This window comes from Aythya marila (genome assembly GCF_965140915.1).
Source record: "Aythya marila genome assembly, contig: HAP1_HAP1_SCAFFOLD_169, whole genome shotgun sequence".
Lineage (NCBI taxonomy): Eukaryota > Metazoa > Chordata > Aves > Anseriformes > Anatidae > Aythya > Aythya marila.
The window spans coordinates 12,958-85,046 of record NW_028137768.1 but is presented as its reverse complement, the minus strand read 5'-3'; the positions used below and the strand labels follow the sequence as shown (position 1 = coordinate 85,046).

Below are 72,089 nucleotides of genomic sequence, written 5' to 3'. Positions count from 1 at the left end.
GATCTCCCCAGCCAACGCCCAGCAGGCTGGGCTTTGCTGCTCCATTTGGTGCTTTTCCTCTTTCAGCCAGAAACGGCACAATCCTGGCCTCTCTGCCCTCGACCACTCATCTGGGAGGAAGAGCTGCCAATGCTCCCTAGGACAGGTAAGATCGCCCCAACCCACATCCACCAGCCTCTAACAGCAAGCAGGAAGGTGACACACTCGGGCCAGGAGGGCAGTGACTGCTCCATGATGACGATGGGACAGGGACGGCCTCAGTGAGTTGCTGGAGACCCTTGGGCACAGAGGCAGGGGCTGCCCGTCTTAACAAAGGGATGCTGCTCCGTTTGGTGCTTCTTCTCTTTCAGATAGAATCACATGGTGATTGGACCAGACCACGGCACAATCCTGGCTGCTCTACCCTTGAGATGTCAGCTGTAAAGAAGTGCTGCCAACACTCTCCAGGACAGGTAAGATTTCCCCAACCCACACCCACCAGGTTCTAACAGCAAGGAGGATGGTGACATGATCGGGCCAGTAGGGCAGTGACTGCTCCATGTGGATGATGGGACAGGGACGGCTTTGGTGAGTCACTGGAGACGCTCAGGTAGAGAGGCAAGGTATGCCCATGTTCACAGAGGGATGCTGCTCTGTCTCGTATTGCTTCTCTTTCAGCCAGACACACACAGCGATGGAACCGGACCAAGGCACAATCCTGGCCGCTCTCCCCTTGAGAAGTCAGCTGGGAGGAAGAGCTGCCAATGCTCTCTAGGACAGGTAAGATTGCCCCAACCCACACCCACCATGTTCTAACAGCAAGGAGGATGGTGACATGATCGCGGTAGGACGGGAGTGGCCGTTGTATCAGGATGACAGAACAATGACACCCTCGGTGACTTGCTGGAGACACTCAGGCAGAGAGGCAGGGGCTGCCCATGTTCACAGAGGAATGCTGCTCTGTTTGATGCTTCTTCTCTTTCAGCCAAAATCACACGGAGTGTGGACCAGACCACTGCACAATCCTGGCTGCTCTTCCCTTGAGATGTCAGTTGTAAGGAAGAGCTGCCAACACTTTTCAGGACAGGCAAGATTGCCCGAAACCACACCCACCAGGCTCTAACTGCAAGCAGGACAGTGACACGCTTGGGCCAGGACGGGAGTGACCGCTCCATCAGGATGACGGGAGACGGATTGACGTGGTGAGACACTCGAGTCCATCGGGCACAGAGGCAGGGTCAGCCCCTGGTCACACGGGGATGCTGCTGCGTTTGTTCTTTCTCTTATTAAAGCCAGACACACACAGCGATGGGAAGCAGACGACGGCACAATTGTGGCGACTCTCCCTTTGAGAAGACATCTGGAAGGAACTTCCAGCACTCTCCAGGACAAGTAACATTGCCCCAACCCATATCCACCATTGTCCACAGAAAGCAGGAAGGTGAAACGATCTGGCTAGGACAGCAGTGACCACTCAATGGAGACGACGAAATACGGAAAGCCTCGGTGAGTCATTGGAGACCCTTGGGCACAGAGGCAGGGGCTGCCCGTGGTCACATAGGAATGCTGCTCTGTCTCATGGTGCTTCTCTTTCAGCCATAAACGCACAGCAATATAACCAGACCACAGCACAAACTTGCCGCTCTCCCCTTGAGAAGTCAGCTGGAAGGAAGAGCTGCCAATGCTCTCCAGGACAGTTAAGATCTCCCCAACCCACACCTAACAGGTTCTAACAGCAAGGAGGACGGTGATATGATTGGGGTAGGATGGGAGTGGCTGCTGTACCAGGATGATGGAACAATGACAGCCTCGGTGAGTCGCTGGAGACCCTCGGGCACAGAAGTAGGGGCAGCCTGTGGTCTCAGGAGTATGCTGCTCTGTCTCGTGGTGCTTCTCTTTCAGCCAGAAACGCACAACGATGGAACCAGACCACGGCACAACCTTGCTGCTCTCCCCTTGAGAAGACAGCTGGGAGGAAGATCTGCCAACGCTCTCCAGGACAGGTAAGATTGCCCCAACCCACACCCAGCAGGTTCTATTTGCAAGCAGGATGGTGAAACGATCTGGTTAGGACGGGAGTGACTGCTCCATCAGGTTGACGGGACACCGACAGCCTCGGTGACTCACTGGAGACCCTCGGGCACAGAGGCAGGGGCTTCCCGTGCTTAGAGAGGGATGCTGCTCTGTTTGGTGCTTCTTCTCTTTCAGCCAGAATCACACAGCGATGGCACAAAACCACAGCACACTCCTGGCCACTCTCCCCTTGAGAAATCAGCTGGAATAAGAGCTGCCAACCCTCTGCAGAACAGGTAGTATCCCCCCAACCCACACCCACCAGGTTCTAACAGCAAGGAGGACGGTGACATGATCGGGGAAGGACGGGAGTGGCTGCTGTATGAGGACACTGGTATAATGACAGCCTTGGTGAGTCTCTGGAGACCCTCGGGCACTGAAGTAGGGGCAGCCTTTGCTCTCAGGGGGATGCTGCTCCGTTTCGTGCTTCTCCTTTTGTAGCCAGCTTCACACCGCGATGGGACCAAAACACAGCAGACGCCTGGCCACTCTCCCCTTGAGAAGTCAGCTGGAAGGAAGAGCTCTCAACACTCTACCTGACAGGTAAGATTGCCCCAAGCTACACCCCCGATGGTCCACAGCAAGCAGGAAGCTGTCAGAATGGGGGCAGGACAGGAGTGATCGCTGCATGAGGATGATGGGACACAGACAGCATCGGTGAGTCGGTAGATACTCTTGAGCAGAGAGGCAGGGGCTGCCCATGGTCACAGGGAGGTGCTGCTTTGTTTTGTGCTTCTTCTCTTTTAGCCAGACACACACAGCGATGAGACCAGACCAAGGCACAATCCTGGCCTCTCTGCCCTTCAGAAGTCAGCTGGAAGGAACTTCCAGCGCTCTCTATGACAGTTAAGATCTCCCCAGCCAACGCCCAGCAGGCTGGGCTTTGCTGCTCCATTTGGTGCTTTTCCTCTTTCAGCCAGAAACGGCACAATCCTGGCCTCTCTGCCCTCGACCACTCATCTGGGAGGAAGAGCTGCCAATGCTCCCTAGGACAGGTAAGATCGCCCCAACCCACATCCACCAGCCTCTAACAGCAAGCAGGAAGGTGACACACTCGGGCCAGGAGGGCAGTGACTGCTCCATGATGACGATGGGACAGGGACGGCCTCAGTGAGTTGCTGGAGACCCTTGGGCACAGAGGCAGGGGCTGCCCGTCTTAACAAAGGGATGCTGCTCCGTTTGGTGCTTCTTCTCTTTCAGATAGAATCACATGGTTATTGGATCAGACCACGGCACAATCCTGGCTGCTCTACCCTTGAGATGTCAGCTGTAAAGAAGTGCTGCCAACACTCTCCAGGACAGGTAAGATTTCCCCAACCCACACCCACCAGGTTCTAACAGCAAGGAGGATGGTGACATGATCGGGCCAGTAGGGCAGTGACTGCTCCATGTGGATGATGGGACAGGGACGGCTTTGGTGAGTCACTGGAGACGCTCAGGTAGAGAGGCAGGGTATGCCCATGTTCACAGAGGGATGCTGCTCTGTCTCGTATTGCTTCTCTTTCAGCCAGACACACACAGCGATGGAACCGGACCAAGGCACAATCCTGGCCGCTCTCCCCTTGAGAAGTCAGCTGGGAGGAAGAGCTGCCAATGCTCTCTAGGACAGGTAAGATTGCCCCAACCCACACCCACCATGTTCTAACAGCAAGGAGGATGGTGACATGATCGCGGTAGGACGGGAGTGGCCGTTGTATCAGGATGACAGAACAATGACACCCTCGGTGACTTGCTGGAGACACTCAGGCAGAGAGGCAGGGGCTGCCCATGTTCACAGAGGAATGCTGCTCTGTTTGATGCTTCTTCTCTTTCAGCCAAAATCACACGGAGTGTGGACCAGACCACTGCACAATCCTGGCTGCTCTTCCCTTGAGATGTCAGTTGTAAGGAAGAGCTGCCAACACTTTTCAGGACAGGCAAGATTGCCCGAAACCACACCCACCAGGCTCTAACTGCAAGCAGGACAGTGACACGCTTGGGCCAGGACGGGAGTGACCGCTCCATCAGGATGACGGCAGACGGATTGACGTGGTGAGACACTCGAGTCCGTCGGGCACAGAGGCAGGGTCAGCCCCTGGTCACACGGGGATGCTGCTGCGTTTGTTCTTTCTCTTATTAAAGCCAGACACACACAGCGATGGGAAGCAGACGACGGCACAATTGTGGCGACTCTCCCTTTGAGAAGACATCTGGAAGGAACTTCCAGCACTCTCCAGGACAAGTAACATTGCCCCAACCCATATCCACCATTGTCCACAGAAAGCAGGAAGGTGAAACGATCTGGCTAGGACAGCAGTGACCACTCAATGGAGACGACGAAATACGGAAAGCCTCGGTGAGTCATTGGAGACCCTTGGGCACAGAGGCAGGGGCTGCCCGTGGTCACATAGGAATGCTGCTCTGTCTCATGGTGCTTCTCTTTCAGCCATAAACGCACAGCAATATAACCAGACCACAGCACAAACTTGCCGCTCTCCCCTTGAGAAGTCAGCTGGAAGGAAGAGCTGCCAATGCTCTCCAGGACAGTTAAGATCTCCCCAACCCACACCTAACAGGTTCTAACAGCAAGGAGGACGGTGATATGATTGGGGTAGGATGGGAGTGGCTGCTGTACCAGGATGATGGAACAATGACAGCCTCGGTGAGTCGCTGGAGACCCTGGGGCACAGAAGTAGGGGCAGCCTGTGGTCTCAGGAGTATGCTGCTCTGTCTCGTGGTGCTTCTCTTTCAGCCAGAAACGCACAACGATGGAACCAGACCACGGCACAACCTTGCTGCTCTCCCCTTGAGAAGACAGCTGGGAGGAAGATCTGCCAACGCTCTCCAGGACAGGTAAGATTGCCCCAACCCACACCCAGCAGGTTCTATTTGCAAGCAGGATGGTGAAACGATCTGGTTAGGACGGGAGTGACTGCTCCATCAGGTTGACGGGACACCGACAGCCTCGGTGACTCACTGGAGACCCTCGGGCACAGAGGCAGGGGCTTCCCGTGCTTAGAGAGGGATGCTGCTCTGTTTGGTGCTTCTTCTCTTTCAGCCAGAATCACACAGCGATGGCACAAAACCACAGCACACTCCTGGCCACTCTCCCCTTGAGAAATCAGCTGGAATAAGAGCTGCCAACCCTCTGCAGAACAGGTAGTATCCCCCCAACCCACACCCACCAGGTTCTAACAGCAAGGAGGACGGTGACATGATCGGGGAAGGACGGGAGTGGCTGCTGTATGAGGACACTGGTATAATGACAGCCTTGGTGAGTCTCTGGAGACCCTCGGGCACTGAAGTAGGGGCAGCCTTTGCTCTCAGGGGGATGCTGCTCCGTTTCGTGCTTCTCCTTTTGTAGCCAGCTTCACACCGCGATGGGACCAAAACACAGCAGACGCCTGGCCACTCTCCCCTTGAGAAGTCAGCTGGAAGGAAGAGCTCTCAACACTCTACCTGACAGGTAAGATTGCCCCAAGCTACACCCCCGATGGTCCACAGCAAGCAGGAAGCTGTCAGAATGGGGGCAGGACAGGAGTGATCGCTGCATGAGGATGATGGGACACAGACAGCATCGGTGAGTCGGTAGATACTCTTGAGCAGAGAGGCAGGGGCTGCCCATGGTCACAGGGAGGTGCTGCTTTGTTTTGTGCTTCTTCTCTTTTAGCCAGACACACACAGCGATGAGACCAGACCAAGGCACAATCCTGGCCTCTCTGCCCTTCAGAAGTCAGCTGGAAGGAACTTCCAGCGCTCTCTATGACAGTTAAGATCTCCCCAGCCAACGCCCAGCAGGCTGGGCTTTGCTGCTCCATTTGGTGCTTTTCCTCTTTCAGCCAGAAACGGCACAATCCTGGCCTCTCTGCCCTCGACCACTCATCTGGGAGGAAGAGCTGCCAATGCTCCCTAGGACAGGTAAGATCGCCCCAACCCACATCCACCAGCCTCTAACAGCAAGCAGGAAGGTGACACACTCGGGCCAGGAGGGCAGTGACTGCTCCATGATGACGATGGGACAGGGACGGCCTCAGCGAGTTGCTGGAGACCCTTGGGCACAGAGGCAGGGGCTGCCCGTCTTAACAAAGGGATGCTGCTCCGTTTGGTGCTTCTTCTCTTTCAGATAGAATCACATGGTGATTGGACCAGACCACGGCACAATCCTGGCTGCTCTACCCTTGAGATGTCAGCTGTAAAGAAGTGCTGCCAACACTCTCCAGGACAGGTAAGATTTCCCCAACCCACACCCACCAGGTTCTAACAGCAAGGAGGATGGTGACATGATCGGGCCAGTAGGGCAGTGACTGCTCCATGTGGATGATGGGACAGGGACGGCTTTGGTGAGTCACTGGAGACGCTCAGGTAGAGAGGCAAGGTATGCCCATGTTCACAGAGGGATGCTGCTCTGTCTCGTATTGCTTCTCTTTCAGCCAGACACACACAGCGATGGAACCGGACCAAGGCACAATCCTGGCCGCTCTCCCCTTGAGAAGTCAGCTGGGAGGAAGAGCTGCCAATGCTCTCTAGGACAGGTAAGATTGCCCCAACCCACACCCACCATGTTCTAACAGCAAGGAGGATGGTGACATGATCGCGGTAGGACGGGAGTGGCCGTTGTATCAGGATGACAGAACAATGACACCCTCGGTGACTTGCTGGAGACACTCAGGCAGAGAGGCAGGGGCTGCCCATGTTCACAGAGGAATGCTGCTCTGTTTGATGCTTCTTCTCTTTCAGCCAAAATCACACGGAGTGTGGACCAGACCACTGCACAATCCTGGCTGCTCTTCCCTTGAGATGTCAGTTGTAAGGAAGAGCTGCCAACACTTTTCAGGACAGGCAAGATTGCCCGAAACCACACCCACCAGGCTCTAACTGCAAGCAGGACAGTGACACGCTTGGGCCAGGATGGGAGTGACCGCTCCATCAGGATGACGGGAGACGGATTGACGTGGTGAGACACTCGAGTCCGTCGGGCACAGAGGCAGGGTCAGCCCCTGGTCACACGGGGATGCTGCTGCGTTTGTTCTTTCTCTTATTAAAGCCAGACACACACAGCGATGGGAAGCAGACGACGGCACAATTGTGGCGACTCTCCCTTTGAGAAGACATCTGGAAGGAACTTCCAGCACTCTCCAGGACAAGTAACATTGCCCCAACCCATATCCACCATTGTCCACAGAAAGCAGGAAGGTGAAACGATCTGGCTAGGACAGCAGTGACCACTCAATGGAGACGACGAAATACGGAAAGCCTCGGTGAGTCATTGGAGACCCTTGGGCACAGAGGCAGGGGCTGCCCGTGGTCACATAGGAATGCTGCTCTGTCTCATGGTGCTTCTCTTTCAGCCATAAACGCACAGCAATATAACCAGACCACAGCACAAACTTGCCGCTCTCCCCTTGAGAAGTCAGCTGGAAGGAAGAGCTGCCAATGCTCTCCAGGACAGTTAAGATCTCCCCAACCCACACCTAACAGGTTCTAACAGCAAGGAGGACGGTGATATGATTGGGGTAGGATGGGAGTGGCTGCTGTACCAGGATGATGGAACAATGACAGCCTCGGTGAGTCGCTGGAGACCCTCGGGCACAGAAGTAGGGGCAGCCTGTGGTCTCAGGAGTATGCTGCTCTGTCTCGTGGTGCTTCTCTTTCAGCCAGAAACGCACAACGATGGAACCAGACCACGGCACAACCTTGCTGCTCTCCCCTTGAGAAGACAGCTGGGAGGAAGATCTGCCAACGCTCTCCAGGACAGGTAAGATTGCCCCAACCCACACCCAGCAGGTTCTATTTGCAAGCAGGATGGTGAAACGATCTGGTTAGGACGGGAGTGACTGCTCCATCAGGTTGACGGGACACCGACAGCCTCGGTGACTCACTGGAGACCCTCGGGCACAGAGGCAGGGGCTTCCCGTGCTTAGAGAGGGATGCTGCTCTGTTTGGTGCTTCTTCTCTTTCAGCCAGAATCACACAGCGATGGCACAAAACCACAGCACACTCCTGGCCACTCTCCCCTTGAGAAATCAGCTGGAATAAGAGCTGCCAACCCTCTGCAGAACAGGTAGTATCCCCCCAACCCACACCCACCAGGTTCTAACAGCAAGGAGGACGGTGACATGATCGGGGAAGGACGGGAGTGGCTGCTGTATGAGGACACTGGTATAATGACAGCCTTGGTGAGTCTCTGGAGACCCTCGGGCACTGAAGTAGGGGCAGCCTTTGCTCTCAGGGGGATGCTGCTCCGTTTCGTGCTTCTCCTTTTGTAGCCAGATTCACACCGCGATGGGACCAAAACACAGCAGACGCCTGGCCACTCTCCCCTTGAGAAGTCAGCTGGAAGGAAGAGCTCTCAACACTCTACCTGACAGGTAAGATTGCCCCAAGCTACACCCCCGATGGTCCACAGCAAGCAGGAAGCTGTCAGAATGGGGGCAGGACAGGAGTGATCGCTGCATGAGGATGATGGGACACAGACAGCATCGGTGAGTCGGTAGATACTCTTGAGCAGAGAGGCAGGGGCTGCCCATGGTCACAGGGAGGTGCTGCTTTGTTTTGTGCTTCTTCTCTTTTAGCCAGACACACACAGCGATGAGACCAGACCAAGGCACAATCCTGGCCTCTCTGCCCTTCAGAAGTCAGCTGGAAGGAACTTCCAGCGCTCTCTATGACAGTTAAGATCTCCCCAGCCAACGCCCAGCAGGCTGGGCTTTGCTGCTCCATTTGGTGCTTTTCCTCTTTCAGCCAGAAACGGCACAATCCTGGCCTCTCTGCCCTCGACCACTCATCTGGGAGGAAGAGCTGCCAATGCTCCCTAGGACAGGTAAGATCGCCCCAACCCACATCCACCAGCCTCTAACAGCAAGCAGGAAGGTGACACACTCGGGCCAGGAGGGCAGTGACTGCTCCATGATGACGATGGGACAGGGACGGCCTCAGCGAGTTGCTGGAGACCCTTGGGCACAGAGGCAGGGGCTGCCCGTCTTAACAAAGGGATGCTGCTCCGTTTGGTGCTTCTTCTCTTTCAGATAGAATCACATGGTGATTGGACCAGACCACGGCACAATCCTGGCTGCTCTACCCTTGAGATGTCAGCTGTAAAGAAGTGCTGCCAACACTCTCCAGGACAGGTAAGATTTCCCCAACCCACACCCACCAGGTTCTAACAGCAAGGAGGATGGTGACATGATCGGGCCAGTAGGGCAGTGACTGCTCCATGTGGATGATGGGACAGGGACGGCTTTGGTGAGTCACTGGAGACGCTCAGGTAGAGAGGCAAGGTATGCCCATGTTCACAGAGGGATGCTGCTCTGTCTCGTATTGCTTCTCTTTCAGCCAGACACACACAGCGATGGAACCGGACCAAGGCACAATCCTGGCCGCTCTCCCCTTGAGAAGTCAGCTGGGAGGAAGAGCTGCCAATGCTCTCTAGGACAGGTAAGATTGCCCCAACCCACACCCACCATGTTCTAACAGCAAGGAGGATGGTGACATGATCGCGGTAGGACGGGAGTGGCCGTTGTATCAGGATGACAGAACAATGACACCCTCGGTGACTTGCTGGAGACACTCAGGCAGAGAGGCAGGGGCTGCCCATGTTCACAGAGGAATGCTGCTCTGTTTGATGCTTCTTCTCTTTCAGCCAAAATCACACGGAGTGTGGACCAGACCACTGCACAATCCTGGCTGCTCTTCCCTTGAGATGTCAGTTGTAAGGAAGAGCTGCCAACACTTTTCAGGACAGGCAAGATTGCCCGAAACCACACCCACCAGGCTCTAACTGCAAGCAGGACAGTGACACGCTTGGGCCAGGATGGGAGTGACCGCTCCATCAGGATGACGGGAGACGGATTGACGTGGTGAGACACTCGAGTCCGTCGGGCACAGAGGCAGGGTCAGCCCCTGGTCACACGGGGATGCTGCTGCGTTTGTTCTTTCTCTTATTAAAGCCAGACACACACAGCGATGGGAAGCAGACGACGGCACAATTGTGGCGACTCTCCCTTTGAGAAGACATCTGGAAGGAACTTCCAGCACTCTCCAGGACAAGTAACATTGCCCCAACCCATATCCACCATTGTCCACAGAAAGCAGGAAGGTGAAACGATCTGGCTAGGACAGCAGTGACCACTCAATGGAGACGACGAAATACGGAAAGCCTCGGTGAGTCATTGGAGACCCTTGGGCACAGAGGCAGGGGCTGCCCGTGGTCACATAGGAATGCTGCTCTGTCTCATGGTGCTTCTCTTTCAGCCATAAACGCACAGCAATATAACCAGACCACAGCACAAACTTGCCGCTCTCCCCTTGAGAAGTCAGCTGGAAGGAAGAGCTGCCAATGCTCTCCAGGACAGTTAAGATCTCCCCAACCCACACCTAACAGGTTCTAACAGCAAGGAGGACGGTGATATGATTGGGGTAGGATGGGAGTGGCTGCTGTACCAGGATGATGGAACAATGACAGCCTCGGTGAGTCGCTGGAGACCCTCGGGCACAGAAGTAGGGGCAGCCTGTGGTCTCAGGAGTATGCTGCTCTGTCTCGTGGTGCTTCTCTTTCAGCCAGAAACGCACAACGATGGAACCAGACCACGGCACAACCTTGCTGCTCTCCCCTTGAGAAGACAGCTGGGAGGAAGATCTGCCAACGCTCTCCAGGACAGGTAAGATTGCCCCAACCCACACCCAGCAGGTTCTATTTGCAAGCAGGATGGTGAAACGATCTGGTTAGGACGGGAGTGACTGCTCCATCAGGTTGACGGGACACCGACAGCCTCAGTGACTCACTGGAGACCCTCGGGCACAGAGGCAGGGGCTTCCCGTGCTTAGAGAGGGATGCTGCTCTGTTTGGTGCTTCTTCTCTTTCAGCCAGAATCACACAGCGATGGCACAAAACCACAGCACACTCCTGGCCACTCTCCCCTTGAGAAATCAGCTGGAATAAGAGCTGCCAACCCTCTGCAGAACAGGTAGTATCCCCCCAACCCACACCCACCAGGTTCTAACAGCAAGGAGGACGGTGACATGATCGGGGAAGGACGGGAGTGGCTGCTGTATGAGGACACTGGTATAATGACAGCCTTGGTGAGTCTCTGGAGACCCTCGGGCACTGAAGTAGGGGCAGCCTTTGCTCTCAGGGGGATGCTGCTCCGTTTCGTGCTTCTCCTTTTGTAGCCAGATTCACACCGCGATGGGACCAAAACACAGCAGACGCCTGGCCACTCTCCCCTTGAGAAGTCAGCTGGAAGGAAGAGCTCTCAACACTCTACCTGACAGGTAAGATTGCCCCAAGCTACACCCCCGATGGTCCACAGCAAGCAGGAAGCTGTCAGAATGGGGGCAGGACAGGAGTGATCGCTGCATGAGGATGATGGGACACAGACAGCATCGGTGAGTCGGTAGATACTCTTGAGCAGAGAGGCAGGGGCTGCCCATGGTCACAGGGAGGTGCTGCTTTGTTTTGTGCTTCTTCTCTTTTAGCCAGACACACACAGCGATGAGACCAGACCAAGGCACAATCCTGGCCTCTCTGCCCTTCAGAAGTCAGCTGGAAGGAACTTCCAGCGCTCTCTATGACAGTTAAGATCTCCCCAGCCAACGCCCAGCAGGCTGGGCTTTGCTGCTCCATTTGGTGCTTTTCCTCTTTCAGCCAGAAACGGCACAATCCTGGCCTCTCTGCCCTCGACCACTCATCTGGGAGGAAGAGCTGCCAATGCTCCCTAGGACAGGTAAGATCGCCCCAACCCACATCCACCAGCCTCTAACAGCAAGCAGGAAGGTGACACACTCGGGCCAGGAGGGCAGTGACTGCTCCATGATGACGATGGGACAGGGACGGCCTCAGCGAGTTGCTGGAGACCCTTGGGCACAGAGGCAGGGGCTGCCCGTCTTAACAAAGGGATGCTGCTCCGTTTGGTGCTTCTTCTCTTTCAGATAGAATCACATGGTGATTGGACCAGACCACGGCACAATCCTGGCTGCTCTACCCTTGAGATGTCAGCTGTAAAGAAGTGCTGCCAACACTCTCCAGGACAGGTAAGATTTCCCCAACCCACACCCACCAGGTTCTAACAGCAAGGAGGATGGTGACATGATCGGGCCAGTAGGGCAGTGACTGCTCCATGTGGATGATGGGACAGGGACGGCTTTGGTGAGTCACTGGAGACGCTCAGGTAGAGAGGCAGGGTATGCCCATGTTCACAGAGGGATGCTGCTCTGTCTCGTATTGCTTCTCTTTCAGCCAGACACACACAGCGATGGAACCGGACCAAGGCACAATCCTGGCCGCTCTCCCCTTGAGAAGTCAGCTGGGAGGAAGAGCTGCCAATGCTCTCTAGGACAGGTAAGATTGCCCCAACCCACACCCACCATGTTCTAACAGCAAGGAGGATGGTGACATGATCGCGGTAGGACGGGAGTGGCCGTTGTATCAGGATGACAGAACAATGACACCCTCGGTGACTTGCTGGAGACACTCAGGCAGAGAGGCAGGGGCTGCCCATGTTCACAGAGGAATGCTGCTCTGTTTGATGCTTCTTCTCTTTCAGCCAAAATCACACGGAGTGTGGACCAGACCACTGCACAATCCTGGCTGCTCTTCCCTTGAGATGTCAGTTGTAAGGAAGAGCTGCCAACACTTTTCAGGACAGGCAAGATTGCCCGAAACCACACCCACCAGGCTCTAACTGCAAGCAGGACAGTGACACGCTTGGGCCAGGACGGGAGTGACCGCTCCATCAGGATGACGGCAGACGGATTGACGTGGTGAGACACTCGAGTCCATCGGGCACAGAGGCAGGGTCAGCCCCTGGTCACACGGGGATGCTGCTGCGTTTGTTCTTTCTCTTATTAAAGCCAGACACACACAGCGATGGGAAGCAGACGACGGCACAATTGTGGCGACTCTCCCTTTGAGAAGACATCTGGAAGGAACTTCCAGCACTCTCCAGGACAAGTAACATTGCCCCAACCCATATCCACCATTGTCCACAGAAAGCAGGAAGGTGAAACGATCTGGCTAGGACAGCAGTGACCACTCAATGGAGACGACGAAATACGGAAAGCCTCGGTGAGTCATTGGAGACCCTTGGGCACAGAGGCAGGGGCTGCCCGTGGTCACATAGGAATGCTGCTCTGTCTCATGGTGCTTCTCTTTCAGCCATAAACGCACAGCAATATAACCAGACCACAGCACAAACTTGCCGCTCTCCCCTTGAGAAGTCAGCTGGAAGGAAGAGCTGCCAATGCTCTCCAGGACAGTTAAGATCTCCCCAACCCACACCTAACAGGTTCTAACAGCAAGGAGGACGGTGATATGATTGGGGTAGGATGGGAGTGGCTGCTGTACCAGGATGATGGAACAATGACAGCCTCGGTGAGTCGCTGGAGACCCTCGGGCACAGAAGTAGGGGCAGCCTGTGGTCTCAGGAGTATGCTGCTCTGTCTCGTGGTGCTTCTCTTTCAGCCAGAAACGCACAACGATGGAACCAGACCACGGCACAACCTTGCTGCTCTCCCCTTGAGAAGACAGCTGGGAGGAAGATCTGCCAACGCTCTCCAGGACAGGTAAGATTGCCCCAACCCACACCCAGCAGGTTCTATTTGCAAGCAGGATGGTGAAACGATCTGGTTAGGACGGGAGTGACTGCTCCATCAGGTTGACGGGACACCGACAGCCTCGGTGACTCACTGGAGACCCTCGGGCACAGAGGCAGGGGCTTCCCGTGCTTAGAGAGGGATGCTGCTCTGTTTGGTGCTTCTTCTCTTTCAGCCAGAATCACACAGCGATGGCACAAAACCACAGCACACTCCTGGCCACTCTCCCCTTGAGAAATCAGCTGGAATAAGAGCTGCCAACCCTCTGCAGAACAGGTAGTATCCCCCCAACCCACACCCACCAGGTTCTAACAGCAAGGAGGACGGTGACATGATCGGGGAAGGACGGGAGTGGCTGCTGTATGAGGACACTGGTATAATGACAGCCTTGGTGAGTTTCTGGAGACCCTCGGGCACTGAAGTAGGGGCAGCCTTTGCTCTCAGGGGGATGCTGCTCCGTTTCGTGCTTCTCCTTTTGTAGCCAGATTCACACCGCGATGGGACCAAAACACAGCAGACGCCTGGCCACTCTCCCCTTGAGAAGTCAGCTGGAAGGAAGAGCTCTCAACACTCTACCTGACAGGTAAGATTGCCCCAAGCTACACCCCCGATGGTCCACAGCAAGCAGGAAGCTGTCAGAATGGGGGCAGGACAGGAGTGATCGCTGCATGAGGATGATGGGACACAGACAGCATCGGTGAGTCGGTAGATACTCTTGAGCAGAGAGGCAGGGGCTGCCCATGGTCACAGGGAGGTGCTGCTTTGTTTTGTGCTTCTTCTCTTTTAGCCAGACACACACAGCGATGAGACCAGACCAAGGCACAATCCTGGCCTCTCTGCCCTTCAGAAGTCAGCTGGAAGGAACTTCCAGCGCTCTCTATGACAGTTAAGATCTCCCCAGCCAACGCCCAGCAGGCTGGGCTTTGCTGCTCCATTTGGTGCTTTTCCTCTTTCAGCCAGAAACGGCACAATCCTGGCCTCTCTGCCCTCGACCACTCATCTGGGAGGAAGAGCTGCCAATGCTCCCTAGGACAGGTAAGATCGCCCCAACCCACATCCACCAGCCTCTAACAGCAAGCAGGAAGGTGACACACTCGGGCCAGGAGGGCAGTGACTGCTCCATGATGACGATGGGACAGGGACGGCCTCAGTGAGTTGCTGGAGACCCTTGGGCACAGAGGCAGGGGCTGCCCGTCTTAACAAAGGGATGCTGCTCCGTTTGGTGCTTCTTCTCTTTCAGATAGAATCACATGGTGATTGGACCAGACCACGGCACAATCCTGGCTGCTCTACCCTTGAGATGTCAGCTGTAAAGAAGTGCTGCCAACACTCTCCAGGACAGGTAAGATTTCCCCAACCCACACCCACCAGGTTCTAACAGCAAGGAGGATGGTGACATGATCGGGCCAGTAGGGCAGTGACTGCTCCATGTGGATGATGGGACAGGGACGGCTTTGGTGAGTCACTGGAGACGCTCAGGTAGAGAGGCAGGGTATGCCCATGTTCACAGAGGGATGCTGCTCTGTCTCGTATTGCTTCTCTTTCAGCCAGACACACACAGCGATGGAACCGGACCAAGGCACAATCCTGGCCGCTCTCCCCTTGAGAAGTCAGCTGGGAGGAAGAGCTGCCAATGCTCTCTAGGACAGGTAAGATTGCCCCAACCCACACCCACCATGTTCTAACAGCAAGGAGGATGGTGACATGATCGCGGTAGGACGGGAGTGGCCGTTGTATCAGGATGACAGAACAATGACACCCTCGGTGACTTGCTGGAGACACTCAGGCAGAGAGGCAGGGGCTGCCCATGTTCACAGAGGAATGCTGCTCTGTTTGATGCTTCTTCTCTTTCAGCCAAAATCACACGGAGTGTGGACCAGACCACTGCACAATCCTGGCTGCTCTTCCCTTGAGATGTCAGTTGTAAGGAAGAGCTGCCAACACTTTTCAGGACAGGCAAGATTGCCCGAAACCACACCCACCAGGCTCTAACTGCAAGCAGGACAGTGACACGCTTGGGCCAGGACGGGAGTGACCGCTCCATCAGGATGACGGGAGACGGATTGACGTGGTGAGACACTCGAGTCCATCGGGCACAGAGGCAGGGTCAGCCCCTGGTCACACGGGGATGCTGCTGCGTTTGTTCTTTCTCTTATTAAAGCCAGACACACACAGCGATGGGAAGCAGACGACGGCACAATTGTGGCGACTCTCCCTTTGAGAAGACATCTGGAAGGAACTTCCAGCACTCTCCAGGACAAGTAACATTGCCCCAACCCATATCCACCATTGTCCACAGAAAGCAGGAAGGTGAAACGATCTGGCTAGGACAGCAGTGACCACTCAATGGAGACGACGAAATACGGAAAGCCTCGGTGAGTCATTGGAGACCCTTGGGCACAGAGGCAGGGGCTGCCCGTGGTCACATAGGAATGCTGCTCTGTCTCATGGTGCTTCTCTTTCAGCCATAAACGCACAGCAATATAACCAGACCACAGCACAAACTTGCCGCTCTCCCCTTGAGAAGTCAGCTGGAAGGAAGAGCTGCCAATGCTCTCCAGGACAGTTAAGATCTCCCCAACCCACACCTAACAGGTTCTAACAGCAAGGAGGACGGTGATATGATTGGGGTAGGATGGGAGTGGCTGCTGTACCAGGATGATGGAACAATGACAGCCTCGGTGAGTCGCTGGAGACCCTCGGGCACAGAAGTAGGGGCAGCCTGTGGTCTCAGGAGTATGCTGCTCTGTCTCGTGGTGCTTCTCTTTCAGCCAGAAACGCACAACGATGGAACCAGACCACGGCACAACCTTGCTGCTCTCCCCTTGAGAAGACAGCTGGGAGGAAGATCTGCCAACGCTCTCCAGGACAGGTAAGATTGCCCCAACCCACACCCAGCAGGTTCTATTTGCAAGCAGGATGGTGAAACGATCTGGTTAGGACGGGAGTGACTGCTCCATCAGGTTGACGGGACACCGACAGCCTCGGTGACTCACTGGAGACCCTCGGGCACAGAGGCAGGGGCTTCCCGTGCTTAGAGAGGGATGCTGCTCTGTTTGGTGCTTCTTCTCTTTCAGCCAGAATCACACAGCGATGGCACAAAACCACAGCACACTCCTGGCCACTCTCCCCTTGAGAAATCAGCTGGAATAAGAGCTGCCAACCCTCTGCAGAACAGGTAGTATCCCCCCAACCCACACCCACCAGGTTCTAACAGCAAGGAGGACGGTGACATGATCGGGGAAGGACGGGAGTGGCTGCTGTATGAGGACACTGGTATAATGACAGCCTTGGTGAGTCTCTGGAGACCCTCGGGCACTGAAGTAGGGGCAGCCTTTGCTCTCAGGGGGATGCTGCTCCGTTTCGTGCTTCTCCTTTTGTAGCCAGATTCACACCGCGATGGGACCAAAACACAGCAGACGCCTGGCCACTCTCCCCTTGAGAAGTCAGCTGGAAGGAAGAGCTCTCAACACTCTACCTGACAGGTAAGATTGCCCCAAGCTACACCCCCGATGGTCCACAGCAAGCAGGAAGCTGTCAGAATGGGGGCAGGACAGGAGTGATCGCTGCATGAGGATGATGGGACACAGACAGCATCGGTGAGTCGGTAGATACTCTTGAGCAGAGAGGCAGGGGCTGCCCATGGTCACAGGGAGGTGCTGCTTTGTTTTGTGCTTCTTCTCTTTTAGCCAGACACACACAGCGATGAGACCAGACCAAGGCACAATCCTGGCCTCTCTGCCCTTCAGAAGTCAGCTGGAAGGAACTTCCAGCGCTCTCTATGACAGTTAAGATCTCCCCAGCCAACGCCCAGCAGGCTGGGCTTTGCTGCTCCATTTGGTGCTTTTCCTCTTTCAGCCAGAAACGGCACAATCCTGGCCTCTCTGCCCTCGACCACTCATCTGGGAGGAAGAGCTGCCAATGCTCCCTAGGACAGGTAAGATCGCCCCAACCCACATCCACCAGCCTCTAACAGCAAGCAGGAAGGTGACACACTCGGGCCAGGAGGGCAGTGACTGCTCCATGATGACGATGGGACAGGGACGGCCTCAGTGAGTTGCTGGAGACCCTTGGGCACAGAGGCAGGGGCTGCCCGTCTTAACAAAGGGATGCTGCTCCGTTTGGTGCTTCTTCTCTTTCAGATAGAATCACATGGTGATTGGACCAGACCACGGCACAATCCTGGCTGCTCTACCCTTGAGATGTCAGCTGTAAAGAAGTGCTGCCAACACTCTCCAGGACAGGTAAGATTTCCCCAACCCACACCCACCAGGTTCTAACAGCAAGGAGGATGGTGACATGATCGGGCCAGTAGGGCAGTGACTGCTCCATGTGGATGATGGGACAGGGACGGCTTTGGTGAGTCACTGGAGACGCTCAGGTAGAGAGGCAGGGTATGCCCATGTTCACAGAGGGATGCTGCTCTGTCTCGTATTGCTTCTCTTTCAGCCAGACACACACAGCGATGGAACCGGACCAAGGCACAATCCTGGCCGCTCTCCCCTTGAGAAGTCAGCTGGGAGGAAGAGCTGCCAATGCTCTCTAGGACAGGTAAGATTGCCCCAACCCACACCCACCATGTTCTAACAGCAAGGAGGATGGTGACATGATCGCGGTAGGACGGGAGTGGCCGTTGTATCAGGATGACAGAACAATGACACCCTCGGTGACTTGCTGGAGACACTCAGGCAGAGAGGCAGGGGCTGCCCATGTTCACAGAGGAATGCTGCTCTGTTTGATGCTTCTTCTCTTTCAGCCAAAATCACACGGAGTGTGGACCAGACCACTGCACAATCCTGGCTGCTCTTCCCTTGAGATGTCAGTTGTAAGGAAGAGCTGCCAACACTTTTCAGGACAGGCAAGATTGCCCGAAACCACACCCACCAGGCTCTAACTGCAAGCAGGACAGTGACACGCTTGGGCCAGGACGGGAGTGACCGCTCCATCAGGATGACGGGAGACGGATTGACGTGGTGAGACACTCGAGTCCATCGGGCACAGAGGCAGGGTCAGCCCCTGGTCACACGGGGATGCTGCTGCGTTTGTTCTTTCTCTTATTAAAGCCAGACACACACAGCGATGGGAAGCAGACGACGGCACAATTGTGGCGACTCTCCCTTTGAGAAGACATCTGGAAGGAACTTCCAGCACTCTCCAGGACAAGTAACATTGCCCCAACCCATATCCACCATTGTCCACAGAAAGCAGGAAGGTGAAACGATCTGGCTAGGACAGCAGTGACCACTCAATGGAGACGACGAAATACGGAAAGCCTCGGTGAGTCATTGGAGACCCTTGGGCACAGAGGCAGGGGCTGCCCGTGGTCACATAGGAATGCTGCTCTGTCTCATGGTGCTTCTCTTTCAGCCATAAACGCACAGCAATATAACCAGACCACAGCACAAACTTGCCGCTCTCCCCTTGAGAAGTCAGCTGGAAGGAAGAGCTGCCAATGCTCTCCAGGACAGTTAAGATCTCCCCAACCCACACCTAACAGGTTCTAACAGCAAGGAGGACGGTGATATGATTGGGGTAGGATGGGAGTGGCTGCTGTACCAGGATGATGGAACAATGACAGCCTCGGTGAGTCGCTGGAGACCCTCGGGCACAGAAGTAGGGGCAGCCTGTGGTCTCAGGAGTATGCTGCTCTGTCTCGTGGTGCTTCTCTTTCAGCCAGAAACGCACAACGATGGAACCAGACCACGGCACAACCTTGCTGCTCTCCCCTTGAGAAGACAGCTGGGAGGAAGATCTGCCAACGCTCTCCAGGACAGGTAAGATTGCCCCAACCCACACCCAGCAGGTTCTATTTGCAAGCAGGATGGTGAAACGATCTGGTTAGGACGGGAGTGACTGCTCCATCAGGTTGACGGGACACCGACAGCCTCGGTGACTCACTGGAGACCCTCGGGCACAGAGGCAGGGGCTTCCCGTGCTTAGAGAGGGATGCTGCTCTGTTTGGTGCTTCTTCTCTTTCAGCCAGAATCACACAGCGATGGCACAAAACCACAGCACACTCCTGGCCACTCTCCCCTTGAGAAATCAGCTGGAATAAGAGCTGCCAACCCTCTGCAGAACAGGTAGTATCCCCCCAACCCACACCCACCAGGTTCTAACAGCAAGGAGGACGGTGACATGATCGGGGAAGGACGGGAGTGGCTGCTGTATGAGGACACTGGTATAATGACAGCCTTGGTGAGTCTCTGGAGACCCTCGGGCACTGAAGTAGGGGCAGCCTTTGCTCTCAGGGGGATGCTGCTCCGTTTCGTGCTTCTCCTTTTGTAGCCAGCTTCACACCGCGATGGGACCAAAACACAGCAGACGCCTGGCCACTCTCCCCTTGAGAAGTCAGCTGGAAGGAAGAGCTCTCAACACTCTACCTGACAGGTAAGATTGCCCCAAGCTACACCCCCGATGGTCCACAGCAAGCAGGAAGCTGTCAGAATGGGGGCAGGACAGGAGTGATTGCTGCATGAGGATGATGGGACACAGACAGCATCGGTGAGTCGGTAGATACTCTTGAGCAGAGAGGCAGGGGCTGCCCATGGTCACAGGGAGGTGCTGCTTTGTTTTGTGCTTCTTCTCTTTTAGCCAGACACACACAGCGATGAGACCAGACCAAGGCACAATCCTGGCCTCTCTGCCCTTCAGAAGTCAGCTGGAAGGAACTTCCAGCGCTCTCTATGACAGTTAAGATCTCCCCAGCCAACGCCCAGCAGGCTGGGCTTTGCTGCTCCATTTGGTGCTTTTCCTCTTTCAGCCAGAAACGGCACAATCCTGGCCTCTCTGCCCTCGACCACTCATCTGGGAGGAAGAGCTGCCAATGCTCCCTAGGACAGGTAAGATCGCCCCAACCCACATCCACCAGCCTCTAACAGCAAGCAGGAAGGTGACACACTCGGGCCAGGAGGGCAGTGACTGCTCCATGATGACGATGGGACAGGGACGGCCTCAGTGAGTTGCTGGAGACCCTTGGGCACAGAGGCAGGGGCTGCCCGTCTTAACAAAGGGATGCTGCTCCGTTTGGTGCTTCTTCTCTTTCAGATAGAATCACATGGTGATTGGACCAGACCACGGCACAATCCTGGCTGCTCTACCCTTGAGATGTCAGCTGTAAAGAAGTGCTGCCAACACTCTCCAGGACAGGTAAGATTTCCCCAACCCACACCCACCAGGTTCTAACAGCAAGGAGGATGGTGACATGATCGGGCCAGTAGGGCAGTGACTGCTCCATGTGGATGATGGGACAGGGACGGCTTTGGTGAGTCACTGGAGACGCTCAGGTAGAGAGGCAGGGTATGCCCATGTTCACAGAGGGATGCTGCTCTGTCTCGTATTGCTTCTCTTTCAGCCAGACACACACAGCGATGGAACCGGACCAAGGCACAATCCTGGCCGCTCTCCCCTTGAGAAGTCAGCTGGGAGGAAGAGCTGCCAATGCTCTCTAGGACAGGTAAGATTGCCCCAACCCACACCCACCATGTTCTAACAGCAAGGAGGATGGTGACATGATCGCGGTAGGACGGGAGTGGCCGTTGTATCAGGATGACAGAACAATGACACCCTCGGTGACTTGCTGGAGACACTCAGGCAGAGAGGCAGGGGCTGCCCATGTTCACAGAGGAATGCTGCTCTGTTTGATGCTTCTTCTCTTTCAGCCAAAATCACACGGAGTGTGGACCAGACCACTGCACAATCCTGGCTGCTCTTCCCTTGAGATGTCAGTTGTAAGGAAGAGCTGCCAACACTTTTCAGGACAGGCAAGATTGCCCGAAACCACACCCACCAGGCTCTAACTGCAAGCAGGACAGTGACACGCTTGGGCCAGGACGGGAGTGACCGCTCCATCAGGATGACGGGAGACGGATTGACGTGGTGAGACACTCGAGTCCATCGGGCACAGAGGCAGGGTCAGCCCCTGGTCACACGGGGATGCTGCTGCGTTTGTTCTTTCTCTTATTAAAGCCAGACACACACAGCGATGGGAAGCAGACGACGGCACAATTGTGGCGACTCTCCCTTTGAGAAGACATCTGGAAGGAACTTCCAGCACTCTCCAGGACAAGTAACATTGCCCCAACCCATATCCACCATTGTCCACAGAAAGCAGGAAGGTGAAACGATCTGGCTAGGACAGCAGTGACCACTCAATGGAGACGACGAAATACGGAAAGCCTCGGTGAGTCATTGGAGACCCTTGGGCACAGAGGCAGGGGCTGCCCGTGGTCACATAGGAATGCTGCTCTGTCTCATGGTGCTTCTCTTTCAGCCATAAACGCACAGCAATATAACCAGACCACAGCACAAACTTGCCGCTCTCCCCTTGAGAAGTCAGCTGGAAGGAAGAGCTGCCAATGCTCTCCAGGACAGTTAAGATCTCCCCAACCCACACCTAACAGGTTCTAACAGCAAGGAGGACGGTGATATGATTGGGGTAGGATGGGAGTGGCTGCTGTACCAGGATGATGGAACAATGACAGCCTCGGTGAGTCGCTGGAGACCCTCGGGCACAGAAGTAGGGGCAGCCTGTGGTCTCAGGAGTATGCTGCTCTGTCTCGTGGTGCTTCTCTTTCAGCCAGAAACGCACAACGATGGAACCAGACCACGGCACAACCTTGCTGCTCTCCCCTTGAGAAGACAGCTGGGAGGAAGATCTGCCAACGCTCTCCAGGACAGGTAAGATTGCCCCAACCCACACCCAGCAGGTTCTATTTGCAAGCAGGATGGTGAAACGATCTGGTTAGGACGGGAGTGACTGCTCCATCAGGTTGACGGGACACCGACAGCCTCGGTGACTCACTGGAGACCCTCGGGCACAGAGGCAGGGGCTTCCCGTGCTTAGAGAGGGATGCTGCTCTGTTTGGTGCTTCTTCTCTTTCAGCCAGAATCACACAGCGATGGCACAAAACCACAGCACACTCCTGGCCACTCTCCCCTTGAGAAATCAGCTGGAATAAGAGCTGCCAACCCTCTGCAGAACAGGTAGTATCCCCCCAACCCACACCCACCAGGTTCTAACAGCAAGGAGGACGGTGACATGATCGGGGAAGGACGGGAGTGGCTGCTGTATGAGGACACTGGTATAATGACAGCCTTGGTGAGTTTCTGGAGACCCTCGGGCACTGAAGTAGGGGCAGCCTTTGCTCTCAGGGGGATGCTGCTCCGTTTCGTGCTTCTCCTTTTGTAGCCAGCTTCACACCGCGATGGGACCAAAACACAGCAGACGCCTGGCCACTCTCCCCTTGAGAAGTCAGCTGGAAGGAAGAGCTCTCAACACTCTACCTGACAGGTAAGATTGCCCCAAGCTACACCCCCGATGGTCCACAGCAAGCAGGAAGCTGTCAGAATGGGGGCAGGACAGGAGTGATTGCTGCATGAGGATGATGGGACACAGACAGCATCGGTGAGTCGGTAGATACTCTTGAGCAGAGAGGCAGGGGCTGCCCATGGTCACAGGGAGGTGCTGCTTTGTTTTGTGCTTCTTCTCTTTTAGCCAGACACACACAGCGATGAGACCAGACCAAGGCACAATCCTGGCCTCTCTGCCCTTCAGAAGTCAGCTGGAAGGAACTTCCAGCGCTCTCTATGACAGTTAAGATCTCCCCAGCCAACGCCCAGCAGGCTGGGCTTTGCTGCTCCATTTGGTGCTTTTCCTCTTTCAGCCAGAAACGGCACAATCCTGGCCTCTCTGCCCTCGACCACTCATCTGGGAGGAAGAGCTGCCAATGCTCCCTAGGACAGGTAAGATCGCCCCAACCCACATCCACCAGCCTCTAACAGCAAGCAGGAAGGTGACACACTCGGGCCAGGAGGGCAGTGACTGCTCCATGATGACGATGGGACAGGGACGGCCTCAGTGAGTTGCTGGAGACCCTTGGGCACAGAGGCAGGGGCTGCCCGTCTTAACAAAGGGATGCTGCTCCGTTTGGTGCTTCTTCTCTTTCAGATAGAATCACATGGTGATTGGACCAGACCACGGCACAATCCTGGCTGCTCTACCCTTGAGATGTCAGCTGTAAAGAAGTGCTGCCAACACTCTCCAGGACAGGTAAGATTTCCCCAACCCACACCCACCAGGTTCTAACAGCAAGGAGGATGGTGACATGATCGGGCCAGTAGGGCAGTGACTGCTCCATGTGGATGATGGGACAGGGACGGCTTTGGTGAGTCACTGGAGACGCTCAGGTAGAGAGGCAGGGTATGCCCATGTTCACAGAGGGATGCTGCTCTGTCTCGTATTGCTTCTCTTTCAGCCAGACACACACAGCGATGGAACCGGACCAAGGCACAATCCTGGCCGCTCTCCCCTTGAGAAGTCAGCTGGGAGGAAGAGCTGCCAATGCTCTCTAGGACAGGTAAGATTGCCCCAACCCACACCCACCATGTTCTAACAGCAAGGAGGATGGTGACATGATCGCGGTAGGACGTGAGTGGCCGTTGTATCAGGATGACAGAACAATGACACCCTCGGTGACTTGCTGGAGACACTCAGGCAGAGAGGCAGGGGCTGCCCATGTTCACAGAGGAATGCTGCTCTGTTTGATGCTTCTTCTCTTTCAGCCAAAATCACACGGAGTGTGGACCAGACCACTGCACAATCCTGGCTGCTCTTCCCTTGAGATGTCAGTTGTAAGGAAGAGCTGCCAACACTTTTCAGGACAGGCAAGATTGCCCGAAACCACACCCACCAGGCTCTAACTGCAAGCAGGACAGTGACACGCTTGGGCCAGGATGGGAGTGACCGCTCCATCAGGGTGACGGGAGACGGATTGACGTGGTGAGACACTCGAGTCCGTCGGGCACAGAGGCAGGGTCAGCCCCTGGTCACACGGGGATGCTGCTGCGTTTGTTCTTTCTCTTATTAAAGCCAGACACACACAGCGATGGGAAGCAGACGACGGCACAATTGTGGCGACTCTCCCTTTGAGAAGACATCTGGAAGGAACTTCCAGCACTCTCCAGGACAAGTAACATTGCCCCAACCCATATCCACCATTGTCCACAGAAAGCAGGAAGGTGAAACGATCTGGCTAGGACAGCAGTGACCACTCAATGGAGACGACGAAATACGGAAAGCCTCGGTGAGTCATTGGAGACCCTTGGGCACAGAGGCAGGGGCTGCCCGTGGTCACATAGGAATGCTGCTCTGTCTCATGGTGCTTCTCTTTCAGCCATAAACGCACAGCAATATAACCAGACCACAGCACAAACTTGCCGCTCTCCCCTTGAGAAGTCAGCTGGAAGGAAGAGCTGCCAATGCTCTCCAGGACAGTTAAGATCTCCCCAACCCACACCTAACAGGTTCTAACAGCAAGGAGGACGGTGATATGATTGGGGTAGGATGGGAGTGGCTGCTGTACCAGGATGATGGAACAATGACAGCCTCGGTGAGTCGCTGGAGACCCTCGGGCACAGAAGTAGGGGCAGCCTGTGGTCTCAGGAGTATGCTGCTCTGTCTCGTGGTGCTTCTCTTTCAGCCAGAAACGCACAACGATGGAACCAGACCACGGCACAACCTTGCTGCTCTCCCCTTGAGAAGACAGCTGGGAGGAAGATCTGCCAACGCTCTCCAGGACAGGTAAGATTGCCCCAACCCACACCCAGCAGGTTCTATTTGCAAGCAGGATGGTGAAACGATCTGGTTAGGACGGGAGTGACTGCTCCATCAGGTTGACGGGACACCGACAGCCTCGGTGACTCACTGGAGACCCTCGGGCACAGAGGCAGGGGCTTCCCGTGCTTAGAGAGGGATGCTGCTCTGTTTGGTGCTTCTTCTCTTTCAGCCAGAATCACACAGCGATGGCACAAAACCACAGCACACTCCTGGCCACTCTCCCCTTGAGAAATCAGCTGGAATAAGAGCTGCCAACCCTCTGCAGAACAGGTAGTATCCCCCCAACCCACACCCACCAGGTTCTAACAGCAAGGAGGACGGTGACATGATCGGGGAAGGACGGGAGTGGCTGCTGTATGAGGACACTGGTATAATGACAGCCTTGGTGAGTCTCTGGAGACCCTCGGGCACTGAAGTAGGGGCAGCCTTTGCTCTCAGGGGGATGCTGCTCCGTTTCGTGCTTCTCCTTTTGTAGCCAGCTTCACACCGCGATGGGACCAAAACACAGCAGACGCCTGGCCACTCTCCCCTTGAGAAGTCAGCTGGAAGGAAGAGCTCTCAACACTCTACCTGACAGGTAAGATTGCCCCAAGCTACACCCCCGATGGTCCACAGCAAGCAGGAAGCTGTCAGAATGGGGGCAGGACAGGAGTGATCGCTGCATGAGGATGATGGGACACAGACAGCATCGGTGAGTCGGTAGATACTCTTGAGCAGAGAGGCAGGGGCTGCCCATGGTCACAGGGAGGTGCTGCTTTGTTTTGTGCTTCTTCTCTTTTAGCCAGACACACACAGCGATGAGACCAGACCAAGGCACAATCCTGGCCTCTCTGCCCTTCAGAAGTCAGCTGGAAGGAACTTCCAGCGCTCTCTATGACAGTTAAGATCTCCCCAGCCAACGCCCAGCAGGCTGGGCTTTGCTGCTCCATTTGGTGCTTTTCCTCTTTCAGCCAGAAACGGCACAATCCTGGCCTCTCTGCCCTCGACCACTCATCTGGGAGGAAGAGCTGCCAATGCTCCCTAGGACAGGTAAGATCGCCCCAACCCACATCCACCAGCCTCTAACAGCAAGCAGGAAGGTGACACACTCGGGCCAGGAGGGCAGTGACTGCTCCATGATGACGATGGGACAGGGACGGCCTCAGTGAGTTGCTGGAGACCCTTGGGCACAGAGGCAGGGGCTGCCCGTCTTAACAAAGGGATGCTGCTCCGTTTGGTGCTTCTTCTCTTTCAGATAGAATCACATGGTGATTGGACCAGACCACGGCACAATCCTGGCTGCTCTACCCTTGAGATGTCAGCTGTAAAGAAGTGCTGCCAACACTCTCCAGGACAGGTAAGATTTCCCCAACCCACACCCACCAGGTTCTAACAGCAAGGAGGATGGTGACATGATCGGGCCAGTAGGGCAGTGACTGCTCCATGTGGATGATGGGACAGGGACGGCTTTGGTGAGTCACTGGAGACGCTCAGGTAGAGAGGCAAGGTATGCCCATGTTCACAGAGGGATGCTGCTCTGTCTCGTATTGCTTCTCTTTCAGCCAGACACACACAGCGATGGAACCGGACCAAGGCACAATCCTGGCCGCTCTCCCCTTGAGAAGTCAGCTGGGAGGAAGAGCTGCCAATGCTCTCTAGGACAGGTAAGATTGCCCCAACCCACACCCACCATGTTCTAACAGCAAGGAGGATGGTGACATGATCGCGGTAGGACGGGAGTGGCCGTTGTATCAGGATGACAGAACAATGACACCCTCGGTGACTTGCTGGAGACACTCAGGCAGAGAGGCAGGGGCTGCCCATGTTCACAGAGGAATGCTGCTCTGTTTGATGCTTCTTCTCTTTCAGCCAAAATCACACGGAGTGTGGACCAGACCACTGCACAATCCTGGCTGCTCTTCCCTTGAGATGTCAGTTGTAAGGAAGAGCTGCCAACACTTTTCAGGACAGGCAAGATTGCCCGAAACCACACCCACCAGGCTCTAACTGCAAGCAGGACAGTGACACGCTTGGGCCAGGACGGGAGTGACCGCTCCATCAGGATGACGGGAGACGGATTGACGTGGTGAGACACTCGAGTCCATCGGACACAGAGGCAGGGTCAGCCCCTGGTCACACGGGGATGCTGCTGCGTTTGTTCTTTCTCTTATTAAAGCCAGACACACACAGCGATGGGAAGCAGACGACGGCACAATTGTGGCGACTCTCCCTTTGAGAAGACATCTGGAAGGAACTTCCAGCACTCTCCAGGACAAGTAACATTGCCCCAACCCATATCCACCATTGTCCACAGAAAGCAGGAAGGTGAAACGATCTGGCTAGGACAGCAGTGACCACTCAATGGAGACGACGAAATACGGAAAGCCTCGGTGAGTCATTGGAGACCCTTGGGCACAGAGGCAGGGGCTGCCCGTGGTCACATAGGAATGCTGCTCTGTCTCATGGTGCTTCTCTTTCAGCCATAAACGCACAGCAATATAACCAGACCACAGCACAAACTTGCCGCTCTCCCCTTGAGAAGTCAGCTGGAAGGAAGAGCTGCCAATGCTCTCCAGGACAGTTAAGATCTCCCCAACCCACACCTAACAGGTTCTAACAGCAAGGAGGACGGTGATATGATTGGGGTAGGATGGGAGTGGCTGCTGTACCAGGATGATGGAACAATGACAGCCTCGGTGAGTCGCTGGAGACCCTCGGGCACAGAAGTAGGGGCAGCCTGTGGTCTCAGGAGTATGCTGCTCTGTCTCGTGGTGCTTCTCTTTCAGCCAGAAACGCACAACGATGGAACCAGACCACGGCACAACCTTGCTGCTCTCCCCTTGAGAAGACAGCTGGGAGGAAGATCTGCCAACGCTCTCCAGGACAGGTAAGATTGCCCCAACCCACACCCAGCAGGTTCTATTTGCAAGCAGGATGGTGAAACGATCTGGTTAGGACGGGAGTGACTGCTCCATCAGGTTGACGGGACACCGACAGCCTCGGTGACTCACTGGAGACCCTCGGGCACAGAGGCAGGGGCTTCCCGTGCTTAGAGAGGGATGCTGCTCTGTTTGGTGCTTCTTCTCTTTCAGCCAGAATCACACAGCGATGGCACAAAACCACAGCACACTCCTGGCCACTCTCCCCTTGAGAAATCAGCTGGAATAAGAGCTGCCAACCCTCTGCAGAACAGGTAGTATCCCCCCAACCCACACCCACCAGGTTCTAACAGCAAGGAGGACGGTGACATGATCGGGGAAGGACGGGAGTGGCTGCTGTATGAGGACACTGGTATAATGACAGCCTTGGTGAGTCTCTGGAGACCCTCGGGCACTGAAGTAGGGGCAGCCTTTGCTCTCAGGGGGATGCTGCTCCGTTTCGTGCTTCTCCTTTTGTAGCCAGCTTCACACCGCGATGGGACCAAAACACAGCAGACGCCTGGCCACTCTCCCCTTGAGAAGTCAGCTGGAAGGAAGAGCTCTCAACACTCTACCTGACAGGTAAGATTGCCCCAAGCTACACCCCCGATGGTCCACAGCAAGCAGGAAGCTGTCAGAATGGGGGCAGGACAGGAGTGATTGCTGCATGAGGATGATGGGACACAGACAGCATCGGTGAGTCGGTAGATACTCTTGAGCAGAGAGGCAGGGGCTGCCCATGGTCACAGGGAGGTGCTGCTTTGTTTTGTGCCTCTTCTCTTTTAGCCAGACACACACAGCGATGAGACCAGACCAAGGCACAATCCTGGCCTCTCTGCCCTTCAGAAGTCAGCTGGAAGGAACTTCCAGCGCTCTCTATGACAGTTAAGATCTCCCCAGCCAACGCCCAGCAGGCTGGGCTTTGCTGCTCCATTTGGTGCTTTTCCTCTTTCAGCCAGAAACGGCACAATCCTGGCCTCTCTGCCCTCGACCACTCATCCGGGAGGAAGAGCTGCCAATGCTCCCTAGGACAGGTAAGATCGCCCCAACCCACATCCACCAGCCTCTAACAGCAAGCAGGAAGGTGACACACTCGGTCCAGGAGGGCAGTGACTGCTCCATGATGACGATGGGACAGGGACGGCCTCAGTGAGTTGCTGGAGACCCTTGGGCACAGAGGCAGGGGCTGCCCGTCTTAACAAAGGGATGCTGCTCCGTTTGGTGCTTCTTCTCTTTCAGATAGAATCACATGGTGATTGGACCAGACCACGGCACAATCCTGGCTGCTCTACCCTTGAGATGTCAGCTGTAAAGAAGTGCTGCCAACACTCTCCAGGACAGGTAAGATTTCCCCAACCCACACCCACCAGGTTCTAACAGCAAGGAGGATGGTGACATGATCGGGCCAGTAGGGCAGTGACTGCTCCATGTGGATGATGGGACAGGGACGGCTTTGGTGAGTCACTGGAGACGCTCAGGTAGAGAGGCAGGGTATGCCCATGTTCACAGAGGGATGCTGCTCTGTCTCGTATTGCTTCTCTTTCAGCCAGACACACACAGCGATGGAACCGGACCAAGGCACAATCCTGGCCGCTCTCCCCTTGAGAAGTCAGCTGGGAGGAAGAGCTGCCAATGCTCTCTAGGACAGGTAAGATTGCCCCAACCCACACCCACCATGTTCTAACAGCAAGGAGGATGGTGACATGATCGCGGTAGGACGTGAGTGGCCGTTGTATCAGGATGACAGAACAATGACACCCTCGGTGACTTGCTGGAGACACTCAGGCAGAGAGGCAGGGGCTGCCCATGTTCACAGAGGAATGCTGCTCTGTTTGATGCTTCTTCTCTTTCAGCCAAAATCACACGGAGTGTGGACCAGACCACTGCACAATCCTGGCTGCTCTTCCCTTGAGATGTCAGTTGTAAGGAAGAGCTGCCAACACTTTTCAGGACAGGCAAGATTGCCCGAAACCACACCCACCAGGCTCTAACTGCAAGCAGGACAGTGACACGCTTGGGCCAGGACGGGAGTGACCGCTCCATCAGGATGACGGGAGACGGATTGACGTGGTGAGACACTCGAGTCCGTCGGGCACAGAGGCAGGGTCAGCCCCTGGTCACACGGGGATGCTGCTGCGTTTGTTCTTTCTCTTATTAAAGCCAGACACACACAGCGATGGGAAGCAGACGACGGCACAATTGTGGCGACTCTCCCTTTGAGAAGACATCTGGAAGGAACTTCCAGCACTCTCCAGGACAAGTAACATTGCCCCAACCCATATCCACCATTGTCCACAGAAAGCAGGAAGGTGAAACGATCTGGCTAGGACAGCAGTGACCACTCAATGGAGACGACGAAATACGGAAAGCCTCGGTGAGTCATTGGAGACCCTTGGGCACAGAGGCAGGGGCTGCCCGTGGTCACATAGGAATGCTGCTCTGTCTCATGGTGCTTCTCTTTCAGCCATAAACGCACAGCAATATAACCAGACCACAGCACAAACTTGCCGCTCTCCCCTTGAGAAGTCAGCTGGAAGGAAGAGCTGCCAATGCTCTCCAGGACAGTTAAGATCTCCCCAACCCACACCTAACAGGTTCTAACAGCAAGGAGGACGGTGATATGATTGGGGTAGGATGGGAGTGGCTGCTGTACCAGGATGATGGAACAATGACAGCCTCGGTGAGTCGCTGGAGACCCTCGGGCACAGAAGTAGGGGCAGCCTGTGGTCTCAGGAGTATGCTGCTCTGTCTCGTGGTGCTTCTCTTTCAGCCAGAAACGCACAACGATGGAACCAGACCACGGCACAACCTTGCTGCTCTCCCCTTGAGAAGACAGCTGGGAGGAAGATCTGCCAACGCTCTCCAGGACAGGTAAGATTGCCCCAACCCACACCCAGCAGGTTCTATTTGCAAGCAGGATGGTGAAACGATCTGGTTAGGACGGGAGTGACTGCTCCATCAGGTTGACGGGACACCGACAGCCTCGGTGACTCACTGGAGACCCTCGGGCACAGAGGCAGGGGCTTCCCGTGCTTAGAGAGGGATGCTGCTCTGTTTGGTGCTTCTTCTCTTTCAGCCAGAATCACACAGCGATGGCACAAAACCACAGCACACTCCTGGCCACTCTCCCCTTGAGAAATCAGCTGGAATAAGAGCTGCCAACCCTCTCCAGGACAGGTATGATCGCCCAAGCCTACGCCCAGCAGGCTGTAAGAGCAAGCAGGATGGTGACACGCTTGGGCCAGGATGGCAATGACCTCTCCATGAGGACGACGGGACACTGACAGCCTCGGTGAGTCGCTAGATACTCTTGATCAGAGACGCAGGGGCTGCCCATGGCCAAAGGGGGTTGCTGCTCTGTTTGGTGCTGCTTCTCTTTCAGCCAGACACACATTGTGACGAGACAAGAGCACGGCAAACTTCTGGCCTCTCTGCCCTCGAGCACTCAGCTGGAAGGAAGAGCTGCCAACGCTCTCCAGGAAAGGTAAGATCACCCCAACCCACACCCACCAGGCTCTAACAGCAAGCAGGACGTTGAAATGATTGGGTTAGGACAGGCGTGACCGCTGCATGAGGATGACGGGACACGGACATCCTTCGTGAATCGCTGGAGACCCTTGGGCACTCAGGCAAGCGCTGCCCATGGTTACGGGGGATGCGGCTCAGTTTGGAGCTTTTCCTCTTTCAGACAGAAACACACCTAGCCATGAGACCGGACCATGGCACACTGCTGGCCTCTCTCGCTTTGAGAACTCAGCCAGAAAAGATGCCAGCGCTCTACAGGACAGATAAGACAGCCCCAAGCCATTCCCCAGTATGGTGTCACGGTCGGACCAGGAATGCAGTGACCACTCAATGAGGACGATGGGACAGGGACGGCATTGGTGAGTTGCTAGAGACACTCGGGCACAGAGGCAGGGGATGCTCGTGTTCAGAGAGGGATGCTGCTCTGTCTCGTGGTGCTTCTCTTTTAGCCAGAAATGCACAGTGATGGAACCAGACAATGGTATAATCCTGGCCACTCTCCCCTTGAGAAGTCGGGTGCAAGGAAGAGCTCCCAATGCTCTCCAGGACAGGTAAAATCGCCCCAGCCCACACCCGCCAGGCTCTAACTGCAAGCAGGATGGTAACAGGATTGGGTCAGGACATGAGTGACCGCTGGATCAGGATGATGGGACACAGACATCCTTGGTGAGTCGCTAGAGACACTTGGACACTCAGGCAAGTGCTGCCCATGGTCACAGGGGGAAACTGCTCCGTTTGGTGCTTTTCCTCTTTCAGACAGAAACATACCTAGCAATGAGACCAGGCTACGGCACACTGCTGGCCTCTCTCGCTTTGAGAACTCAGCCAGAAAAGATGCCAACAATCTACAGCACAGGTAAGACAGTCCCAAGCAATTCCCCACCACGGCGTCACCACGCTAAGTGGGAATATGACACATTTAAGCTACAGCGAACGTCTCCTGGACATCAGGAAGATGGGAGATGGACAGCCTTGGTGTGAGGCTGGGAGAGCCTCGTGCAAGGAGGAAGGAATGGCTTCCAGTGCTGAGAGGGGGTGGCTGCTCGGTTCGTCGCCTCCTCTATTAGAGCTGGAGACACTGACAGTGCTGGAATGAAGCCATGGCACACTCCTGGACTGTCTGGCATTGAGAAGTCATCTGGAAAAGGTGTCAGCGCTCTCCAGGACAGGTAAGATTTCCCCAGCCCATACCCCAGCATGGTCTCTTTGCAAGCAGGACAGTGACACGCTTGGGCCAGGACGGGAGTGACTGCTCCATGAGGATGACGGGAGACAGATTGACGTGGTGAGACACTCGAGGTTGTGGGGCACAAAGGCAGGGTCAGCACCCGGTCACAAGGGGATGCTGCTCCGTTTGTTCTGTCTGTTATTAAAGCCAGACACACACGGCAATTGGACCAGACCAAGGCACAATCCTGGCCACTCTCCCCTTGAGAAGTCAGCTGGAAGGATCTTCCAGCGCTCTCCAGGACAGGTAAGATCGCCCAAACCCACACGCACCAGGCTCTAACTGCAAGCAGGACGGTGACACGATCGGGTCAGGACAGGAGTGACCGCTCCATGAGGATGACGGAACACAGACAGCATTGGTGAGTCACTAGATACACTTGAGCAGAGAGGCAGGGGCTGCCCATGGTCACGGGGGGTTGCTGCTCCGTTTGGTGCTTCTCCTTTTGCAGCCAGACACACACAGCGATGGCACCAAACCACAGCACACTCCTGGCCACACTCCCCATGAGAACTCAGCAGGAAGGAAGAGCTCCCAACACTCTCTAGGACAGGTAAGATCGCCCCAATCCACACCCCCGATGGTCCACAGCAAGCAGGAAGCTGTCAGAATGGGGGCAGGACAGGAGTGATCACTGCATGAGGAAGACGGGACACAGACAGCCTCGGTGAGTCGGTAGATACTCTTGAGCAGAGAGGCAAGGGCTGCCCATGGTCACAGGGAGGTGCTGCTTTGTTTTGTGCTTCTTCTCTATCCACCAGACACGCACAGAAAAGACTCCAGACCACGGCACAATCCTGGCCTCTCTGCCCTTCAGAAGTCAGCTGGAAGGAACTTCCAGCGCTCTCTGGGACAGTTAAGATCTCCCCAACCAATGCCCAGCATGCTGGGCATTGCTGCTCTGTTTGGTGCTTTTCCTCTTTCAGCCAGAAATGGCACAATCCTGGCCTCTCTGCCCTCGAGCACTCAGCTGGACAGAAGAGGTGCAAACGCTCTCCAGGACAGGTAAGGTTGCCCTAACCCACACCCACCAGGTTCTAACAGCAAGCAGGACGGTGACGTGCTCGGGTCAGGAGGGCAGTAAACGGTGCATGAGGATGACAGGACACGGACAGCCTCGGTGAGTCGCAGTAGAGCCTCAGGCAGAGAGGCAGGGGCTGCCCGTGGTCATGGAGGGATGCTGCCTCTCTTTTTCCTTCTCTTATTAAAGCCAGACACACAGAGAATTGACTCCAGACCACGGCACAGTCCTGGCTTCTCTTCCATTGAGAACTCAGCTGGAAGGAAGAACTTGCCATGCTCTTCAGGAGTGCTCAGATCACCCCAAACCACACTCACCAAGGTCCACAGCAAACAGGAAGGTGATTCGATTGTTTAGGACGGCAGTGAGCACTCCAACAGGATGATGGGAGGTGGTCAGACTTGGTGAGATGCTCGAAAACCTCGGGCACAGAGGCAGGGTCATCCTGTGGTCACACGGGGGTGCTGCTCCGTTTGTTCTTTCTGATATTAAAGCCAGACACACACAGTGATGGGATGAGACCACGGCACAGTCCTGGCCTCTTTCCCCTTGAGAAGTCAGCTGGATGGAACTTCCAGCGCTCTCCAGGACAGGTAAGAGCTCCCCAATCCACACCCAGCAGGCTGTAAAAGCAAGCAGGATGGTGACACTCTCGGGCCAGGATGGCAGTGAGCACTCCATGAGGATGACGGGACACGGACAGCATCGGTGAGACGCTAGATACCCTTGAGCAGAGAGGCAGGGGATGCCCACGGTCACACGGGGTTGCTGCTCTGTTTGGTGTTTTTCCTATTTCAGCTAGAAACGGCACAAGCCTCGCCTCTCTGCCCTTGAGCAAACAGCTGGATGAAAGAGCTGCCAACTCTCTCCAGGACAGGTAAGATCGTCCTAATGCACACCCACCAGGTACTAACTGCAAGCAGGACAGTGAAATGATCGGGTTAAGACAGGAGTGACCGCTGCATGAGCATGATGGGACACGGACAGCCTCGGTGAGTTGCTAGAGACCCTTGGGCACTCAGGCAAGTGCTGCCCATGGTTACAGGGGGATGCTGCTCCGTTTGGTGCTTTTCCTCTTTCAGACAGAAACATCCCTAGCGATGAGACCGGACCACGGCAAACTTCTGGCCTCTCTGACCTTGAGCACTCATCTGGGAGGAAGAGATGCCAACGCTCTCCAGGACAGGTAAGATTGCCCTAACGCACACCCACCAGGTTCTATTAGTACGCAGGACGGTGACGTGATCAGGGTAGGATAGGAGTGGCCACTGTATCAGGATGATGGAACAATGACAACCTTGGTGAGTCGCTGGAGACCCTCAGGCACAGAAGTAGGGGTAGCCTGTGCTCTCAGGGGGATGCCACTCTGTTTTGTGGTTCTCCTTTTGCAGCCAGATTCACACAGCGATGGGAGCAAACCACAGCACACTCGTGGCCACTCTCCCCTTGAGAAATCAGCTGGAAGGAAGGGCTACCAGTGCTCTCCAGGACAGGTAAGATGGCCCCAACCCTCACCCCTGATGGTGCACAGCAAGCATGAAGCTGACAGAATTGGGGCAGGATGGCAGTGAATGCTTCATCAGGAAGTCGGGACACAGACAGCCTCGGTGAGTCACTAGATAATCTTGAGCAGAGAGGCAGGGGATGCCCATGGTCACAGGGAGGTGCTGCTCCGTTTGGTGCCTCTTCTCTTTCATCTAGACACACACAGCAACGAGACCAGACCACGGCAAACTTCTGGCCTCTCTGCCCTCGACGACTCATCTGGGAGGAAGAGCTGGCAACGCTCTCCAGGACAGGTAAGATCGCCCCAAACCACACCCACGTGCATGTATGAGCAAGCAGGACGGTGACACACTCGGGCCAGGAGGACAGTGACCGCTCAATGAGGACGATTGGACAAGGACGGCCTCGGTGAGTCACTAGAGACCCTTGGGCATAGAGGCAGGGGCTGCCCATGTTCACAGAGGGATGCTGCTCTGTCTCATGGTGCTTCTCTTTTAGCCAGAAATGCACAGTGATGAGACCAGACCACAGCACAACCTTGCCTGTCTCCCTTTGCAAAGTCAGCTATAAGGAAGAGCTGCCAACGCTCTCCAGGACAGGTAAGATTGCCCCAAACCACACACACCAGGTTCTAACAGCAAGGAGGACGGAGACACGATCGGGGTAAGATGGGAGTGACTGCTGCACGAGGATGACAGAACACGGACAGCCTCCGTGATTCACGGTAGAGCCTCAGGCAGACAAGCAGAGGCTGCCCGTGGTCATGGAGGGATGGTGCTCCTCTTTTTCCTTCTCTTATTGAAGGCAGACACACACAGAATTGACTCCAGACCACGGCACAATCCTGATATTTCTCCCCTTGAGAAGTCAGCTGGAAGGAACTTCCAGCGCTCTCCAGGACAGGAAAGATCACCCCAAGCTATGCCCAGCAGGCTGTAAGAGCAAGCAGGATGGTTACATACTCAGGCCAGGATGGCAATGACCGCTCCATGAGGACAACGGGACACGGACAGCCTCGGTGAGTCGCTAGGTACTCTTGAGCAGAGAGGCAGGGGCTGCCGGTGTTCACATAGGGATGCTTTTTCGGTTGGTGCTTCTCTTTTGCAGCCAGAATCACACAGCAATGGAAAAAAACGATGGCACTACCTGGCCGCTCTCCTCTTGAGAAGCCATGGCAGACTCCTGGACTCTCTCGCATTGAGAAGTCAGCTGGAAAAGGTGTCAGTGATCTCCAGGACAGGTAATTTCGCCCCAACCCACACTCCAGCACAGTGTCTTTGCAAGCAGGACAGTGACACGCTCGGACCAGGACGGGAGTGACCGCTCCATCAGGATGAAGGGATTGACGTGGTGAGACGCTCGAGGTTGTTGGGCACAGAGGCAGGGTCAGCCCCTGGTCACACGTGGATGCTGATCCATTTGTTCTGTCTCTAATTAAAGCCAGACGCACACAGCAATGGGAAGCAGATGATGGCACAATCGTGGCGACTCTCCCCTTGAGAAGTCAGCTGGGAGGAACATCCAGCGCTCTTCAGGACAGGTAAGATCGCCCAAACCCACACCCACCAGCCCATAACAGCAAGCAGGAAGCTGACATGATCGGGGTAGGACAGTAGTGTCTTCTATATCAGGATGATGGAACAATGACAGCCTCGGTGAGTTGCTGGAGACACTCGGGCACAGAGGCAGGGGCTGCCCGTGTTCACAGAGGGATGCTGCTCTGTTTGGTGCTTATACTCTTTCACCCAGAATCACACGGTGATTGGACCAGACCACGGCACAATCCTGGCCGCTTTCCCCTTGAGATGTCAGTTGTAAGGAAGAGCTGCCAACACTCTTCAGGGCAGGTAAGATCGCACCAACCCACACCCACCAGTGTCCACAGTAAGCAGGAAGGTCACACGATCAGGCTAGGATGGGTGTGTATGCTGTATGAGGACGGCGGGACACTGACAGCCTTGGTGAGTTGCTGGAGACCCTCGGGCACAGAAGTTGGGGCAGCCTGTGGTCTCAGGGAGGTGCGTCTTCATTTGATGCATCTCTTTTCCAGCCAGATGTACTGGGTCTGGCTGGAATGTTAACTTTCCTGGCAGCAGCCCATACAGTGCCGTACTCTGTACTTGTAGCTGGAACAGCAGTGTTATCACACCAGTGTTGTGTCTACTGCTGAGCAGCAGTGGCACAGCATTGGGCCTTTCTCTAACCCTCCTAGGGGGTGGGCAAAAAGTGAGGAGAGAAAAATCACCTGGTCAGCTGACCTAAACCAATCAAAGGGATATTCCATACCATATGATGTCACACTCAGCAATAAAAGGTGGAAACAGGAAGAAGAGGGGAGGGGTGGGCTCTTGTTGTGAAAATGTCGGTCCTCCTCTCGAACACCGGCTGCGTGCGTTGAGGCCTTGCTTCAAGGACGTGGTCAACCATCTCTTATTTGTGGGAAGTAGAGAGTAATTTCTTTCCGCTGCACTTCCATATAGCCTTCATTTATTTTGTTTGTTTGTTTTCCTCCCTTCTTTTTATTTTTTCCCTTTTTCCCCTCCCTTTTCCCCTTTCCCTTTTTATTTCCCCTTAGTTAAATTGTTTAGTTCATAATAATCTTTCTTTATTATTATTATTTCCCTTTAATTAAATTATCCTTATCTCAACCCATGAGTTGTTCTTTGCTTTACTTCTCCCCCTCCTCATCTAAAGGAGGGGGAGTGAGAGAGCGGTTGTGGAGTTTAGCTGCCCAGCACGGTAAAACCACCACACATGCTCCAGGTGAGCCTGCTGGAGCAGGGGCGTTGGAATAGATGATCTCTGGAGGGCCCTTCAACCATTCAGTAATTCTGTGAAATAAATAAAAACATGTTGTGTTGTTGTTCTTCACGATATGTAAGAAGTCTTCATTTTCAGAATTTTGTAGATTGTCTAGAAGATCTCATGATTTTTTTCATAGGTCTGGGACATGTCCCAGCAAGATGAGGACACTCCCTCTATGCAAATATAAATTTATATAGATATTTCCAAAAATGCATGTCCTCCCAATAACTTAAATGGAGATACTGTATCTCCCAAACATACTTATATTGGCATATTTCACATCTACATTTCATATCTAAATGGATTTGGGAGCAATGAAGTCTTTAGAGGTTGAATAGATCCTGCCTCTACTTCTTTGCCATTGGGCTACAGCTGGTAGCAGTTTCCTCATGTCACCTCTGTTTATGACCCAGAGAAATCTGACACCAAAAATGTCACTCAAATGTCACTCTGGCACCTCCAATGTCACCAGGGATCTGCACCTGAACAGCTCCCTCCTGCCCTCCACCTCCATTCAGTGTGCTGGGAGCTGAGACACGCAGCTGACATGCAGATGTCTGGTGTGCGCCCATCTAAACCACTGCACGAGGAAACTCCTGTGGAATTCCATGAGTCATGAGAGAAGCATCTAACCTCCCTCTAGCCTCTGGACTGAAAACAAAAAAGGAGCTGCCTTGCTGGATTCAGATGAAACACTTCCCTCAGCAGGGGGAAGGCAGATCTCTTCCTGTCCTTGTCTGGGTGCCCTGCCTAAAAACAGGACATGGAAAAGTCCTAATAGTTTGGACCTTTAGTTTTCTGTATGGACTTGGACCTAATAGTTTTCTGTATGAGAAATGACAGCACTGGAAATAAGTTTCCTTCCCAGCGGAGGGAACAAACACCAGTAATTGCTTCAGTCAGTTTCAAAGTTGATTAACTTGGAGGCCCAGGGACTTGTCAAGACCTCCCTGTGCTGATGAGCTGGACTCCTGAGCCCAACGGGAGCTCCTGGCAAGCGGGCAGCACTGCAGAGAGACAGCTCTGCCCAGGAGCAGCTCCTCTGCACAGTGCACCAGCAGGGCTGGGGGCACTGCCTGCAGGGGACAAGGGTGGCTGAGAGAAGGGAGGGAGATGTTAAAGGCAGTGTGGAGGGGGGATGCTGAGAGCTCACTGCAGGAGAAATCTTCACAGCCCTGAACCGGGTAAGTCTGTGGCTGCAGGGCAACACAGCTGTTGTTCCTGGTGCCATCTCCAGATTTGCTGGCAAATCCCACATCCTATGGGATCTTTCAGGAGGACTTTCTACTATCTCTACTGTATGAATGACATGGTTCAGAGCAGGGCTTACCAGACACAGATGTCAGAGGGACAGGATATGAGGGTTCCTTCTCATGGGGCCAGCTGCAGCCTGTGCAGCCAGGGTGCAGTCAGGGGAGCCCAGGGCTGTGGTGCAGAGCAGGGTCCCTGCTGTGCCCCAGGGGCTGTGTGTCAGGGCAGGGCCTCTGCTGCCTGCCAGGCTCAGCACTCAGCATGCCCAGGGAACTTCCCAGGGCACAGCAGTGAGAATTTGTGGGTGTTAGGAACATCCCCAGCAGGACAGGGCAGGGCAGGTTCCTGCTGCTGCCCAGAGCTCTACAGCACCTCCAGTCCATGTCAGAGGGGAATCTTCAACTGAGACATCAGAGCAAGGAATACTTGAAGAGAATGATTTTGTGCTTTGTGATTTCTCCTCTTGCTTTGCTGGATGGCAGTACGAGATGGGAATTTATTTTTACATTATTATGAAGTCACTGAGTCACCAGTTCTAGTTACCTCCTGTTAGGTCAGACCTGTTCCTTAGCCACACAATATGGGGAGTTGTCCCTGAAAAGTGCCCTGGGACAGGAGGTGTCTGCAGGGCAGAGCCGAGCACAAAAATGGGTTGGACAGGGTCTGGAATCAATGGCAGGGAGGAGATGTGGGGACAGGGAAGCAGCTGCCAGCAGGGACAGCTCCAGGCAGCAGAGACCAAGGCAGGGAGGGAGAGGGAGCTGCTGCCCAAAACACCAAGGGAAGGAGGATTCAGACAGTCCCTGCCAGGTCCGCAGTGCAGGCACTTTCTCTGCAGCAACTCCCTGCTCTTTATGATTGAGCCACCTTCTCCTCAGCTGGACATCCAGAAGAGGAGAGGAGCCTGTGTCCTGCAAGGTGATAGACAACAATAAGGCTGAGAGTACCTGCCCCGCAGTGTCACTTCCATAGGTGGCATGCAAGCTTGGTAATGTGAAGGCTTCCCTGCATGCCCATCTACATTTTCCTTTGTCAGCAGATTGGAGCATTGTTGTATTCTTTATTATTTGTTCACCTGTCTGTGATTCTCCTATACTCTTTGTCTGGGGTGCAGGTGGGTGTAAGCTTCTATTCTGACATTGACTGCTGGGGCCCTGTCCTTAGGGTGTCTTCTTGTGAACAAGGTGCCCAAGATCCGTTTGAAACAGTCAGGCACACCGTCATTCAGTTGGAAGGGTTGGAGGATGAGTGGATTCATTCCTCATTCAGCTCAGGGAATGGTGACTTGTGTGAATGAGGCTCAGAGAAATCTCTCTAACTTGTCTCTGTCTCTTCCTCCATCTACAGGTCCACATGGCCAGAGGTAGCAAATGTCCAACAGCAGCTTCCCCACTGAGTTCCTCCTGCTGCCATTCGCAGACACACGGGAGCTGCAGCTCCTGCACTTCGCGCTCTTCCTGGGCATCTACCTGGCTGCCCTCCTGGGCAATGGCCTCATCATCACAGCCATAGCCTGCGACCACCGCCTCCACACCCCCATGTACTTCTTCCTCCTCAACCTTGCCCTCCTTGACCTGGGCACTATTACCACCACTGTTCCCAAAGCCATGGCCAACTCCCTCTGGGACACCAAGGACGTTTCCTACTTGGGATGTGCTACCCAAGTCTTTATGTTTGTTGTCTTTGTCACAGCAGAGTTTTACCTTCTCACCGTCATGGCCTATGACCGCTACGTTGCCATCTGCCAGCCCCTGCACTATATGACCGTAATGGCCAGCAGAACTTGTGTCAACATGGCAGTTGTTGTCTGGGGTGCTGGTGTTCTCAGTGCTTTGGTGCACACTGCCAATACATTTTCCCTTTCATTCTGCCAAGGTAATGCCCTGGACCAGTTCTTCTGTGAACTTCCCCAGATCCTTAAGCTCTCCTGTTCAGATGCCTACCTCAGAGAACTTGGGTTCATAATGTTTTGCTTCTGTTCAGGTATTGGATGTTTTGTTTTCCTTGTGCTGTCCTATGTGCAGATCCTCAGGACTGTTCTGAGGATGCCCTCAGAGCAGGGCCAGCACAAGGCCTTTTCCACATGCCTCCCTCACCTCACTGTGGTCTCCCTGTTCATCAGCACTGTCATGTTTGCCTACCTGAAGCCCCGCTCCATTTCTTCCTCATCCCTGAATCTTTTGCTGGCAGTTCTGTACTCAGTGGTGCCTCCAGCAGTGAACCCCCTCATCTACAGCATGAGGAACAAGGAGCTGAAGGATGCTGTTAGGAAATTGATTTGGGGGATGTTTTTCAATACTCATAAAGATCCCTTCACTCTCCAATCATGAATGCCAGTACATCAACTTCCAGACTTATATTTTGGTTGTCTTTAGCAGGTGGCTATATAGATACTTATATTTTTTCTCATTGTCAGTTTTGCTACCTGGGTTTCTTGTGTTCCTGCATAAATACCAGGATTCTCATCAGTGCAGTGAATGAATGAACCTGTTCTGTCCCATATGGAGGCTGTATAAATGTGCATCTAACCCTGTGAGTTAAGCAATATTCTCTTCTAGCACCCCTGTAATAAAACGGAATTACCACAATGAAATGCCTGAAGGCTGGGATTTCTTTGCCTAACAAGCGTCAAGAATAGGCCCAAATCATTGCTCCCTACAAAAGTCTGTTCCTGCTTCTGTTCTGGAGGTAATGGCTCATTGTTGCATTGTGACCTGTCAGAGACCAAGGGCTAGGTTTAAGACTCACCCACGGGTGTCTGCTCACAGCAGAGACAGCAAATGGTCACTGCGTTACATAGCCAGGGCCGTTCCCACGTCTGACCTGTAGATGATGTCCTTCAGGAGGGGAATCTAGAGCTGCCTGCAGAGCCCAGGGTACCTCCAGGGTCAGCGGAGCATGGCATGAGCACTGACTGCAGCCCCTCTGAAAGTGAGAGATCTCCCACTGTGAGCTCAGCCACAGTGAAAGAACTAAAGCCAGGTATTCACAAGGAACCTGGAATTCACAGGGTCCAGCTCAGTGATCTGGACCTGGCTGAGTCTGCTTCCCACCTTGACTAGCACAGCCATGCAGATTCACCCCACAGCACCACAGCCTATTTGCTCTGCAAGGCAGCACCAACAGCTTGGGGACAACTTGTGGGGAGCACAGGGACATCCATTCCCCACTGCCCAAGGGGGGCACTGCAGAGAACTGCAGTGAACTGCAGTTCTCTTCCAGGAGCTCTGTTTCTGCTGACTGACTATGCCATGAGGGGCAGGACCTCTGCCCATAGACTCACAAGGAGTATCAACTTTTTGGATGAGGCCATCTAACTAATTCTTTTCTCCATCTAACAGTCAATCCATCAAGCCCATATTCCTCCAGTTCAGTAGCGAAAAAGTTGTGAGAGATCATTTCAAAAGCCTCATAGACATCCAGGTAGATGACACCAGTAGCCCTTCCCTTTTCTGGTAAGGAACATTAAAGAATGGAATAAAACTAAGGAAAACCTTTAGGTATATAAACATATCTATGCTTTTAATTATATATCCAGTCCTTATTCTAACATCAAGGAGTATACATAATGTATATATTACCATGTTTTTCTTGTATATTGAAAAACATCATACATCTTTGTTGGAACATATCAAACAATATCCTCACACAAAAATATATATATATATAAACAGCACTTTTAATGAGAACCTTAATCAAATCAAATGCCTTCAAAACTCAGGGATGATTAAATAAAACTTTTACTCCTTTCTCTGCCCCATGTCTCAGAAACTTCCTTACCAAGGTTCTGGTTTGCTCAGTTCCAGCTGGCAGCATCCTTCCTCAGCACAGAGGAAAACTGGAACACAGGACTGCTTTAGCCCACCAGAGATCACAATTCCAGGACTCTCTGCTTCTCAACTTCCAGCAAACACAACCCACACTGATCCTTGCTTGATGAACACTTTGATTGATGAGGATATTTCTCTGGAGTTTCACAGAGAGACAAAATTTTTCCTGAGGCCTGTAGCTCATCAGCTGAGATGTCTTCCAGATGAGAAAGACAGGTGTGAGACAAGAAGAGGAAAGGAAATTCTCTTAACCCCCACCATGAGCAATAGCTCAGGTGCAACATGGCCAACCAAGTTGCCGAAGTACTAAGCTGATACAGCCCACTGGGGGCTCCTTGGAAAAGGAATTAGATGTGAAGAGAGGGGTCCAGCTGGAGGAGAGATACCATGCAGATGAGAGTCTGTGAATAAAAACAGGTGGAATAACTTGGACATTGGTATCTGGGGCCATTTCTGATGCCTTTGGGTATCTGAAAATTCTGCATGGATCAGAAAAGCATGACATAGGCCTTTAAGGCAACTGTCCCCCATTTCAGTAGCTGCAGGAGGTAGAAAAGACATGTACTTGGACAGATGATGTGCACTTCTTTGCTGGGTGCTTGCAAAACAGTGTTCCTCTTCCTTGACCATCTCCACCAGAATGAGGAGTTCATGTATCAGGCTTGGATGTGAACCCCATGCACCTACATTTCAATGTGAGGCTCCTGAGACAAGTTGGGGTTTATATCTCTTGTCCTTAGCAGCACCAGCACAAACAACTGTGCCCACTGGCTCTCCCCGTCCTGCATTTCCATTCAGAACAGAGGTAGCTTTTAAACTAAAAGAGGGTAGTTTTAGATTGGATATTCAGAAAAAAATTGATTTTTCAGGGTGATGAGGCACTGTAACAGGTTGACCAGAGGAGCTGTGGGTGCCCCATCCCTGGAAGTATTCAAGGCCAGGCTTAATGGGGCTTTGAGCAACCTGGTCTGGTGGAAGGTGCCCCTGCCTATGGCAGGGCAGTTAGAACTGGTTGATCTTTAAAGTGCCTTGGAAACCAAATCTTTGTATGTTTTTGTGATCTTATGATTAACGTGACTGACCAGACTTGTTTCCCGTCACTGCCTCCCATTCTTATTTTTCCTCATTGCATGGGAAAAAGTCTTGGATCAGATCCCCTCAATGCTTAGCTGATCATCAGGGCTAAACCACAACATATTGCTGTTGGTGACTGGGCTTGAGCTTCTGCTAAAACTATTACAGCTAATGGGTTAATCTCAACAAGTTTTCCAGATGAAGCCAGTGCACAGATTCCTCTTTGCCAGTCTAGAGGCAAAGAGCAAGGCAGGGCACTTGGGGTCTAAGCCCAGCCCAAACCCCATGCTTAAAAGTCCTTAAAACTCCCCGCTTCTGAGCTTTCCATTTTCCTGCCTAAGTGCACCCATTCTGCCCTGGGACAGGTCCTGAGGGGACAACACAGCCCATGGGGAAACTACTTCACTGCTTCAAACCCATCATCTCCTCCCCCACCCTTGTGTTTTGAGGTGGTCACCTTTTGCAGTCATCTGCTCTGATCCTTTCTATGTCTAAGCACATAGGGAAAGGTGAAGGAGTAAATTCCTGTCTTTGCTGAACAAGTTTCTCTTGTGGTTTTTGTTTTAGTTTTGTTTATTTTCCTGTTTGAGGAGTACTTTGATTTACAGAGGAGAGTAATTTACTACAATCATCAGAGACTTGAGTAATGAGTTTAACCTTCTTCACTCCTGGTGCCTGTGAGAACTTGTTCTCCTGAGGATCCCCCAACAATCAATGAAACAAGAGAAAGTGCTTGTGTCTGGGTCGTCCCAGCCTAGAACTGCCATGCAAAATAAAGGTGAGGGATCTCTTTCAGATGCTCTTCTCTCTCTCAGCATTGATGGGATGAGAGTAAGTCAAATAGCTCAACCTGAAGGATGTGACTTTTAGTCAACTGAAATATAAGCCTACACAGTAGTACTTGGCACTTTGCTTTTTTTAGGCACTTCCTCTTTGTACTACAAGGACTATCCTTAAGCTTTTGAAGAGGACAAGATTTTTCCACTTCTCAGAAAAGCAAGGCATTTAGTTGAGAATGTCTGATAGTAAGAACAAAGAGTAATTCTGGATATATTTGCTTTTCAGTGCAGAAAGAAGTCAGATGAGATTGTAATAGATGTTTCTACGGACCTGGTGGGACCATAATGAATTTTGGCCTTAATTTACAGTACTGAAAAAGGCAAGCTACACTTGGTCCCCGTTTTTCTTCTTTCCTAAAGAAATAAGGGAAGATGACAAAGAAGAAATCACAGCATTACAAAAGAGAGACCTGAAATTTCTTTGTCCTGAAATAAACCAGGGGATCCTCAGCTGCTGGTAGTCCAAAAAGGCAAGTACTGAAGAGGAGAGAGAATAACTTCCAATATACATATTTGAATTCATGGTTTAGCATCTACAAAATAGAAAATATTTGTGCAGAAGATGAGATTTCCTTTCGAAACATTGTTACAATGGGTGTTTGCAATTGTTCTGAGTAAATGAGGACCTTCCCAGGAACAGGGTGCAATCTCTAACAACCCCTTATTAGTCCTGTGTTCTTGAGAAAGAATAATTTGTGGCTGATGGACAAAGTTGGAAAGAAGACAAGAAATTCCTGTAGGACTCTGCATGATATATGAAATGGAAAAGGCAGAGTGTAAGGAAGGTCCAACAGAATCTCCTTCTCTCTCTGTTGTATAGGAAGCCTGCAAGCAAGGAAAGAGAGAAGGAGGGAGATAACCTTCCATCCACACCATGAAATTATTTTACTTGGTTTTGCCATGTTCTTGCCTCAGCAGGATGAATGGAAATAAGGCATGGGAGTAGGCAATGGAACTGTCATTTCTGAATTCATCCTCACAGGCTTCTCAGGGCTTGATCAAAGGCTACAGCTATTTTTCTGCATGGTCCTTCTACTCATGTACCTGACAACGGTGATGGGGAATGCAGCCATCATTTTCCTGGTGTGTGTGGATAACCGCCTGCAAACCCCCATGTACTATTTCATTGGCAATCTGGCATTCCTGGAAATCTGGTTTATGTCTTCCACAAGCACCAAACTGTTGGTAATTCTGAGCTCTGGCAGGAGAACTATCTCAGTAGGTGGATGCTTTGCCCAGTCCTCCTTCTGTTTTGCCCTAGGTATTGCAGAGTTTGTTCTCCTTGTTGTCATGTCCTTTGACTGTTATGTTGCCATCTGCCAGCCTTTGCGCTATGCTGCCATCATGAAGCATCGGCTCTGCATCCAGCTGGTTGCTGCTGTTTGGGTCATGGGCTTCACATTCTTGTGTTACCACTTGGTGCTGCTCTCCAAGCTCACTTTCTGTGTTTTGAGCAAGATCCAGCACTTTTTTTTTTGTGACACCACCCCTTTATTCCAACTATCTTGCTCTGATGTCACCCTGCTTTGGAAAACAGAATCAGTTTTCATATTGTTTATCATGCTGTCTTCCTTGTGTCTAACTCTGGCATCTTACACAAGCATATTTTTCTGTATTCTACAAATGCCAGCAGCCTCTGCGAGGAGAAAAGATTTTGCTACGTGCTCTTCCCATCTCACCACCTTGGCCATTGCCTATGGAAGCTGCATTGCTCTCTACGCACCCACCTCAGATCACGTTTCTTTGGAGACCAACAGAATTGTAGCTTTACTGAACACTGTCCTGTACCCATTCTTAAACCCATTCATCTACAGTCTTAGAAACAAGGCCGTGATGCTGGCCCTGAAGGAAGCCATGGCCCATGCAACAGCACAGCTTTTCCCCTAATCATGATGCATTTCTGAAAAGCAATTTGAGTTCTCTGCTGTCATATCTTATGTAATACCACCATCATATACATGTGACCTCCATATGCAGATGTCTCCAGAGGTTTATGTTCTTGCTGGATTGTGTTAGGCTGTGTGATAAGAAGCATGTCTGTACACAAAACAAAGGCCCAAGGGAATGATGTCAGGATGAATAATTCAATTCATGCCCTGCTCTGACTGCTTCCAGGCCCATCACAGGAGAGCCCTCAGCTCAACAAAAGCCCATCTGCATGAGCCCAGAAGAGCACAAAGCACAATGGCAGGTGGGAATCCAAGTTACTGGCTCCTGTGGAACCAAGATCTTGTCCCAGCTCCTTCCAGGACTGCCTTGGGAGGGCTGTCACCCCACTGTCCAGGCAGAAACCCATCCAGATGCATCACTGGCAGCAGCTTTCCACATCACCATTTGGAGTAATGGGATTGCTGCCAAGGGCTGTAGGTCACTATGATGATACATAGGGGTAAGTGGGCTAGAACCAGGGCATCAGAGGGCCCATGTGTCATTGTAGTCAGCAACAGGAGAGATGGGAGTGTGTGGACTTAATGTGTGTGTGCCTGTGTCCTTGTGAGTGTGTGTTAGATTGGGGTGGTGTGTGCCAGCAGCTACAGTGGGGCTGCGCCTACGGGGGCTCATATGTCCAACTGTCTTCATCTGGGCAGACTGGGAGCCAGGAACTTGTCCTGGGCAAGCTGAGTATCTGATCCCAGCTGCTGGAGGGATCTACCTTGCACACACGCACATGCACATGCATTTGCACACACAAGCACTTTGCATTTCCCACTAATGGGCCTCCATCTTGCTCAGCCAGAGAGGCAATCAGGATAATGCTGCTGGTGTTGTTTGTGTTTGTGTGAATGCTGAGTGTGCCTGCCTGCATTCACCCGTGTCCTGTGTCATTGTGGACTGCACTCTGCTGCTAAAGGGATTGAGAAAAACACATTAGTGATATCAGTCGTGGCATGCCTCTTGTCTGGCTTTGATTCTAGTTCATATTGGAGTTCTACCACGTCCAGCACTGCAGCACTCAGTAGTGGCATGATTTCATTCAGGCCACGATAGTCCACTGTTAGTCTCCACTTTTTGTCAAGAATTCACACTAGCCATATGGGACTATTAAAGGGTGAGCAAGTCTTGCTGATCACTTCTTGTCTCTCCAGTCAATAAACCAACTCATGAATGTGAATCAGGGAGTTTCAGTGCAATATTGCTCCCTGTGCACCACTGGGGTAATGATCAGCATCTGCTGCTCTTTGACCCTCAGCAACCCCACAACAGAAGGGTTCTCCAAGAGACCGGGCAAGGTCATCATCTTAATGTAACTCTGCTTCAGCCTCCAATACAGTTAACTGTCAGGATTCCCCTGTCACTCCAGAAATAAAAATGGGTTCTGCTCCTTTATAGCTGGATGGCATTACAGTACACTGTGCACTGGTGTCCACAAGAGCCTTAAACTTCTGTTGGTCTGATGTGTCAGGCCATTGAACCCACACAGTCCAATAAACTCAGTTGTCCCTCCACCCGATTGGAGGCAGAGCACCTCTAGTTCTGGTCAGAGTATTCATGGAAATTGGAGCAGCAATTTTCCTGGAAGGGCCATTCCCCGTCCCCCATCCCCCCCCCCCCCCACCCGTTTTTGCAATTGTTTTTCCTTGTAACTTATATACCCATGCCTCTAGGGTTGAGGTAGATTTCCCAGCCCATTTTCTCATGTCCCCTCCATTGTCATGTGGGTAAAACCACAGAGTGGTATGTTGTGTGGACCCACCATACCCCTTTCTTGAGCAGAGGCATGCTTACTCCTAACAGCTGAGGTACTGGTTCATAGATGTAGAGCGAGGAAAGTATATGCTCTTTGAGTTGGTGGACCTCTTGGGAAAGTTTCTCCACAACCAAGACACAGGCCCATAGTGCAGAAGAAATGCCTGCCATGACCATGCTGCATCTAAGGGCTATCTGCACAGGAAAAGTCTTAGAAAAACAGACCATAGAAAGAAAAATACTGTAAAGGAGTTCATGAGAGTTCTGGGAGATGGGGCAGTTTTTTAACTCCCTGAAGCTCATACATGTACAGCAACTGGGCAGAATAGAATCATAGAATAATTAAGTTTGAATAGACCTCCAAGGTCATCTGGTCCAAAGATGCCAATACTACCCATGTCACCCACTAAATCATGTCCCTAAGTGCCAGGTCCAACCTCTCCTTAAAACCCCCCCCCAGGGACGGTGACACCACCGCTTCCCTAGGCAACCCATTCCAATGCCTGACTACTCTTTCTGAGAAGAAAATTCTAATTTCTTCTAATTTCCAGACTAAACCTCCCTGGAGCAACCTGAGGCCATTCCCTCTAATCCTATCAGTAGTTATCTGTGAGAAGAGGCTGACCCCCAGCTCCCCACAGCTTCCTTTTGGTAACTGGAGAGAGCAATTAGGTCTCCCCTGAGCCTCCTCTTCTGCAGACTAAACAACCCCAGTTCCCTCAGCTGCTCCTCATTAGAATTGTGTTCCAGACCCTTCACCAGCTTTGTAGCTCTTCTCTGGATATTTTGCAGGGCCTCAATGTCCTTCTTGTAGTGAGGGGCCCAAAACTGAACACAGTACTCAAGATGCGGCCTCAGCGGAGCAGAGTATCATGATCACCTCCCTGGTGCTTCTGGCTGCACTATTCCTGACACAAGGCAGGATGCCATTGGCCTTCTTGGCCACCTGGGCAGACTGCTGGCTCATGGTCAGGTGAGCATCAACAAATACCCCCAGATCTTTTTCCTCTGCACAGCTTTCCAGACACTCTGCCACAAGCCTGTACCGTTCCATGAGGATGCACTTAGCCAAGTTGAACCTCATCCCATTGGCCTCTGCCCTTTGATCCATCCTGTCCAGGTCACTCTGAGGGGCCTTCATACCCTCTGACAGATAGACACTTCTCCCTAACTTGGGCTCTATCCCTGCACCAGCCTGTCCCTTCTGTCCCACACATGGTTCCATGGCCCCACTGTTCAGGCACAGCACAGGAAGGGTGTGGTCAGGGTGGGTAATGGTCCCCAAGCATGATCCCCACTGCAACCCTTGCTTCCCTTTCCCTATAGCTCTCCCCTTCCCCCTGCACCTGATGCCTGCCTTGCCCTGACCATGTCCCATGGGGGTTTCACAGACATCCCTGCTCTGGGGTCTGAAGGTGTCTGGTCCAGGGAAGACATTGGACAGGGTTGGCCATTCCCCCACACAGGCAGGGAGCTGAAGGTGAGGATGGGGGTGGCCTGGCAGCAAACCCCAGCCATAAATCCGAGTGAGCAGCCAGTACTAGGAACAGTCCTGGGCCACCTTCCCATGCCAATCATTCCACCAATGGCCCAGAGTGACCACCTGCCTCCTGCACTTGCATGTTACTCCTGTCCACGAGCTCTGGCTCTGCACCACAAATGCCCTGCTGTGAGTCCTCACCCAGCATGGTCACACAACTCAGACAATATCTGAGTTTTCCTCTGGCAGGACAGAAACTGCCACTCCTGTCCCCTTCCTGTGGTCCCTGCGGTGCCCAGAGCTGGTGGTGATGCTCTGCAGAGTGAGGGGCCTGGTTTAAAGCCATTCTCTCTTGTCCTGTCATTATTGGCTCAAGCAAAAAGTTACTCTTTATCTTATTTATAAGACTCCTTTAAGCACTGAAAATCTTCATTGAGGTCTCCCAGGACCCTTCTTTTCTTCAGGCTGAACAGCCTTTCTTCACCGGAAATATGCTCCAACCCTCTGATCAGCTATGCGGACCTCCTCTGGACCCACTCTAACAGATCAACTTCCTTTTCGTGTTGGGGACCCTACACTCCAAATGAGGCCTCACAAGGTCAGAGCAGAGGGGCACAATCACCTCCCTCATCCTGCTGCACACTCCTCTGTTGATGGAGCCTGGGGTGCAGTTGGCTTCTGGGCTGCAAGTATGCACTGCTGGCTCATGTCAAACTTTTTGTCCAACAGAACCCCCAAGTCCTTCTCAGCAGGGCTGCTCTCAAGGAGTTCTTCTCCCAGTCTGTCCTCATGTCTGGGATTGCCCTGGCCCAGGTGCAATGCTTTGCACTTGGACTTGTCGAACCTCTTTAGATTCACATGGGCCCACTTCTCAAGCTTGCTCAGGTCCAAACAGATATCATCCCTTCCTTTTGTTGTATCAACAGCACCACTCAGCTTGGTGTCATTGGCAAAGTTGCTGAGGGTGCACTTGATCCCACTATGTCACTGATAATAATATTAAACAGTACTGGTCTCAAGACAGGCCCTGAAGGACACTACTCCTCACTGGCCTCCACCTGGACATAGAGCCATGGAGAGCAATTTCATAGAGCAATGACCTTCACCTGATAATAAAACAATTTCTTCGGCCTGTTCCTGACCATAACATTGGAAGAAGAACCCAACGTCCAGGCACCAGCACTGAGGAAATACCCTTTTATTAAAGAGATGTGACAGGGGAAACCAGCTGTACCATAACACTAGACACAGGTACAAGGGTCTCTGGGTCAAAAAGAGTGGGTTTAGGCCACTCTGCAGAAGTGGAGTGAAGGCAGACAAACAAGATTATCACAGAAAAAATGCACAAAGACCACCAGTTTCCTGAGATGAATCGGAAATCCCTTGTGAAGAGACATGGGCAGCTTATTGTTGCTGAAGGACTACTGATTGACTCAGCTTCTTCAGTGCATCCTTAAGCTCCTGGTTCCTCATGCTGTAGATGACAGGGTTCACTGCTGGAGGTACCACTGAGTACAGAACTGTCACCACCAGGTTCAGGGATGGGGAGGAGACAGAAGGGGGCTTCATGTAGGCAAATAAGGCAGTTCTGGAAAAGATGGAGACCACAGCCAGTTGAGGGAAGCACGTGGAAAAAGCTTTGTACTGTCCCTGCTTGGATGGTATCCTCAGCACTGATCTGATGATCTGCACATGGGAGAAAAGAATAAAAATAAAACATCCTGAAGCTAAAGAGAGACTAATCAGAACAAGCCCAACTTCCCTGAGGTAGACATCTGAGCAGGAGAGCTTGAGGATCTGGGGAATTTCACAGAAGAATTGGTCCAGGGCATTGACTTGGCAAAGGGGAAGGGAAAATGTACTGGCAGTGTGCACCATGGCTTTGAGAAAGCCACTGCCCTGATGAAGAGTAGTCCTGATGAGAAGGACCTGAGGGTTCTAGTTGAAGAGAAGCTCAACATGAGTCAGGAATGTCCACTTGCAACCCTAAAAGCCTACAGTATCCTGGGCTGCATCTAAAGCAGAGTGACCAGCAGGTTGAGGGAGGTGATTCTCCCTCTCTACTCTGCTCTTGTGAGACCCCACCTGGAGTTCTGCAACCAGCTCCAGAGCCCCAGCACAACAGACACATAAGATTTTGGACATAGGACTTAGTGTGTGGGACCAGAGCAGAGCCACAGCAATAATCAGTGGAGTGAAACACCTCTCCTGTGAAGGCAAGCTGAGCCTGCTGGGTTTGTTGAGCCTAGAGAAGAGAAGACTCTGGGGGGAACCTTCTTGCCTTCCAGTGCTTAAAGGGAACAAGTAATATGGGGAGAGACTTTTTCCAACTCCAACCAATTTGTGATTCAGTCATTCTGGAATGTCTTGCAATGTCTCTGAGAACTTTTCTGTAGTATCATTGCACCAGCTGTACTCCAGGTTCCCAAGGGCAGAGACTCATTTTGAGAATGACACCACTCACTGTGTAACCTTGAGGAGCAGGGATTACAAACAGCAGCGAGGCCTCAAAACACAGCATGGTTATACATTCTAACTCCACAGTCTAGCCCTTTCTTCCCTGAGTCAGAAAGGACCTCTGGAGGTGTTCACTATCATCATCTTCTCTGAGCAGTGATAGCCTTCCAGGTAGATCACTCACCAGGTAACCTTGAGGAGCAGGGATTACAAACACCAGCAAGGCCTCAGAACACCGGATTGTCATGCACACTAATTCCACAGTCCAGTCCCTTGACCCCTGAGTCAGAATGCAACAATGAGACATTCTCTCCTGAACTTAAGTAGGAACAGACCCTTGTGGGGAGCAATTAATTCTTTGGGCCTAATCTTGACACTGGTTTGGAAAGGAAAGGCCAGGCTTGAGGCATTGCACTGTGGTGACTCTATTTTATTACAGAGATGCTATGAGAGAGTTTTCAGAGACTCATTCACAGTGTTAGAAGCACATTTATGCAGCTTCCATATGGGACAGAACAGGTTTATTCATTCATAGCAGAGGGGAGAATCCAAATATTTAGGTATGAACACAAGAAGCACAAGTAGTAAAACTGACAATGTGAAAATATAATAAGAACAACAAAAACACAAGCCTAGAATGGGAAGTACTGGGATTCATTTGTGGAGAAGGAAGGGGTCTTTATTAGTACTGAAAAGCATCCCCCAAATCAGTTTCCAAATTGCATCCTCGAGCTCCTTGTTCGTCATGCTGTAGATGAGGGGGTTCACTGCTGGGGGCATTACTGAGTATAGAACAGCCAGCAAAAGGTTCATGGATGAGGAGGACCCAGAGGGGGGCTTCAGGTAGGCAAAAAAGGCAGTGCTGAGAAACAAGGAGACCACGGCCAGGTGAGAGAGACAAGTGGAAAAGGCTTTGTGCACACCCTGATGTGTTGTAATCTCCAGCACGACCCTGAAGATCTGCACATAGGACATCACAAGGAAAACAAAGCACCCAGATGCTACAGTGACACTAAACATAAGAAGCCCAACTTCTCTGAGGTAGGCATCTGAGCAGGAGAGCTTGAGGATCTGGGGTATTTCACAGAAGAACTGGTCCAGGGCACTGCCTTGGCAAAGGGGGAGGGAAAAGCTATTGGCAGTGTGCAGCACAGCATGGAGAAACCCACTGCCTCAGGCAGCTGCTGCCATGTTGACACAAGTTCTGCTGTCCATTATTGTCCTGTAGTGCAGGGGTTTGCAGATGGCAATGTAGCAGTCATAAGCCATGATGGTGAGAATATAAAACTCTGCTGAGATGAAAAATAAAAAGAAAAAAAAATGAGCAGCACATCCCGAGTAGGAGCAGGCCCTGGTGTCCCACAGGGAATTGGCCATGGCTTTGGGAACAGTGGTGGTAATAGTGCCCAGGTCAATGAGAGAGAGGTTGAGGAGGAAGAAGTACATGGGGGTGTGGAGGCGGTGGTCGCAGGCTACAGTTGTGAGGATGAGGCCGTTGCCCAGGAGGGCAGCCAGGTAGATGCCCAGGAAGAGCCCAAAATGCAGGAGCTCCAGCTTGCATGTGTCTGCAAATGGCAGGAGGAGGAACTCTGTGGGGAAGCTGCTGTTGGACATTTGCTGCCTCAGAGCAAGGATGGCTGTCAGTGGTGGAAAAAACAGAGACAGGTTAGAGAGATTTCTCTGAGCAAAACCCAAACCTATATATTCTTATATTGTGTTAGAATATAGGAATATTATATTGTATAACATATATATTGTTTTGCCAAAACCTCCTCAGGAAGACAAACTGCTACTTCCATTTGAGGAAGATGTGCTCCTTCCTCAAGCTCTCAATTTTGCTTCCTAAGAGTGCAGAGGGACCAGACAGATTTTCTGTAGGCTCAGCCAGAGTCAGTACTGCCCTACAGTGTCTGCTAAAAACCACTAGGGATGGATCTCAGATGCCCATTGGCCAGAAGTATCTTAGTATTTTAGGTGCTGAGCAGGACATCCAACAATACATCAGGAAACAATGCAGTATGTAGGTTAAAGAGTGTGGAGGAAAATTGTGAGGTGCGCTGTGCAGAGGAGCTGCTCCTGGGCAGAGCTGTCTCTCTTCAGTGCTGCCCACTTGCCAGGAGCTCCCCTTGGGCCCAGGAGCCCTGCCCAGCTCAGCAGAACAGGGAGCTCTTGACAGGTCCCTGCGCCAACAAGTAAACCAACATTGAATCATAACCCCACGAGGGGAACTGACTTTGAATCAGACTGATGTAATCACTGCTCTTCCCTTTGTCACCTGGAGATGGACACTTATTTCCAGTGTTCTCTTTTTCCTAATTCAAAAGAAGAGTTTGGCTTGAGAATTATCTTTTCTTGTCCTATTTTGAGACTGGACACCCACAAAGTGACAGGCAGGCAGCATCCCATCCCTTCCAAGCACTTGTTATTCAAGGGGAGGAAACTTTTTCACAGAAATTGAAATCCCTTTCTCTACACAAGCTACACAAGCAGTTTGGGGTCTTCAGTGTCATAGATGTATAGAATGGCATGATTTGGAGGGGACCTTAAAGACCATCTTGTTCCAGCCCCGCTGCCGTGGTCAGAGGCACCTTCCACAAGACCAGGTTGTTACAGGTCCCATCCTCCCTGGCCTTGAACACTACTATTGAGCGGGGTACTACTTCTCTGAAGAACCTTTTCCAGTGCCTCACCAACCTCAGAGTGAAGGTTTCCTGCTTTAGATTTCATGTAAATTTTCTCTATTATATTTTTTAAATGGTTGCACCTTGGAAGGGTATGGGATCTCCTGCAGATGGCAGCAGTGGAGACACTGACACTGCCCTCTGCTTCTGCATTTGCTGCCTTGGGGCCAGCCCAACCTGGGCTGCTCTTCTGGGCTGGGATGGGTTAGACTGGGGAGAGGAGAGGGAGGTGTGGAGAGCTAGGGAGGGTCTGGGCTGGGCTGGCTTCCTGGGAGAGACAGGGAGGAGCTGCAGAGCAGGGACTGGGCTGGGCCCTTGTTCTCTAAAGGCTGCATGAGGAAATGTGAGTCTAGATGTGTGGCAGGCCTTCTGAAGCATGAGCTGGTTGGCCTGCACAGTACCTGAGGGATTGTGCAGGGCATCCCCTGCACCCAGTGCTCCTTGGTGGCCTGGGAAGAGGCCTCCTCATCACAACAGCTCCTTGTAGCCCTGTAGATGCTGGTTGTGAGGTCAATTCTGTCCCAAACCTGTCCGGCCAACAGCAGGGAGGCAGAGCCTCTGAGGTCATAAAGGCCCTCAGAAAGCTGCCCCCAACAGGGTGACACATTTGGGGAGGTCAGGGGAAAGCTGGAAGAATAAGGCTGGTAGATCTGGGGCAGAGAAGAGTGGCCTGGCTAACAGAAAGGAAAGATTTTGAAGAGGTGAGAAGGATTCAGGTAAGGCTGCTGCTGCTGCAACACTCACTGGGAAAGCAATCATGTTAGGCCCTGTCAATATCTCTCTTAGTTCTTGCTAATCCCTAGTCCTCAATCCCTAGCATTAAACTGCCAGCCTTAACACCAATCTTCATTCTTTAAGAAAGTAGATTATAAAACCCTAACCAAAAATATAGCCTGTACCCTAAACAATGGATGGGTGCTCAAAACAGAGCACTGGAGCCTCTCTGTAAAACTGCCCAATCCCTAAAGATGGAAGGTAAAATCTAATCCCTAAACCCTAACCACTTAATCCTCAAATCCCTCATTCCTGTACTCTTATCGTGCAACTGAAGTGTTTTGCCCCATGAGGCTGTGAAGGGGCTGAGAGTATCTGGAGGAGTCACTAGGTCTTGAAGGAGGCAGGGAAGGTGACATGGATGTGGTCAGGTCATAAAACTCAAGGAGGAGACTGGTGGGGATGCTCTGTTGAGGTCAGCTGTGCCTCAGGATCTCAAGGGGCAGCAGGATGCCCATGGCTGCGCAGGTGGGTGTCAGGGCACTTCTGCCTGATGAGCTGATAGGCCCCCTTCAGGCACATGGCTGGTGTAAACGTGTCATTTTATCTGTCATAAGGAACTGAAGAGCCACTGACATGAAGCTAGTGTGAATATTTATTTCAAGGTCAGTCTTGCTCTAGTACCTAACAGAGCTTGCACATAGTTGTCTGCTGTCCATCAGAGAAGCTGAAAGTCCATCAGGAGGTGCATGGACTTGGAGGATGACAATGACCTTGTTTTAATTTCTTAGGTGCTGGGCCTCAAGGAAGGTGCCACATTTGAATGTTGTTAGAGGTTGTCGATTGTGCTTTAGGAACTCAGAATCCAGCAGGAAGCAATTGGCTTTGGTGGGGACTGTGAGCTCACTTGTGCCTCTAAAGCCAAGATGCCAGCAGCAGGAGCATGGCTAGGCAAAGGACTGGGAGGACCAATCTTTCAGAAGTAGCTGCCAGGTCAACCCTTGCCTCTTGGCTGACAGATGGGCTTTTAGGCTCACATCTCCCAGTGTCTCTCACAGGCCAGCAGAAGGCACCTGTCTGGCATGGTGCTTGTGTGAGGCCCTCTGCCCAAGTACCTGAAAGTCCCATTCAGAAGCAGCCTTGGCTGTGTGTTGTCAAGTTTCCTGTGTTTCAGTATGAGAGAGAGCAGCAGGCGTGTGGCTTAGTTGTGTCTATCTGAAGAGATGAAAGGCCAGCAGGAATCCATGAGCAGCCAGTTTCTTGAGGAGAATGTTGTGGGGAATGATGCTAAAAACCTTCCTGAAGTCAAGGTAGACCACATCCACAGCCTTTCCCTCATCCACCCAGCACGTCAATTTGTCATAGAAGGAGATCAGGTTCGTCAAGCAGGACCTGCCTTTCTTAAAGCCATGCTGACTAGGCCTGATCACCTGGTTGCCCTGTAAGTGCCGTGTGATGACACTCAAGATAATCTGCTCCATGAGCTTCCCTGGCACTGAGGTCAAACTGACAGGCCTATGGTTCCTCGGGTCTACTCTCTTTCCCTTCTTGTAGATGAGTGTCATGTTTGTTAGCTGCCAGTCAATGGGGACCTCCCCTGATAGCCAGGACTGTTGATAAATGATGGAAAGCAGCTTGGCCAGCTCCTCTGCCAGTTCTTTCAGTATCCTCAGGTGGATCCCATCTGGCCCCATGTCGTGGTTTAACCTGGCCAGCAGCTAAACACCACACAGCCGTTCACTCACCCTCCCCCCTCCCTCTCTGGGAGGGGGGAGAGAAATGGAAATTGAAGACCATGAGTTGAGATAAAGACAGTTTAATAAGGCAGGATAATAATAATAATAATAATAATAATAATAATAATAATAATAATAATAATAATAATAATAATAATAATAATAATAATAATAATACAATGATGATAATAGTACTACTACTAATAATGTGTACCAACAAGTGATGCACAATGCAATTGCTCACCACCCGCTGACCGATGCCCAACATAACCACGAACAGTCCGCCCCCCCTCCCCCGGCTAGCCACCCCTATATATTGTTTAGCATGACGTCAGATGGTATGGAATACCCCTTTGGCTAGTTTGGGTCACCTGTCCTGGGTCTGTCCCCTCCCAGCTCTTGCTGCACCCCCAGCCTGCCCGTTGGCAGGACAGAGCAAGAAGCTGAGACGTCCTTGGCTTGGTGTAAGCACTGCTCTGCAACAATTAAAACATCAGAATGGTATCAGCACTCTTCTCATCCTAAGCCAAAACATAGCATTCTACCAGCTACTAGGAAGAAAATTAATTCTGTTCTAACTGAAACCAGGACACCCCATCAACTTGCGTACGTCCAAGTGCTGTAGCAGGTTGCCAACCATTTCCTTGTGGATTATGAGGGCCACAGTCTTCTCCCCATCCCCTTCCACCAGCTCAGTGTACTGGGTATCCAGAGAACAGAGAACAGCTGGAGAAGGGCACTGACAAGCATAGATTTAGCCAAGAAAGCTAAAGCCTTGTCCTCTTGGCTATGGCAGGTCTCCGTGCCACCAAGGCCTAGGAGGAGACACTTTCTCTTAGCAATGGGGCCTTAACTCCTCTTTGCACCTCCTGATGGAGGCCAGGAGGTGTCATTCCATTGTCTTTCACTCGGCACTGCATACCCCACATCCTGCTGATAGAGGATGAGCCCCATGTGAGGGACAGGACCTCTTTGCCCAGGGCTAGCAGCAGGCCTTGGCCTTTCTGCTTGATGAAACAAAGGCAGCATTTTATCAGCTTCAGAAACACCTGCACAGGGCCTTGGATTACCTGTAATCATGGCCTCCAATTACCTAATCTAAGGTGTCCATGGGGCTTTGTCAGAAATGGCCTTTTGCAGGACCAATCAGTGCTTTGAAGGACTTTGGGGTTTGACTTCTGACTTTGGCTTTCTGAGAGATTTCATCAGTCTCCTCTCAGGAGCTGGAGTTCATGGACCTGGCGCAACTACCCCTCAGGACTTGTAAGAACACAGAAAGCTCTGAGTGTTTCTTAAGGAGGTCTGGACATGTAGGAGAAGTTTGATAGTGTACAGACAACCTTGGTCATCAACTCCCAACCTTACACCATTTCTTTCATTGATCCCCTAGGACTTGCATCACTTCTCCTGACATCAGGCTTCTCCAGTCAAGTCTGCAGTTGCACCTTGTAGCTCCTTTGTCCCAGCTCCCTCCTGCTTATCTTAGAGAACAGGCTGCATACAGGTAGAGAAGGATGATTCTTAATTGCAAGTGAACTAAAATGAAGTCTGAGAAAGCACAATAATCAATGAAACACACTACTCAATTGTATGCTAGCTCTAGGTTGTATCTAATGAGGTTCACCTCCCACAAAGGATGGTCTGATCAACATATTTTCAGTCAGTAGACATGAAAGATTTTGTAAAAACATAGCTCACGAGTTGCCTAAAGACAGCATTAGAATAAATAAAGGAGGTAAAAGCTATGAACATACTGAAGCTTAAAGCAGCAATTAGATCACAGCATGATAGAATCAAAGAATCTTAGAATTAAAGAATGATACAATCTGGGAACGGTTTAGGCTGGAACAGAACTCTAGGATCATCTAGTCCAATCCCCCTGCTATGGCCAGGGACATCTCTCACTACATTAGGTTGCTGAAAGGCCTATACATCCCAGATTTCAACACGTGCAGTGATGGGGCATCCACAACTTCTCTGGGAAATCTGTTCCAGTGCCTCAATACTCTCACCCTAAGATCTTTCTTCCCTGTTCCCTGTATCAAATATAAATCTACACACCTTCAGTTCAAAATCATGACCACTAGTCTTGTCCCTACTTTCCCTGTTAAAAAAAAAAAAAAAAAAAAAAAAGAAAAAAAAAAAAAGAAGAGCAGAAAAAGAGCAGAATAGACGGAGAATCACTTGCCTCAGCCTGGTGGACTTCTTTTCATGCAGCCGAGGATATGACAAGTTTTCTGGGCTGCTAACACACCCTGACAGATCATATTCAAGTCTTCTAAGAATAAAAAAAAAAATCCTGCTCTACAGGAATCCATTCATCCACTCATCCTCCAATCTATATTGATAGTTGGAATTTCCCTAACCCACGTGCAGCACCTTGCACTTCTCCCTGTTGAACTTCAGGAGGTTGACAAGGGCCTACCTCTCCAGTCTCTCCATGTTCTTCTGAATGACAACCCCTCCACTGGCATACCAACTGCACCACTCAGCTTTGTGCCATCAGCCAACTAGCTTAGGGTGTATTTACAATTATTCTTCACTTTTTTAATGAAGATATCAATAGTATACATCCCAGCCCAGACCCCTGAAGGATCCCACTCCTTACTGATTTCCACTTGGACCATAAGCCATTGACTACAACTCTTTGGATATTTCCATCTTTTGTCCAACTAACAGTCAATACATCAAACACATACTCCTCCAGTGTAGAAGTAGGAATGTTTCAGGAGACCATGTCAAAGGCTTTATAGAAGTCCAGGTAGATGACATTAGTAGCTCTTCCCTTTTGTGATGAGGAATATCAAAGAATAGAACATAACAGTGGAATTCCTTTATGTGTATAAAAACATATAAGTTTGTAGTTATATATATATTTTGTGCTATCATGTCAAGGCCTCCAAAGAATATAACATATTTCTATATATTTCTGAAGACTTGGTGTAACATATCAAACAATGTCCTCACATTGAAGGAATAAACTGGCAGCATGAATGAGTACCTCAATCAAAGAAAATAGCTGAAATGAAAATACCAGGGTTGATTAAATAAAGCTTTTTAAATAACACCCCCCACACCTCCCAGCCTAATTGCTGACAGGGCAGCAGGAGAAGCTAAAATGTCCTTAACTTAATATAAGCACAGCTCATTAGAAGCCAAAAGACTCATGTGTTATTTTCATCAAAAATCCAAAGTAAAGAATCAGATGAGTCTCTACAAAGAAAATTAACTCTATGCCACCCCAAACCAACTGAAACCCTTCCCTCAGGAGGGTTAGGGAGATCCCTCCCTGTCCTTGTGTGAGTGTTCTGCCTGAAACCAGGACATTGGGAGGTGATTCCCAGACATCGTATTTTTTTTTTTAATGTGAGGAAAATATCATCCTGGAAATGAGTTTCTTTCCCCAGCCATGGGAGGGAACATCAGTGATTGCTTTAGTCTGTTTCAAGGCTGGTTCCCCTGGAGACCCAGGGACATCTCAAGGGACACAAGAGAGGGCAGAGACAACGAGGCCTTGGGCTGGAGCTGTGCTGCTGAGCTGGGCTGGGCTCCTGGGCCCAAGGGGAGCTCCTGGCAAGCGGGCAGCACTGCAGAGAGACAGCTCTGCCCAGGAGCAGCTCCTCTGCACAGCGCAGCAGCAGGGCTGGGGGCACTGCCTGCAGGGGACAAGGGCAGCTGAGAGAAATGAAGGAGATTTTAAAGGCAGTGTGGAGGGGGGATGCTGAGAGCTCACTGCAGGAGAAATCTTCATAGCCCTGAACAGGGTAAGTGTCTGTGTGAGGGCAGGCAGGTGCAGTATCATAGAGGATTCTCCTACAGCTGCCACTTCTATGGCTGGTAGGACACGTCACAGGGCTGTGCTGGCTTTTTTAGTGGGGAGGACAGGGATATTCCATGGATCAATGATTCCCTGCCAAAGCTGTCAGAGGGACAGGACATGAGGGTTCCTTCTCACGGGACTGCCTGCATCTGGGGTGCAGGCATGAGTGGCCAGGGCTGTGGTGCAGAGCAGGGTCCCTGCTGTGCCCCAGGGGCTGTGTGCCAGGGTAGGGCCTTAGCTGCCTGCCAGGCTCAGCACTCAGCCTGCCCGGGGATCGGCCCAGGGTGCTGCAGGGAGAAGCTGTGGGTGGAAGGAGCTCCCTGATCAAGGCAGGGCAGGGCAGGGCAGGGCAGGGTCCTGCTGGTGCCCAGAGGCTGCTGCCTCATGCAGGCAGCTCACAGCTTCACAGCACCCACAAGATGTCTCTGGATGTGATTCTTGACAGAGAAGACCAACTCCTGCATTACCTGTAGGGAAGGCAGTGTCTGGGGACTCTGCTTTCACTTTCCTGCCCTGAAGAGCAGTCAGAAGAATGCTAATGAAGTTGTAAGGTTGTGTCAGTCACCGAAGATGTTAGACCATTACACTCAAAAGGATCTGTAGGTCCTTGAGGAACCTCACATTTTTCCTTCACGCTCTTTAGCCTATATACAGCACCAACAACACCTTCATTGTTTCCTGAAGGTTTGTTGGATGTCCTGCTCAACACCTAAAATAGGGAAATGCCTTTGGCCAGTGGTATTTAGCAGATGGACTAGGACAGTACTGGTTCTGGATGAGCTTGCAGAGGATCTGTCTGGTCCTTATGTACCCTTAGGAAGTAAACGTGAAAACTAGAGGCAAAAGAATATCTTCCTCAAAGGGAAGTAGCAGTCTGTCTTGCCGAGGAGGTTTCGATAAAACAGAATACATAGGTTTAGCTCAGAGATGTCTCTCTATCTTTTCTCTGTCTTTTCCACCATTGGAAGACAACCATGCCCTGAGGAAGCAAATGTCCAACAGCAGCTTCCCCACAGAGTTCCTCCTTCTGCCATTTGCAGACACGCGCGAGCTGCAGCTCCTGCACTTTGGGCTCTTCCTGGGCATCTACCTGGCTGCCCTCCTGGGCAACGGCCTCATCCTCACAGCCATAGCCTGCGACCACCGCCTCCACACCCCCATGTACTTCTTCCTCTTCAACCTTGCCCTCATTGACATGGGATCCATCTCCATCACTGTGCCTAAAGCTATGGTGAGTTCCCTCTGGGACACCAGGACCATCTCCTATGCAGGTTGCACTATCCAGGTTTTTTTCTTTGTTATGTTTGTAGCAGCAGAGTTTTATACTCTCATAATCATGGCTTATGACCGCTACATTGCTATCTGCAAACCCCTGCACTACGGGACAATAATGACCAGCAGGACTTGTGTCAACATGGCAGCAACTGTCTGGGGCTGTACTTTTCTCTATGCTGTGCTGCACACTGCCAATACCTTTTCCCTTCCCCTCTGCCAGGGAAATACTCTGGACCAGTTCTTCTGTGAAATTCCCCAGATCCTCAAGCTCTCCTGCTCAGATGCCTACCTCAGAGAAGTTGGGCTTCTTTTTGTTAGTGCTGTTTTAGCATCTGGCTCTTTTGTTTTCCTTGTGCTGTCCTATGTGCAGATCTTCAGGGCTGTGCTGAGGATCCCCTCACAACAGGGCCGGCACAAAGCCTTTTCCACATGCATCCCTCACCTGTCTGGGGTCTCCCTGTTCATCGTCACTGACATATTTTCCTACCTGAAGCCTCCCTCTATGTCCTCTTCGTCCCTGAATCTTTTGCTGGCAGTTCTGTACTCGGTGGTGCCTCCAGCAGTGAACCCCCTCATCTACAGCATGAGGAACCAGGAGCTAAAAGATTCAGTGCGGAAACTGATGACTGGATGATTTTCAGAACCAATAAATTGCATGTTATCTTCTGCATATTACTCATAATGTAACTCATTATAGGTCCAGATTTTGTTATTATTATTATTTTTTTTTTTTTTGGTGCGTGTCTGTGTTTCTTCTTTATTTTCTGTACTTCTAATAGTGTCTTCTGCAAAGAATATTTATTCTTCATCCCTGTCTATTTAAGTATTTTCCTGTTTTGTTTGACTCAAAGGCTTGGTGTAAATGAGGAACCAGGCTTTCCTTGTAATTAAATATAAGAAAGAACCCTGCAGTAACTTGCTTGCCTGAGATCCTTCCCCAGAGACCTGTGGTAGAGCTGCAGAGGCACTTGGCTTTGTGCACAGGTTGAGGGAAAAAGAGTCCTGGCACAGCAGCACTGCCACGGAGCCAAAAAGCTTGGTCTTTCCCACGCTGCTCTCCCTTTCACCTCCTGTGCTCTCCTTCAGAGCCCTTGTGTTGCTGTGAGGAATGATTGCTCTTGTCGCTTGCTCACCGTGCTGCTGTTTAGCAGTCCTGTGTCCACAGGCAGGGACAGGCCAGGGGCACTTCTCTAGCACAGCTGGCTCTGCACCAGCATCTCCAGCATAAAAAGGGATCTGCTGAGGGCAGTGCCTGAAGGCTCAGCTCCTCTCCTGGATATTACTAAGGGATGGACTCAAAGAGGCTCCTTTCTTAGCTTGTTTCTCTGTGGGCTCATGGGGATGAGATTAGAATCCCAGGATCAGGATTTAGTCAGGGAGGGGGTTGATTCTGGAATTGCCTGCTAGTACCCAGCACCCATATAAATGGTGATTTCACCTGCCTGCATCCACCACATGCAACAGGGCTGATGGCAGGCAGGCATCTTTCTGGAAGGAAGCAGGAGCTGTCAGGAGAGCCCAGGGGATTGGCAGGGACAGCATGTGCCAGGGAGTCAGCAGGGCATGGAGCCCACCCACAGTGCACAAGCATGTCCAAGGTGGAACAGCCCAAAGAGAAAGTATTAAATCTGTCTGTGAACTCCAAGGAAAACACAAGGCATCAGGAAAGCTCTTCTGAAGTAGAACCGAAGTTGTGCCCTTCAGGCAGAGTACCAGAGGGATTGTGCAGGGCATCCCCTGCACCCGGTGCTCCTGGAGGAGCTGGAAAGAGGCCTCCTGAGCACAACAGCTCCTTGTAGCCCTGTGGATGCTGGCTGTGTGGTCACTTCTGTCCAAGCACCTGGCTGGCCAACAGCAGGGAAGCAGAGCCCCTGAGGTCATAAAGGCCCTCAGAAAGCTGCCCCCAACAGGGTGACACATTCAGGAAGGTCAAGGGAGAGCTGAGAGAATAAAGGAGGGAGATCTGGGGGAGAGAAGAGGTGTTTGGCTATGAGAAAGGAAAGATTTGGAAGAGATGAGAGGGGTCCAGGTAAGGCCGCTGCTGCTGCAACACTCACTTCAAAAATATATATGTTATGGCAAGTTTTCTAACCAATAACCTTAAAACCTAATGCTAACCTAGTACTAAATGCTATCCCTCACCCCAAAAGGAGTCCACCACTCTAAACCCCAACCTCATTTCCTACCTTGAAGTCAAACCCCATACACATTACTTGTTACCATTAGTCTTAACATGTTACTCTCGCTATTCCCTAGTTCTTAATCCCTACAATTATAGTGCCAGATATCATCCCTTAGCAAGGTACGTAATAAAGCCCTAACCAGAGATCTATCTCATACCCTAAATACTGTCTATCCAATGCAGAATACACAAGGCTTGCTCTGAGACTCTGTTCAATCCCTAATCTGAAAGGAAATACCTAATCCTTAGACCCTAACCTAAACGCCTAATCCTCAAATCCCTCATTCCTGCACTCTTATCACAAAATTGAAGCAATTTGGCTGCATGATTCTGGGCATCAGAGAAGCTGAAAGGCCATCAGGAGATGTAAGGCCTTGGAAGATGAAAACGACCTTGCTTTTATTGCATTAGGTGCTAGGCGTCAATGAGGGTGCCAGGTTTGGATGTTCTTAGAGGGTGTCGATTGTGCTTTAGAAACTCTGAATCCAGTTGGAAGCAATTGGCTTTGGTGGGGACTGTGAGCTCACTTCTGCCTCTGGAGCTGAGAGGCTAGCAGCAGGAGGATGGCTGGGCAAGGGACTGGGAGATCCCATCTTTCTGAAGTAGCTGCCAGGTCAACCCTTGCCTCTTGGCTGGCAGACAGGCCTTTTAGGCTCACATCTCCCAGCGTCTTGTCACAGGCCAGCAGAAGGCACCTGTCTGGCATGGTGCTTGTGTGATGCCCTCTGCCCAATTACCTGAAAGGCCCATGTAGTAGCAGCCTTGGCTGTGGGTTGTCAAGTGTCTTGTGCCTGTGTACATGACTGGGGAACAGCATGCATGTGGCTTAGTTGTATCTTTCTGAGTAGCTGAAAGGCCAGCAGGAAGGCCACATGGACTGGAAGATCACGGTGAGGTTCCTTCTGTCTGATCAGCTGACAGGCCCCAGGAAGGCTGATGGGTGTGGATGCCTGTGTGACGAATGGTTTCTGAGATGCTGGAAGTTTTGTTGGTCATGGTATACTGCATGTGAGAGAAAACCTGTCTCAAAAGAAAGCTTTTGTGATGGAGTTAAGGCATGAGAGGGAAGATAAGTGATTGGAAAGGGTGTGCTATAGTGTCAGAAGTCACCTGGAGGGAATCTGTTATCAGTCCATGAGTTTGTGTTTCAGGGCAGAGCTGGAGCAGGTACAGACATCAATGAAAGTGCCTAAATGTCAAGGAGAAAGCAAGGTGAGAAAGCAAGATGGATGTTTGCATCCTGAAGGGGAACAGGGACAGATGTGGGACATCATAGGACAGCCAGCAGTGGAGATGGACAAATGCACTGGCAAGGCTAGACTTAGCCAAGAAAATAAAGTGTTATAAATAGCTCAGTCCCAAATTAGGATTATAATCAAAGTTTACAATTTATTAAAGGAATAGAGGTAAGCAAACAGCGCTGGGTGTGCCGGGAGTCTCCGCTCCACCAGGATGCACACCAGTTACATCAAGTAGATGATTTTTATGCTCCTAGACTAATACATATTCTTTACTACTTCTAAAAAAACCTGGGTTATTATAATTAGCTTCCGGGATCCAGTCCCTCCTACTGGAGCATGTGCATCAGTCTCCGCTGGTCCCTCCGGGGGTCTCTGGGGGTCTTTCATGCTGAAGGCTCGTAGTCTTCCTCTCAGTTTTTTTTTTCTTGTCCTTCCCCTTTGTACTCCTTGGCAGCATGTCAAAAGCTTACACAGCGTCCCCTGCAAGTCTTGTCTCCTAGCCGTCCTTCAGCTTCTTTTTTCTTCTCCTTAATCTCCTGGCCACCTGGCCAGACATCAGGGGCTTGCATAGTGTCCCATTCAGAAGCCATAACAGTCACTAGTTGTTAGCAGTTGTTCTGAAACCCCCAGACATCAGAGACTTCAAAGAAAGAACATACAAACACAAATAGCTCTCTTATTGACGCTTCACGAGTAGTTAAAACATTCCTCACAGCCCATTCACAGGGACAGTCACATCTATAGCAGTGCTAAATCAACCACAAAGACAAAAAAGGCTGTAACTGTTAGGAATAAGAGTTCGGAATAACAAAAGCAAATAGGCTCATGGATTTGAGGAATATTTCTGAAGATTTGATAATTTGACTATAATGAGGGGGAGACTGGGACACTGGGAGGAAAGGGAAGAAACCACATCTGTGGAAGAATTAAATTGCCAGTGCAGGACCCAGAGACAGACAGAACTGCTCTCTAGTGACACAAATTCCTTTGCAAGGTACAAGAACTCTATACATTAACCATTCAGTTTTTCTTAGACTTGTGGTTATACAAGGGTATGTAAGACAGAAGGTCACATTCATCATACCATGCGGCCCTAGCATTGTTCCATACTGACATGAATCAGATGAACATATATCACAGTTGGGACCTCCACCAACAGAACTGAGGTCCTTGTCCTCTCAGCTATCTAGGGCTGCCATTCCTTCCACTGAGGACCACAAGAGGACACCAGCCCAGGGCTTTATTGCCTCCTCACCCCTGCACAGAACTTGTGAGGCATCCAACCACTGTTCTGAACTTGTGTGCGGCTCACCTGGGATCACCACTAAAAGTCTTTTATTTCCTTTCTCACACCCCTTGGGATCCGGGACCCCACAATTTCAGGGTCATGACAGACAGGGCTGACACAGATCATCACATCCCTGACTAGCTCTTTCTGGCATGCAGGTATCAGATCCAGGTTTGTATTACCTCTATTGGACTATCTGGAAGCTAGACAAGGAAGCTATTCCAAGACACTCCAGAAACCACCTGGACTGTTTGCACGCAGTTCTGTTCCCCTTCTGGAAAATGGCAGGGACAATAAAAAACCCTCAGGGAGACCCAGACTCTTACTCTAAGAGACTTCTTTGGGGTGCTTAACAATGACTATGTCCACTTCCTTGCCCTGGCTGCAGGTTATTTTCTCCCACCATGATAGCACCCTTAGTGACCCCTTCTCTGATTGGCACCCACAAGTGCTCAGAGAACTTTTCATAGGTCACATAGAGGAGCTCCATATATCCAAGCAGCTTCCATGAGGAAATCTAACTCTGGATCATTCCACTCTGTCTGTCCTAAAGTCTGTATCCACCCATTGCAGCATTCCAAGTTGCATGACTTGTCCCACCATGCCTTGGCAGTGACTTCACGAATGTCAAAAAGCACAGACTGCAGCTTGTTCTAGTCTGTGCTCCCGGTTGAGGGCATCGATACATTTTTGGGTTGTCACACCTCAGCTGTGGGACCATGGCAAACTATGCCTGCTGTCTCCAATGACAATGATAAACAAAATAAATAGCAAGTTTGCAGCCCTGGTCTTTGGCATCTTCAGCCATCTGCTTGGAAGGGTCCTATGGGATAAGGCCCTGGAGAGAAGAGCAGTCCAAGAAAGGTGGTTAATATTCCAGGATCACCTCCTCCAACGTCAAGAGCAGTCCATTCTAAGAGTAAGGAAGTCAGGTAAAAATTACAAGAGGCCTGCATGGATGAACCAGGAGGTTCTGGCAAAACTCCAGCACAGAAAAGAAGCACAGCAATGGTGCAAACAAGAACAGATAAGCTCAGAGGAATACAGAGGCTTTGCCCAAGCACGTAGGGATGAATATCGGAAAGCTAAAGCCCAACTCTGATGGAATTTGACCAAGGATGTCAAAGGCAGTAAGAAGGGCTTCTAGAAGTATATAGGTGGCAAAAAAAACACTTGGGAATATGTGGACCTACTGCTGAATGAGGCCCAGGATCTGTTGACACAGGACAGGGAAAAGGCTGAAGTGCTGAATTCCTTCTTCACCTCAGTCAGTACAGGCAAGAATGGCCTTTGGGAAAAACAGGCCACAGAGACTGGGGGAAGGACAGGGGCAAGGAAAATGTACACTGGGTGGGAGTGGGTCAGGTCAGGGCATACTTGACTTAATGGGATACACAAGCCTATTGGACATGATGAGATTTACCCGGGAGAGCAGAGGGAGCTGGCTGATGTCCTTGCAAGGCCACTCCTAGCTGCAAGAAGCATTACTTGCAAAGGCAAATGCCATATTTACACAGAATCACAGAATTTCTACGTTGGAAGAGACCTCAAGATCATCGAGTCCAACCTCTGACCTAACGCTAACAGTCCCCACTAAACCATATCCCTAAGCTCTACATCTAAACGTCTTTTGAAGACTTCCAGGGATGCTGACTCCACCACTTCCCTGGGCAGCCTGTTCCAATGTCTAACAACCCTTTTGGTAAAGAAGTTCTTCCTAACATCCAACCTAAAACTCCCCTGGCGCAACTTAAGCCCATTCCCCCTCGTCCTGTCACCAGGCACACGGGAGAATAGACCAACCCCCACCTCGCTACAGCCTCCTTTAAGGTATCTGTAGAGAGCAATAAGGTCACCCCTGAGCCTCCTCTTCTCCAGGCTGAACAATCCCAGCTCCCTCAGCCGCTCCTCATAGGACTTGTTCTCCAGGCCCCTCACCAGCTTCGTCGCCCTTCTCTGGACCCGCTCAAGCACCTCTATGTCCTTCTTGTAGTGAGGGGCCCAAAACTGAACACAGTACTCGAGGTGCAGCCTCACCAGATCTGAGTAGGGGGGGACGATACGGGGGAATGCCACTAGTGATCGGCCTCCTGCTGGACTTGACTCCATTTACCACGACCCTTTGGTCCTGGCTATCCAGCCAGTTTCTAACCCAACGAAGCGTGTGCCAGTCCAAGCCAAGAGCAGCCAGTTTCTTGAGGAGAATGCTGTGGGAGACGGTGTCAAAAGCCTTACTGAAGTCAAGGTATTTCCTAACATTCTGCATACCATCAATAAAAGAAAAAAATTTTTTTTTTTTCAGTGTTGCTTAATTAACTCAATAAACACATAATTTTCACTTAGTTCTCAGCTCAGCCTCAACTTTGTCTTCCAAACAAAGACTTCTGTAACATCTGCTGTCTTCCAAGACTTGGTCACATGTTAAAGGAAAGATGAAAACAAAACAAACACTCTTCAAGACAGCTGTTGCACAGGATTCTCCAGGGATGAGGTGTTTTAGTGCAGGGGGTAACTGGCTTTGAGAAGGTTTAGAAACAGTAATGGAGTGTGTCTACACAGCATCAAGGGTTTCTGATTCTAATACTGCCCCTCATGACATGTAGGTTGGAAGTGTGCAGGACATTGCGATGGGACACAGTCAGGCGAGCTAACCCAGAGTGATCAAATTGATGTTCCTCATCATCCAGCACCCCCTGCAACCTACCACCTGACTACCAAAAGCATGCCATGCACACCAAATACATGTCCTGTGAAGAGCAGCTGAGAGAGTTGGGATTAGCCTGAAGAAAAGAAGACTCCAGGAAGCATTATTGTGGTCTTCCAATACACAAATGGGCCTATGCACATGTGTAGTGACTAGACTAGACAAGACTAGACTAGAACAGAATAGTTCAGTTGGAAGAGACCTTCAAAGGTTGTCTGGTCCAACTACCTGATCTCTCCAGGGCTAAACAAAAGTTACAGCATATCAATGAGGGCAATGTCCAAATGCTTCTTGAACGCTGACAGGCTGGGAAAAAAAGAACAGGTCTCAAGGAAGCCTATTCCAGTGTCTGACCACCCTCACAGTACAGACAACTTTCCCACTCTCCAGTCTGGACCTCCCTGGTGCATCTGTGTGCCATTGCACACTTTCTCTGATCATTTACCAGTGAGAAGAGGTCATCACCTCCCTCTCCACTTGCCCTCCTAAGACAGTGGCTGAGAAAAATTAGGTTGCTCCTCAGCTTTCTTTTCTGCAGACTAGACAACCCAAGTGTCCTCAGCCTCTCCTTATAGGACATCCCCTTTTACCAGTATTCCCTGTTTTCCCTTGGTTTCTCAACTGACAAGAAACCTGGTCAGATAAACTCGCTGGAAGAAACATCCTCTCTCATACTCTCACCAGTCAGTGTGACTGACCAGGTCTGGCTCCCTCACTGCCTCCTTTATCATTTGTTTGTCAGGTTTGTGTCCCCAGATGTGTTGTGCTTTATCCCCAGGAGGTAGCCAAGCACCGCACAGCCACTCTCTCCCTCCCTACTCTTAAGAGAACAGGGGGAGACACATAGGATAAATATCTGGAGAGACTGTATCAGGGAGTGTAGTGATAGGACAAGGGGCAGTGCTTTTAAGCTAAAAGAGAGCAGATTTAGATCAGATCTAAAGAAGAAATTCTTCACGCAGCAGGTGGTGAGGCTCTAGAACAGGTTGCCCAGAGAAGTGGTGGATGCCTCATCGCAGGTAATGTCTAAGGTCGGCTTGGATGGGACCTTGGGCAAACTGGTCAGGTGGGACGAGACTCTGCCCATTTCATGGGGACTGGAACTAGACCTTAAGGTTCTTTCCAACCCCAAATATTCTATGATTCTATGAGCTTGCTGGGTTATGTAGTCTGTGTAGACAGAGGGATTTCATTTGCAGCGAAAAAGATTCATTCTCCGGAATATTAAGAGGTGCTTGAAAGAAATGGAATAAAATTTGTGGGTGTCCTAACTAATAAAAGGACAAGAAAAGATGATTCCCATATCAAACATTTATTTTGATTTAAGAGAAAAGATAGCACTGGAAATAGGTGTCTCTCCCTAGCTGACAGCAGGAAGAACAGTGATTGCATTGGTTTAATTCCGAGCTGATTCCCCTGGAGGACCAGGAACTTGCCAAGAGCTCCCTGCGCTGTTCACAGTAGAGGCAGTGAATGGTCACTGCGTAACATAGCCAGGGCAGTTTCCAAATGTGAGTCATGGGAGAGAGCAGAGTAATACATCTGGATTACATTAAGGTATCCTCCTAGCCTTTGGACAGCAAACAAAGAAGGAGGTGCCTTGGTTGGCTCAGT

General features: G+C 51.6%; 2 protein-coding genes across 2 annotated transcripts; both read left to right on the top strand.

The window, feature by feature from the left end:
- Positions 1–40,837: 40,837 nt before the first annotated feature.
- LOC309890539 (olfactory receptor 14C36-like) lies at positions 40,838–63,694 on the top strand (the record flags this gene model as incomplete). Its single annotated transcript, XM_082784967.1, has 2 exons — positions 40,838–41,200; positions 63,140–63,694. 2 exons carry the CDS (start codon positions 40,838–40,840, stop codon positions 63,692–63,694), a joined length of 918 nt encoding a protein of 305 aa, XP_082641093.1.
- Positions 46,147–47,097, top strand: LOC309890535 (olfactory receptor 6E1-like; the record flags this gene model as incomplete). The annotated part of the gene is made up of 1 exon (XM_082784964.1): positions 46,147–47,097. One exon carries the CDS (start codon positions 46,147–46,149, stop codon positions 47,095–47,097), a length of 951 nt encoding a protein of 316 aa, XP_082641090.1.
- Positions 63,695–72,089: the final 8,395 nt, after the last annotated feature.